This window comes from Vipera ursinii (assembly GCF_947247035.1).
Source record: "Vipera ursinii genome assembly, chromosome: 1".
NCBI classification, from domain to species: domain Eukaryota; kingdom Metazoa; phylum Chordata; class Lepidosauria; order Squamata; family Viperidae; genus Vipera; species Vipera ursinii.
This window is the reverse complement of record NC_139512.1, coordinates 55,321,517-55,393,605: the sequence shown is the minus strand read 5'-3', so window position 1 is coordinate 55,393,605 and position 72,089 is coordinate 55,321,517. Positions and strand designations below refer to the sequence as shown.

At 37.8% G+C, this 72,089-nt stretch overlaps 3 protein-coding genes across 4 annotated transcripts; all 3 read right to left on the bottom strand.

Annotated features, from left to right (window-relative positions):
• Nucleotides 1-14,519: 14,519 nt before the first annotated feature.
• On the bottom strand, nt 14,520-20,376 carry SPTSSA (serine palmitoyltransferase small subunit A). The gene is made up of 2 exons (XM_083350378.1): nt 20,226-20,376; nt 14,520-16,059 (listed from the first exon to the last, which is right to left on the bottom strand). The coding sequence occupies exons 1-2, from the start codon at nt 20,326-20,328 to the stop codon at nt 15,956-15,958; spliced, it is 207 nt and encodes a 68-aa protein (XP_083206504.1). The 5' UTR covers nt 20,329-20,376; the 3' UTR covers nt 14,520-15,955.
• A 1,106-nt stretch (nt 20,377-21,482) lies between these two features.
• On the bottom strand, nt 21,483-32,321 carry EAPP (E2F associated phosphoprotein). Its single transcript, XM_083349571.1, has 6 exons — nt 32,176-32,321; nt 30,279-30,460; nt 28,951-29,049; nt 25,226-25,349; nt 23,353-23,469; nt 21,483-22,246 (listed from the first exon to the last, which is right to left on the bottom strand). Exons 1-6 carry the CDS (start codon nt 32,247-32,249, stop codon nt 21,973-21,975), a joined length of 870 nt encoding a protein of 289 aa, XP_083205697.1. The 5' UTR covers nt 32,250-32,321; the 3' UTR covers nt 21,483-21,972.
• A 6,343-nt stretch (nt 32,322-38,664) lies between these two features.
• On the bottom strand, nt 38,665-68,603 carry SNX6 (sorting nexin 6). Of its 2 annotated transcripts, XM_083350743.1 has the most exons (14): nt 68,587-68,603; nt 68,388-68,435; nt 61,423-61,527; nt 60,701-60,811; nt 58,468-58,589; nt 55,667-55,790; nt 53,704-53,799; nt 51,318-51,423; nt 50,852-50,927; nt 44,720-44,759; nt 43,650-43,736; nt 42,906-43,065; nt 40,903-40,988; nt 38,665-39,315 (listed from the first exon to the last, which is right to left on the bottom strand). In XM_083350743.1, exons 1-14 carry the CDS (start codon nt 68,590-68,592, stop codon nt 39,262-39,264), a joined length of 1,221 nt encoding a protein of 406 aa, XP_083206869.1. In that variant the 5' UTR covers nt 68,593-68,603; the 3' UTR covers nt 38,665-39,261. The 2 variants fall into 2 exon arrangements, with proteins under 2 accessions (XP_083206869.1, XP_083206870.1); XM_083350744.1 differs by lacking the exon at nt 68,388-68,435 and having other exon boundaries at nt 68,587-68,602.
• Between the last annotated feature and the right edge of the window lie 3,486 nt (nt 68,604-72,089).

Sequence of the window (72,089 nt, the reverse complement as noted above, 5' to 3'; positions counted from 1 at the left end):
CGCAATATAGAGTGGGCTCTGCTGCTTCCACAGCACCAGCCGCGCCGGCTCCGGCCCCAGGGAGGGGAGCCTGCCACCAACACCCTTTGCACCTGTGACTGCAGCAGCACCGCCCCCCACCCCCCCCCTGCCTCCTGCGCCCAAGATGAGAGTTCTGGCACCCTTTTTTTTTTTTAGAAAAAAAGCACTGATTACTACTATGGCCTATCACGTGAAAAGTGTGATCTTAATTATTTGACCTACAGCCAGGGGACATTGGGCTATGATTTTGAAGCTGTTCGTTCATAATGAATTGGATTCCAGCAAGGAGAGTTCGATAAGAGTTGTACCTCAATGAATTTTTGGATGACATACGGCAATAGTACTTTCCAAATTCAGATCACTTGTGGATCTGAAAGGGATGATGGGCTACCAGCAGGCAGCCTTTTAAATTGGATCATTTAAGTTCAGCAAATACCGTCTGTCTGTGAGCATGTTTATTTTTAGATTTTTGATCTATAGGAGTTGCGGCTAAAACGTTGGATTAAACTAAAGGGAGCGAAAGATTGTGAATGTCAAAGAAAAATATTTTTTTTTATTGAAAAGTTTTAAAATACAGTTTTCCTTTAAGAAAAGAAAAATATTTTTTAAAGGTCAGAAAGGTTTCTTAGAACTTATGAGGACGTCAAAGCTTGATAAGGCAAGAGAAGAAGATGTTTGCAGTCAAGACAAATCTTGCCTATTTTGCTGAATGCACATAACAGAGCCATAAGACCCCATGAGATTAATTCTTAACAGGAGAACAAATTTTCAAACTGTATGCATGAATCCTCTATGTCAATACATTTAGCTGGGGAAATCCTCATTTTAAGACTAAGCAAGATAGTCCAAAAGGAGATACAGGTAGTCCTCAACTTACAACAATTGAGTCCAAAATTTCCACTGCTAAGTGAGATTGTTGTTAAGTGAGTTTTGCCTTGTTTTACGACCTTTCTTGCCATAGTTCTAAGTGAATCACTGCCATTAAGTTAGTAACACGGTTGTTAAGTGAATCTAGGCTTCCCCATTGACTTTGCTTGTCAGAAGGTTGCCAAAGGTGATCACGTGACCTCAGGATACTGCAACCATCATAAATAAGTCAGTTGCCAAGCGTCTGAATTTTGATCACATGACAACAGTCACTAAGCAAACTCTTGCAAGTCGAGGACTATCTGTACAAAGTTGTTAAGTTTTCTTTAGGGTTGGAACTCTTTTATCCCCAAAGTAGACACCCTGCAGGACACATGCATCCTCCATTGCATAAAATTCAGTAAGAGAGAGAAAATATTTTTAATTAAACTTGTAAACAATAAATAAAAAGTTATAATAGTAAATCGTTAAGATTTTTAAAATCTTAAAAGACTTATGGAACTCAAGGGTTAATAAACTCCACAAAATTAATATTAGAAATATTGCTAAAAACACTTTGCTATTGGGAGCAATTGAAAATTTATAATTCTTACAATTTTTACAAATTTATAATTTGTCTACCCTTTCACAATAACTGAGCTGAGAAAGATAAATAAAACCCTGCATTAAACCAAATTTTAAAAGAAAAAAAGGATCCTGCATTGTAACTACTATTCAGGTTAGGAAGGATTCCATGGATGGAAACTTTAAAGGGGAAAACAACTCAAGAATGAGCATTATACTCAAAGAGTTGGAAGCACAGGGGATCTTTTCATCTGTATTTCCAAAGGAAGGTCAGCATCCAATAAAGGAACAATGGATTTGTAGAAATAAAATAAAATAAATAAGATACAAAAATGTGGGTTAGACAGCATCACCACCAGATCGATTCGTACCTGGCTGACTAACCACCGTCAATGTGTAGTCCTCAATGGAACTGTATCTACATGGAGGGAAGAATGCAGTGGGGTAACCCAAGGCTCTGTTTTAGGTCCAGAACTCTTCAACATCTATATCAATGGGGAATAGATGGGGAACTCATCAAATTTACAGATGACACCAAGTTGGCAGGAATAGCCAACACTCCAAAAGATAGGCTTAAGATACAGGATCTTGACAGACTTGAATACTGGGTGCTATCTAACAAAATAGATTTGAATGGTGAAAAAAGTAAGGTTCTACATTTAGACAAGAAAAACCAAATGGTATAGTATAACTTGCTCAATAGTAGTAATTGTGAGAGAGATCTCAGAATCCTAGTGGACAATCACTTAAAAATGAGCCAGCAGTGTGCTGCAGCTGCCAAAAAGCCAACAGAATGCTAGGCTGCATTGACAAAGGGATAGAATCAAGATCACATGAAGTATTAATACAAGTATTATTACAATGCCTTAGTAAGGCCACACTTGGAATACTGCATCCAGTTTTGGTCACCACAATGTAACAAAGATGTCGAGGCTCTAGAAAGAGTACAGAGAAGAGCAGCAAAGATGATTAGAGGACTGGAGGCTAAAACATATAAAGAACAAGTGTTGGAATTGGGTATGTCCAGTTTAATGACACGGTATGTCTAGTTTAATGATGCGGTGGCTCAGTGGGTTAGGACGCTGAGCTTATCGATCAGATGGTCGGCAGTTTGGCGGGTCAAATCTTGAGTGCCACGTAACAGAGTGAGCGCCTGTTACTCGTCCCAGCTTCTGCCAACCTAGCAGTTCGAAAGCACATAAAAATGCAAGTAGAAAAATAGGGTCCACTACGGTGGGAAGGTAACAGCGTTCCATGCGCCTTTGGCGTCTAGTCATGCCGGCCACATGACCACGGAGTCGTCCTCGGACAAACGCTGGCTCTTTGGCTTTGAAACGGAGATGAGCACCGGCCCCTAGAGTTGGAAACGACTAGCACGCATGTGTGGGGGAACCTTTACCTTTACCTTTACCTTAGTTTAATGAAGAGAAGGATGAGTGGGGACATGATAGCAGTGCTCCTATATATCTCAGGGGTTGCCACAAAGAAGAGGGAATAAAGCTATTCTTCAAAGCACCTGAAGGCAGGACAAGAAGCAATGGATGGAAACTAATCAAGGAGAGCAACAACATAGAACTAAGGAGAAATTTCCTGACAGTTAGAACAAGCTCTTACTCAGTGGAACAACTTGCATTCAGAAGTTGTGAATGTTCCAGCAGGAGAGGTTTTTAAGAAGAGATTGGACAACCATTTGTCTGAAATGGTATTTAGAGTTTACTGCCTGAGCAGGAGGGTTGGACTAGAAAACCTCCAAGGTCCCTTCCAACTCTGTTATACTATTCACATATGAATTTCCTTCTTTTTTGTATTATTTGGATTAAAATACAATACTCTAATCCTTTGGTCAAGATTATTACAAATAGAATGACTTCATCAAGTTGTTCTATGGCAGGGGTGACAAACTCGCGACGTCACGTGACGTTGCACGATGTATCAGAGCTTTTTCCCCATTGCCAGCAATGGGGTGGGCACGGTTTTGTCGTGAAGCATCCGGCCTGCAGGCCGGCAGTTTGACACCCCTGTTCTATGGATTTCTTTAAGCAAACCCCTGATGGTGCTGTCAAGAGAACCTTGGATCCATAGATCATAATCTGCAATAGTGGGCTACACCTTGTGGAAAGTAGCAGATGGAAGATTAGCAAAGAGAGTTCTAATTTAGAATTAAAGGGAAATTTCCTGACAGGGAGAACATTTTTTTTTTTAATCCCATTTATATCCCGCCCTTCTCCGAAGACTCAGGGCGGTTTACAATTTAAGCACAAACCAATGTGCTTAGCAATAGCCTTCATTCTATGTATATGCCTGCTTATTAGGGCTTTCGCCCCCCCCCCCAGCGGCATTATTACAAAGTCAGCTTAATTGCCCCCAACAATCTGGGTCCTCATTTTACCTACCTCGGAAGGATGGAAGGCTGAGTCAACCTTGAGCCTGGTGGGATGCGAACCTGCACTAATTGCAGGCAGCTGGTGTTACTTAAGGAGGCATTAGCCCACTGCTCCACCAAGGCTCCTTATCAGGCTTGCCTCCAGAGGTTCTAAGTGCTGTATCACTGAAGGTTTTCAATAAGATATTGGACAGCCATTTGTCTGGAATGGAATAGAGCAGGGGTAGGCAACCTCAGCTCTTTTATGACTGATGGACTTCAACTTCCAGAATTCCTGAGTCAGCTATGCTGACTCAGGAATTCTGGGATTTGAAGTCCATGAGTCATAAAAGAGCCCAGTTTGCCTACCCCTGGAATAGAGTCTCCTGCTAGAGGAGGGAGTCAAACTAAAGCACCTTAGACCGTCTGCATGACAATGCATGAGCAAGTTTGTATTGGGAGAAGATGAAAGCACCAATTCCAAACTGGAACTACTAAACCCAGTCTTAGGTTGAGAAAGAGGCTGGTCGGGGGTAAGATGGTGGTTACATTAGGAGGATATGTCTCTTGGAAATGGTTAGAAGTGTCTTATTAAGCAAGAAGTGAGAATGTGCTGGATCTTTTTGAAACCAGAGTAATGATTGTTTATAATATGCACATTATTTTGGTTAACTGTAATAGAATCATTGTTACAGGTTTGTGATGCATTGCAATCATCTGCCAAACTTGTTGATAAGTCCGAGTAGTAAGCATTTCATAAATGATTGAATAAATTAAAAATGCGTAAAGGTACAATATATTCTTTTGGGAATCTATTGAGAAACTTATTTCTCAACTTATAGATTGTTTTTTCTTTTTTCTTTTTGGATTTATATCCCCTTTTCCTTCGGTAGTACAAGGCAAGGGCACTCTCCACCTGTGTGGATGTCAACTCCCGGGATCCCTCTTATCAGCAGAACCACTACTAAGCATTCTGGGAGTTAAAGGTCCAGAAACCTGGAAAGTGGCTATGTTGCTCTAGCCAGTATCATGTGAATAAACAATCTGTGACACTATAGATTTTTTTTTACTGAAATTACAATTTCCTTCCAGAATCACCAAGCATTACTCACTTGAGGATGCTAAGCATCTTTGAAGTGCCAAAAGATGGCTTATCTATCCACATCAATTCTCTTTCTAGGTCAGTATTATCTTTACTGAGTGGCAAAAGTACTGCTCCAGGATTTCAAGCAGGAGACTTCTTCACCATCGCATAGAAATATTAGTTGCTGAGCCTGGAACTCTTTACACATGAAGTATATGATCTGCCCCCCACCCCCAGGCAAAGCCCCCTTTTTAAATCTCTTGGCAGTTTTCCTTTATAGAGTAAGAAATTGTTTGAAATAACTCTCTTCAGGGGCCTTTAACGGTTCCTCTAGATAACTCCACTCGCTTCTAGCACAAACTACCCCTGCTGCTTTTAAGCAGACCCTGCCAATTTTATACAAAGCATTGCTGCTGCTGCTATTATGACCTTTCAAAGACATTACAGCTGAAGTGAATTATAGAATAGTGCACTGAAGGATCACCATTCAATGGGAGCAAAGTAGTTAAACAGATGTCTTCAGCTGTAAGAAAATGCTATTACTTGTCTGCCTTGCTGGATTCCAGTCTTCATTTTCCTTTTAGCTTGAGACCTTCATCCCAGATAAGGATATATGAAAACTGTTGTAATAAAAAGCTTTAGCATATTTAATTTGTAAAAACTCCATTGCCCCCTCCCAAGTAAACCAGAGAAGAAAACAAAATGAACTAATTCTACTTTTTTGTAAGACTACATTAACAACCTTGCACCTCTGAAGACGCCTCCACTTTTAACTATTTGACCAATTAGGACAGGGGTCTTCAAACTTGGCCCTTTTATGACTTGTGGACTTCAGCTCCCAGAATTCCTCAGCCAGCATGCATGGCTGAGGAATTCTGGGAGTTGAAGTCCACAAGTCATAAAAGGGCCAAGTTTGAAAACCTCTGAATTAGGGTGAGTCTTTCCGAAGTTTCTTTCACCATTAAATGTCTGTGGGCTCCTGGCAGAGGCTTCTTGTCTGATTGATTCCTAGGCAATATCTCTTCCTATCTTTCCTCAAGGTCATTCATACATTCCATTATTATTTAACTCCTAATTCGGAGCTAGAGGTTGAGAACCAGATTGTAAAACTCTGGATTGCCACAAAATGGCAAAGGAAAGTACAATTAGTGATAATCCACACTTGCAGTCCAGTTTATACCAATATTGTCAATATGATGGATAGAGCTGTGGTCTCGTATCAGTTGTCGGTTTGACCTTTTGAAATGTTTGTATGATGTTTAAAATTATTTTTCCTGTGGCATTCAGTATGATGTTGGGTAGAAAAAGAAACTAGTCAAGCTAGTAAATTATTTTTTAGTAATCAAAAAACAAAAAAGGTACGGACTTGTGAAGATGATAACAAAAAAGCCAGAAGGTATAGTGATAGATATTAAAAACGGACCCTACTTTTAGTCTGTCATTATTCAAAGCTTTTAGTTTTAACTGTAAGTATACAGTACTTGCCCAATGGTCACCCACACAAATGCTAGGTCAGTTACTATGATGTGAAGAGTAAGACAAGCCTCCATTTTATCACTCATTTTTACCCTTCCCAATTAATCTTCATGGTGTTTTATACTTCATTGTCACCAGGAAAACTGTGGCTTTGTCCCTGTGATTCACATGAACACCTACACTCTTGACTTGTTTGCCTTTTGTTAGTAGTTTCTACTTTGTGACAACTGCTGAATCATTAACCTATTTGCAAAAGTATTTTCAGCAATATGTAGAACAGAATGTACTCATGTACTTAAAAGAGTTGAGGAAGATTTCACGTGAAGATTTCAAATATATTGACTTTTGTAAGTGATAAGATAAATAGGATTTATTTCCATGGATATGTGTGTGATATGTCATTGCATAAAGAATTCTAGACTTTATATATACAGCTATTGAAGTGGACAATTTTTTTGAATTTTATATTTCATATACATTACCTGTTTTACCATTCTGGGTCTAGGAACAGGATTTGGAAATTTGATGTCCCAACTTAATCAAGACGTTTAAAACATTACTGTACAGCAGGGAGAAGTTGGGTTATAAAACCAGTTTTGATTAGAACAGCTAACATTCAGAGGAAACTTTGAAGCTTTTAGATGAGAAATTAAAGATGGTGTTGGAAGGCAATAAGAGCTTGTAAGATGTAAAACTCTTTGAAGTTATCCTTTCTGTGAAATCTGTTCTCTGCTCACTGCATGAGTTATTCAACAGCATTATGTAGTACAGTATAGACACAAAAAAAATTCTATGCTTTTTGAAAGCTCTCATTCTTTATGCTATCAAAAGTTCCTTTTTAATTGTTCTTGTCATTTGTTTCAGTTATATTCTATTGGTGATAAATTATTTATAAGTAAAGTCTCTCAAGTCAGGTTTGTAAAAGAGTACATGGGTATGTCAATGGTGTTCCTTCAGTGATAATGTGAAAGTGATTTACCACAGCTGCTTATAGATTGCTTCTTCCCAAATTTCCGGATTATTTCAGTTTTTTGATATGCTAGTCCAATTCGATGCTTCCCTCTGCAAAACATTTCAACATTTTTAAGTATACGGAAATATAAGTTTAATATCAAAAAATAAAAAGAACTTATGCCACTTTTTCAATCAGTAGTGGCCAGAAAATACAATACATGCTATAAATAATCCTATGTATATTCTTACCAAATTACTGCTCATAATCTAAATCAGGGTTGTCAAACTGCCAGCCCATGGGCCAGTTGCATCATGAAGAGGCCACGCCCACCCCAGCTCCGGCAATGCGAAAAGTCGTGATATATCACAACACGTCACGTGACGTAGTGAGTTTGACACCCATGATGTAAATCTGGGGTGTCAAACTCCCGGCCTGCGGGCCAGACACATTATCTGGAAGCCGCACCCACCCCATTGCCGACAATGGCAAAACCGTCCTAATACATTGCACGATGTCATGTGACATTGCGAGTTTGACATGTGTGATCTAAATCAATACTTAAAATACTCCTGTTCATTCAAAATCTTTTTACCTACAGAGTTCATTTCTATCAAAGTTCCTGCTTCTGGGATTTTTTTCCAAGTCCATTTTTCTCTAACTTCATATTTCTTCTCTCATTTGCACACTTCTATCTTCTTTATCCAACCTTTCTTCAAGTCCTTGTGTTTGCATCTTTTTCTGCCCCCTTTCAAAGAAACTCCGGGCCCTGTCTCTCTCTGTCATACCATCCCTGATCTTTCATCTCTTAGCTTTTTTTCAAGTACTTCCTTTTTTAGAATATTCTATTTAAATAGGCCACGTAGGTAATTCTTTTTTTTTCTGTGACTGTAATTTGCAAGCACCTCATCTCTTCCTTTATCATATTTCTTATGCCTTCAAAGTTCTCCTCAGAATTGCCAGTTCAATCCTCCCCATAATGTTCTAGATTCTTACACCTTAAAATATCCAGACATCCCCTCACACCTCTTCTCTGTTCCATCTGATAAATATAATAATCAAAATCATTACTAATATATTCCACAAATATAGATAAGCTCTTACAAGTCCCTTCTGAACTATGCCAGCTGCCATGATGGATGCCAAGCATTATCAGATCCCATTGGCACAGTAATTTTCTGTCTATGGAGTATTTCAAGTCAGATGCTCCAAATTTTAGTTCCTTTGTTCTTTATACCCTGAATCATGCTATGGTTTATGATTTATGGGATTCATTGATACAACTAGGTCTCTTTTGGGTACTACAAACATATTGGCATGGTTTACCCCAAAACTCAAACAGCCCCCACCCTACTGGTATTTCAAAGGGCCTGAGGACCTGGCTCTTCTCCCAGGTCTTTGGTGAAGACAACTGATGCCCTATTCTTTTTTTTTGTATAATTTTATTAGTTTTTATGGGGTTAGGGGTAAGGTAGAGTTGGGGTTAGGGTTGGGGTTGGGGTTAGGGTTGTGGTTTTCTCCAAATAATATTTTCAATATTTAGCAAACACTATAATGTCTCGGTACATGTACTGTATGTAACTAACAATAATAGATATAGTTAATTATCATAAACAATATGTTAATTCATCACTCAATAGCCTTCTTACTAATATAAATTCAAAATTACATATTACACTCCTTTCTCTCTGACTCGTTTTTCTAGCCATTGATAAAATTTTCCCATGTTCTAAAGTACACTGAGTCTTCTTTCTCCTTTATCTTTAGAGTCAATCTATCCATTTCTACACACACTAGAATTTTCTTAATTAGTACTTCTTTAGTTGTTATGTTTTCATTTTTCCAATGTTGGGGAAATACCATTCTTGCTGCCATTAATATATGTAGTATTAGACATCTACAATCTTTCTCATAATTATTTTTCCTAACAAAAATAATTCTGGCTTAAAGTCTATTTGTTTTTTAGTCATTTTCTCCAACCATAAATGTATTTTAACCCCAAATCTTTTTGCTTTAGGGCAGGGGTAGGCAACCTTGGCTCTTTTATGACTGGTGGACTTCAACTCCCAGAATTCCTGAGTCAGCCATGCTGAGGGGAAAGGGAGAGGTTTCCAAGCTGAGCCATGCTGGCTCAGGAATTCTGGGAGTTGAAGTCCACCAGTCATAAAAGAGCCAAGGTTGCCTACCCCTGCTTTAGGGCATGTCCACCAGATATGATAATAAGTACCTGGTCTCTGTTTACATTTCGAACAATTGTTTGAAGTATTTTTAAAAGTTTTTGCTAATCTCACTGGTGTCATATGCCATCTGTAAAACATTTTATATAAGTTTTCTTTATATGGCACTGTTTAGTTAATTTAACATTTCTTTTGCCAATCTTCTAATTCTATATTATATCCAAAATTCTTTGCCTATTTTATCAGTTTCTTTTACTTGTTCTTCATCTTTAACAGAAATCTAGTTTCTTAATCAACTTTTGATCTGTTTTTAACAGTATCTGATCAGTCTATCTGTTCTTTATAAATTCCCATTGTTTTAACATTTTTACATACCTCGTTTGAATTTGCAGATATAGCCACCATGCTAAATCAGTACCTTGTTCTTGTAATTCTTGTCTTTCAATTTTCCTTCATTGTCCAAAATATCTTTATAAGTCACAACTTTATCGTAGTTAATTAAATTTGGGTAAGCAAAAGCTTCCATTGTTGAAAGCCATTAGGGTATCTTAATGTAATTTTTTTCTTTTATTCTTTCCCATTCTGAAAGAAGTGCATTCCTTATAAAATGGTTTTCAAAGTATCTATGTAATTTGTTCTTTCCATACCACAGAAAGGCATGCCAACCGATTTGCAGGTCATCCCCCTCTAGGTACAATAGTCTTTTATCTCTAAGCATTATCCATTCTTTAAGCCATGTTAGAATGGTTGCTTGGTAATATAACCTCCAGTCCGGCAGTCCAAATCCTCCAGTCTTTTGCTTCTTGTAGCGTTTTCACTTTGATTCTCTTTTTTTCCTTGCCAGATAAATTTTAATATTATTGTATTCAGTTCATCAAAAAAGGCTTTTCCCAGCCTTACAGGGATCGTTTGAAATAAAAAGAGTATTTTTGGTAACATATTCATTTTCACTGTTGTTATTCTCCCCAACATTGAAAGTTGGAGGTTCTTCCACTTTTCCAAATCCAATTTTGTTTGTTTTAGCAGCCTTACATAATTATCTTCTTTTACTGTTACACATCTTGCTGTTAAATAAATTCCCAAGTACTTGACTTTTTAACTATTTGAAGATTTGTTTTTTGTTGATTTTTTTTCTTTTAAATTCTTTGTTAGCACTTTGGTGTTTTCTCTGTTTATTCTCAGCCCTGCCATTTCTCCAAATTTTTCTATTTTCTCCAAAAGCTTACTGCTTCTATCCTTTTATGATACCTTCCGGGTTAGTTTATTTTCCATTGCTGTTCTTTTGTCTTGTGCTGTTTTTGTTGTAAAATTTTGTGCTTAAATGTTTTTAACAATTTATCCTTGACTTACAACAGTTCATTTAGCAATTGTTCAGTTACAATAGCACTGAAAAAAGTGACAATTTTTTTTATCTATGGTCATGTGATCAAAATTCAAACGCATGGCAACTGATTCCTATTTATGAGCTTTGCAATGTCCTGGAGTCATTTGATTACTTTTTGCAACATTCTGACAAGTCAATGGGGAAGCCAGATTCACTTTACAGTCATATAACTAACTTAACAACTGCAATTATTCATTTAACAACTGGGGCAAGGAAGGTCGTAAAATGGGGCAAAACTCACTTAACAAATGTCTTACTTAAGAAATTTTGGGCTCAACTGTGGTTGTAACTTGAGGACTATTATTATTGTTGATTAATGTTACAGACTGGAACTGCATCTTAACCTTTCAGAGGAAAGCCACTATTTCGTCACTTTCAGAGGAAGAAATGGCAGACAGAAGAAAGATCAAAAAATAATCCAAGCCAAAGACCATGGCAGAATGAAGTGCCAGTAAGTAGACCAGCTCTTCAAAACCGCTCCAGACAAGATCACCTACAAGTGCTCCAGACAACTACTCCTCACAGGGAGGTTTACACTTCTGGGAGGCAACAGAATAACTATCTTGTTCATACTGCAGTCAGTACTTTTGAAAGGATACGTACTTCCTTTTCTAATCACTTTCAGAAATTGCTTGCTAACTGTTTCAGCTATTAAAAACCTTCAGATTAATAAGTTTGACAGCATTGGGTGAGTTTCCTTCAAACCTGACTGAATTTTTAAAGTTTAAAACCTTTAAATACAAATATATTTTTGGAATAAACAGCAGAAGGGTGTTCTTGATTTTAAAAGGTTACCAATTGACTAAGTATCAAGATAAATTTGAAATAAGATTTTGAAATTAGTTATTAAAAATCCTTCTCATGGGAAAAAGTTTTTGTTTGAATTTTTTTTAAAGTAAGGTTTTAATAATTTGACACTAGATTAGAGGAAGCAAAAGATTGTAATAAAGGAGAGGTTTAAATAAATTGCTTCACAATTACAGAGCTGGGACTGAAATAACAATGCTTTATAGATGATAGGATTTGGGAAAAAGAGATAATTTATTGTATTTTAAGAGGATGTGATAAGTTACTAAGATTATACTTGCAATGAAGGTGGGAAATCACTTTTCTTTCAATAAATTTTATTAAGAATTATTCTAAACAGACAAAGCTAATACAAGAAGCTAATACATAAATACATTTAAAAATGTTAGAAACTGTTAGAAAAAATCTCAAAGAAAAAATAAATAAAAGGGAAATAGTAAACTTCCCCCTTCATTCCCAGCAAGTATATTCAACATTAACGACTTATCTCTGTATCTTAAAATACAACTTAATACATCTTCGTTCCATAACTTTTCTATAAAATCATCTCTAAATCTTCAGATCTCCTTAGTAATCAGCAAAGGTGCAGTATCCACTTCATCCCACTCTTTTAATAATCAAAATCTAATCTCAATAAACAATGAAACATTACAAAGTTAAAAGGTATTTTATAAACATTAGCAGAAATACCAACCCCTTATTTACATAACAAAAATAATATATATTGCAAACTAACCCGTTAGACCCATTTGAATATTTTCCTCAAAAGCACTATCCACTCAAGATCACTATTAGAAGTAACATTATTTAACCATAACCAAATAAGCCAATTTTATATTTTTTATTGTTAAGTTCCATAAAGTTCTACTTGCTGTTTTTATTATATCTCATCTCAAAATTGTCATATTTATTCAAGTCCATTTGTAATTTCTGCGTAGTACCTCCAGTAGGTCTCTTATACTCCAATTTAAAAAGATAATCCACATCACTCTGTGTTTTTTAAAATTTTTAAATAATCATTGAATTATATTTGTAAATATATTATTTCCATCTTTTTCTTACAGGTTATACATTCTAAATCCACCTTAAAGTCTATTTTGATTATCCTTAAAGGGACTTGTTCCTCTTCCATTATGACTTCTAGGCTGCATTAATGGAGGGACAGCATCAAGGTCACAAGAAGTGATAGTACAGCTGTATACCAGTAAGGCTACACTTGGAATACTGCGCCCTGTTCTGGTCACAATACAAAAAAGATGCCGAAGCCCTCAAGAGAGTGCACAGGAAAGCAACAAAGAGGCCTGGAGACTAGACTGTATGATGAACAGTTAAGGGAACTAGCTATGTCTAGCTTAACAAAGAGAAGGAATAAGGGTGACATGATAGCAATTTCCTAATATTTGAGGGACTGTCAGAGAAATGAGGGGATTGACTTATTTTCTGAAGTGAGGACAGAACAAGAAGAAATCAGTGGAAGCTCATTAAAGAGAGATACTACTACTACTTGGAATAAGAATTTTCCTGATAGCAAACAAAATTTACCATTTGGAACAGATTGCCTCCCGAAATTGAGAGGCTCCATCCCTGGAGATTTTCAAGAAAATCATTTGTCTGGGATGGTATAAGGATTCCTATCTTGTGCAGGGGGTTGGATTAGAAGACTGCTAAGGTTCCTTCCAGCCCTATTAATTCTATGGTTTCCGTTTTGCCACTCCCTGTCGTGGGGTTGCTGAGCCAATAAGATGGTTCCGCCCTAGGCGCCTTATGGACCCTGAGCGGTTCCAAACGGCGCTTGGGCCCCCACCTGCCTCCTTTGCTCACAGCTCGGTCGATGCCCTAGTGCAGGGGTAGGCAACCTCGGCTCTTTTATGACTCGTGGACTTCAACTCCCAGAATTCCTGAGCCAGCACAGCTGGCTCAGGAATTCTGGGAGTTGAAGTCCACGAGTCATAAAAGAGCCGAGGTTGCCTACCCCTGCCCTAGTGGAAGCCTGGGAAAGGGCAGCCACAGAGGCACTCGACCAATAAATAGTTTTAATTTTAATATGTATTAATTATTATGGGCATAATGGTTTAATTGCTTTTTAATTTTTGTATTCTGTTTTTTATTATGTATTGCCCTGTTCACCGCCCTGAGTCCTTCGGGAGAAGGGCGGTATACAAATTAAATTATTAAATTAAATTAAATTAAATTAAATTAACTTTTAACAGTTATAATCTGGTACAAACACCATTTGACAAATTCAGTATACAACCACCATATGGGACTAATTTAAAACCTCTAATTGTAAGACTTTAAAACTATGTTAAACATATTTCCATTTTTATAAGTGAGCCTGATGAGTTCAGGAAAAGAAGGAAAACAGCAATTTTCCTTGTCGAGAAAACACAATGCCACACTACCATGTCACAGAAGCAAACTAATAGATAGAACTGCCTTCAAGCATTTGGTAAGCATTACCATTAAAACCAACTCTGGATTTTACCTTTATTTTATCTTTATCTTCACATCAGGTTGGGGTTCATTGGGGGCCTTTACTGAGACTGTGCAAGGCAAGATTTTTAAACCACAGTATTAACTGGTAATTCTATAGAGAATACTGTAAATAACAAGGAATAATTTAAGTAGGTATTTTAATGAGATTACCGGTATATAATTTCCATAGCACTAGGATTTCCAGTATGGCATTTAGGCAGTTAATGTGCCCAGACATTTCCTGTTGTGTCTGTCAGACTCCTTGTTCAGACTTCCAAATTTATTCCAATAATGTCTTTTAGCACTGTAAGATTTCTTAGGAAATGAATTCGTAGCTGTCCACAATTAAATGCTGTTTGCAAATGTGCCCATTTATTCAAAGACAGAAAATTAAACGTGTTTAAAAATGAAGCATCATACAGAAAGCGGGAATGGATCAGCAGTGACTTTGTGAAAATGCCATTCAATGCTCTCTCAAAACCTTGAGGACCTCTGATGTTGAGTGTTCATTATACTTAAACAATCTAAATACTTTTTCTGAAAATCCTGCCAAATCAATATAACCAATATGAATATAAGAAACTGGGGAGAGAAATGTAAAGGAAAGAACTGGTCTAAAGTTCAAAGTTGAGATCTGAACATCCCAATTCAAAATTGGTTCTTTCAGCTGCCAGTTTATGGTATCTGATCTCTCCATTTTTTCTTTAATAGCATTGTCCTGTTTCTTAAAAAAAGGTTAACCTGTGTGTTCTAAAATTAAGGACACACATTAGGTAACAATACTGTTTTCATATTCTTTAACTCTGGAAAATAACACAAACCATCTTAAATATTTCCATCTTTCAGTCCAAAATACAAATCTGAAAAATGCTATAAAAGAGAACTTTCACTCTAGTAGGCAACTCCTTACTGCTGCATATTTTAAATCAAGTTCATTCCAAACTTCATATTTTGGTAATGAGGTTTAAATATTCACAAAAGCTGGAAAACTGTCAACAGTGGGTTCAGAATACAGACATGATTATACTATAGTCAACACCCATACTCATAATCTTTTAAACTGAAGTCAATATTGAAATGTTTCTTGAGAAATAAACACATATATTTTAGTTAGAAGTTATACTAGCAGCATTAAAGTGCTATCACAAAATTCCAAATGACATGCAGATAAGGAATGAATCCAGTACTTTCTTATAGCTCATACTGCTGTATATATACAATAGTAAGTTTTTTTCCAAGTACAAAGAAAAAGCTTTCCATTTATTGTTAAAGCAAAACAGAGCTACACCAGTTTTAAACAATTCAAATAGCAACTCAAGCACCTGAGTAAGTTTTCTAAGAAAGTTTTATGAGTACATCCACATTTATACATGAATCGAAACACTTTCTTACAAAATGTTCTACTAGAAATATACCCAGATGGACATAAGTATACAATAGCAAAAGCTTCAAGCTCTACGTAATAAGGTAATTTTTGATTAAAAAATAGAAGGCAAAATGTACCCAGAGTTACATTAGTAAAAGCTTTTACAGTATAATACTAAAGACAGTCACAAAGTTAAGAAAATACTGATATCAAAGATACAATCACAGTATTAATAGACAAAAATATACAAGGGAATCTTATACATAAATAAAATGCATTTGCATCTCCATGTGACCCCAGTGGCTGCCACAATCATCAACTGGTGCTCATTTTACCATCTGTAGGATTCCTTAAGTTGTAAATAATCAGTTTTCTTAACAGTCTGATCTTCACTTCTAACTGGCTTCCTTCTGAGATTCTTCACTGCATAATTTCAAAATAATGCAAGATGGCCATTATATGTTGAGGCATGAAAACATAGCCAGTGTAAAGTGCCATTCCAATAATAGACACCAACATGGAATCTGATTGAAAGTAAAGGAAAACGTAAAAGGCTACAGAAATGGATTACCAAGTGACATGGTAAAATGTTTAGTATGCACTGTTATTCCTATTTATCAAAATCCTATGACGTTAAATAGTTGTTAGTACAGAAACCATACAACTATCAAAAAAAATTCTTTGATTAGTCTGAATCAACAAATAACTGTTCAATTTCTGACTGCAAATCTTCAGGTAAGAGTTTTTTCAACTTTGACAGAAAGGAAAAGTGACTAATAATCAGACATTTGTAAGAGAGTAAAAACCAGCTCTCAGAAGCAAACTCAACACATGCATTTTCTCAGATCATTGCTTAATTCAGGCTCAGCATAATTTCTTCACTAACAGCAATCTAGCAATGAACTAATAAGAATACATGGATGCAGAGACTGCATACATTGGTGTCGATTATAGAGTGTATTTAAATAATAGCAGCAATTAGGACATACTGTATCAAATTTCAGAAGGGGCAATTCAACCATTCCTCCCCTTTTTCTCTTTCAGGAAGATTTCTGTAAGAGGGGAAGAAGTCTTTTTTCTTCTATGAAATCCTTGAAACGTTTCGTAAAGAATGGAGAAAGGTTGCATTGCACTGAGCGTCTGAAGAGGGCGTGGATATTGCTTCTCAACTGGACAAATCAAGCTGAACAATTGTCAGTTCTGACTAACAAAGTAATTCCAACAAAAGACTAAGGAGGGAGGAATCCAAATTCCAATTTTCTATCAATAGGACAGTTTTCCTTAAGCTAATTGGAAAGGATCCACACCGCCTCCCCCTCCAAATCTGTTCTGAAAGCTTAGGGAAGAAATGCTGGAGCTGTAAAACATGTTTCTCTTTACGCGATGCTCAGCAAAAGCCGCAATGTAAGTTTTGCTGTTACAGAAACAATACAAACAATATTCTATGAGAAACTGAGCTAGCAGTATTACATAAAAGTACCATTAGCAAATAGGAGTTACACCACTGTCGCCCCAAGATTTGAGGGAATTATGATAGTAAGGCACATATGTCACAAGATACATTTCAAACAAGACTATCCTGCAATATCAACAGTAACTTAAGAAGCATTGTTGAAACCCAATCCACTGGACTAAATTTGGATTTAGTTTCTCTGCAAGATTTGCTCTTTCTCCAAGGTAGATCATAGAAAATAAAAGAAAGGAACATTTGCAAGGTCTAAGAATTGTATACAGGGGTCCTGAATGAACAAATTACTTATTCAGAAACACAGATGTTAAATATTAGCAGGTGGCAAGCATCATTTGGCAGACGCATTAGGAACCGGGAAACAGCCAATGGAAGGAGAACTAGACCAGATCTATCGAGTCAACTCAAATTACGCTAGAAGAAATAAAGTCCCCAGGGAAGTACATATCAGATTTCTTAAAAAGTCTACAAGAGACGAGATTTTGAGAAGAGATGAACCTTTGAAATACAAAGAAAAAGAAATTGTACATCTCAAACAAATCCCTAGGAGAATAAGAGAATCCCGAAGAGAATACCAGTTTTTAACTAGGAAATGAACTGAAAAAGTAAGTGAATTTTAGGTTGCTGATTTCAGAAGGGATTTTAATTTACTGGGATACGAAAAGATACAGACTGGGTACGCCACTTAAAGCAAGGGAATTCTTTGACAACCATAGAGCATTCCTGGAAAGAGGTGACCCTGAATCCAGTACAAAGAGAGAAACAAAGAAACAGGAAGAAATGGCAGTAGAAGCAGCAGTTAAACAGAGAGGAGGAAGAAATTAAAAACACATATACAGAAGAAGGAGCAAGACCAAGAGATCAGAGACAGGTAAGATTGACTAGAAGATTTAAGACCTACAGTAGATATAACTGAAAGAGATGGAAGAGAGTGGGATTTTGTCAATGAATATAGATGGACTAAACTCTCCTTCAGAAAAAAATTTTTTACAAAAATTAAAAATGGATATAACCTGTCTTTCAAGAAACACACATTAAGAGACAACATTGTAAGTTGTTAGAACAACCGAAAATTGGTAAACTCTACTTTGCATTAGCACTTCAAAAGAAAAGAGGACTAGCTCTATTCGTTAAAAAAAATGAATCCCAAACAAATCTATGCGGATGAAGAGGGGAGAATATTAATAGTGGAAATAATGATGGATCAAAAACAGATACTGATGGTAGAAATACATGCACCAAATGATAAGAACAATTTTCAAATAGTTTTATACTTTCAAAAACTATATGAAAAATACTAGATTTAAGCTATCAAAATATTTGTATAATGGAAGACTTTAATGCAATAACAGATGGAACTTTGGACTACAAAATGACAGAACTTTGTATCCAAGATATATGGAGAAAAACAACAAAGAAATTACAATATACATTTTATTCAAATAGACATAAATCATGGTCTAGAATTGATGTGATACGGACATCTTTGGAACTTAAAATGCTGATACAAGAAGTTGAGATAGACACAAATGTTTGGGCAGATCATAACCGATAATAATAATAATCATAAGCGACAAAGGAAATATTTTTTTCTTTAAAATAAACAAGAAAGAAGAAACTTCACTTCAAAATGTGTGGGATACAGCTAAAGTCTATTTTAGAGGGTTGGCTATAAGTTACATCGCTAAAAAGAACAAAGAAAACTAAACTTTATAAATGTAATCAAAACAATTTATTGTAAACAAAGTAATTGTAAATGGAGATCTTACAGAAAACTTCAAAAAGGGCACAACCCAAGGATGTCCACTATCTCCATTACTATTCATATTAACATTGGAAGTACTGAATAGAAACATTAGACAAGATATAGAAATTAAAGGACTGGAGATAAAAGATGAAAAATATAAATTACAAGCATTTGCAGATGACCTGTTTTTTATACTGGAAGATCCATAGGAAACAAGCACTAAGCTTTTGGAGAAAAATGAAAAATCTGGAAAGGGCATGACCTGCAAATCGGTTGGCATGCCGAGTGCTGCGTAGCAGAGTGAGCGCCTGTTACTCGTCCCAGCTTCTGCCAACCTAGCAGTTCAAAAGCACGTAAAAAACGCAAGTAGAAAAATGGGGACCACTATGTACCGTGCGCCTTTGGCATCTAGTCATGCCAGCCACATGACCAGGGAGATGTCCTCAGACAAGCGCTGGCTCTTCGGCTTTGAAACAGGGATGAGCACCGGCCCCTAGAGTTGGAAACGACTAGCACGCATGTGCGGGGGAACCTTTTACCTTTACTGTTAGTTAAATACATGCACTCAGACATTATGCTGTTTGATAAATATTGAAAATGTTATTTGGAAAAACCCAACCCCAAACCCCAACTCTAATCCCGACCCTACCTTACCCCCAACCCCATAAAAACTAATAAAATTATACACAAAAAAAGAGAAAGAAATGAGGAAATAGAGGTTGGGAAAAGAGCAGTAAAGGAAGCAGTTAATTTACGTGCTGGTGGTTTTCTGCCTTCTATGACGAACTTCTGAAGCTAAAACTCAAATACTTTGGCCACCTAATGAGAAGGAAGGACTCACTGGAGAAGAGCCTAATGCTGGGAAAGATCGAGGGCAAGAGAAGAAGGGGACGACAGAGAATGAGGTGGCTGGATGGAGTCACTGAAGCAGTAGGCGTGAGCTTAAATGGACTCCAGAAGATGGTGGAAGACAGGAAGGCCTGGAGGAACGTTGTCCATAGGGTCACGATGAGTCGGACACGACTTCGCAGCTAACAACAACAATGACGAACTTCCACTCAAGCAGCCCCTCCAAGCTAATGGCGCACGTATATTGCTATTAGGCTATTGCTAAGCACATTGGTTTGTGCTTAAATTGTAAGCCGCCCTGAGTCTTCGGAGAAGGGCGGGATATAAATGAGATATAAATAAATAAATAAATAAATAAATAAATAAATAAATAAATAAATAAATAAATAAATAAATAAATAAATAAATAAATAAATAAATAATACCCCAGAGCAGCTTTCTTGCTTCAGCCCAGGACTGCCCAACTAAAGCAAGCTCCAAGGCCGCCAATTGCCACCCATCCCATCCGCCCGTCCGCGTCCGAAACCGGCCACGGTAAGCCTGTATTCGGCTTAACCTGAACTTCCCCGGACGGAGCCAGGAATCGCTCGGCCTCGGGCGCAATGAAAACAGCGAGCAAAGGATACTGAACACCGTCCGCTCCCAGGGCTCCAGCATGTAAAGAGCCGTCACCAGCAGATACTGGTAATAAAGCCACGACATTCGCTTCCAGGCCGAGCCGAACGCCATTTCCCCGGCAGCGCCTCGGGACGTAAGAGCGCGCCGGCGAAACGCACCGCTGAGCCGAGGACGAAGGGAGGGCGTTTTTGACGCCCAGTTCCTTCGCGGATTGGCTGAGCCTCTTCCCGCCCGCCCATTCCTGTTCTTTGCACGGGCGAGCCGCGCCTAGAGACGGGGGGGGGGGGGCGTCTCTGCGCCAAGTTTCGCAACGGGGGGGAGGGATGGCGGAAGCGACGCGTTTTCTCAGCCGGACTGGGAAACCTGAGCCTGCTTTCGGTGCTCGAGGAGGCGCTGAGGGTTATCCCGAAGGCCTGCGCCTACCGTGGAAAGGGCGGGAGCGCTAGCTTGAGAGGGAGACGCTCCAGTTCAGGGGTCTTCAAACTTGGCCCTTTTATGACTTGTGGACTTCAACTCCCAGAATTCCTCAGCCAGCTTTGCTGGCTGAGGAATTCTGGGAGTTGAAGTCCACAAGTCATAAAAGGGCCAAGCTTGAAGACCCCTGCTCCAGTTCATAGTCCTGTTGGATGCTTTTACCCTCAAAGGAAAAGACAAAAGTTTCGCGGTGTTTCCAGGGTCCCCCAGTGGGATGGAATCAGACGCTGAAGACGGAGTTCGCCTCCAGGCGCCGAAGCGCTCAGAAAAGATATGTCCATGAGGAACTTGTCACCAGAGATGTGAACACATCCTGAACAAATTCCTTCTGTCAGTCATAACAAACGACATGTTAATCGAAGGAAGTCTTGGCTTCTTTCTTCTCCCAATTTTCTGTGCATCAGTTGCAAAGGAAAGGCGATTTATTTCTCCATGCCCAAAGTGAAATGGTACCTAAAGCAAAAAGGCGCTGCTTCACAGTCTTAATAAATCTCTCTTCCTTTTGATGTGGCAGAAAACTTTCAAAACTGTGGTGTGTTACAGCAAGTCTCTACGTTTCTCATTATGCCTCTTCCTAATGGTTAAAATTGCTTTCATTTTGGAGGTTCGTTCCGAATTTTTATCATTTGAATATATAGTCTGCTGCCGGCTGGGGCTCGGAGCCACACTTTTATTGACTTGGAACGATGTACTATTTTTAATCTTTTTAATTGGTAGGTTTGTAAAATTATGCCAACCTAATCATAAATCAAAGGTGAGAACATAGTGTGCAGAGAACTTTCCAGAAGATATCGTGTTAGTGACTATGTGTAATTTAGGTTTACGAGTGTTAAGTAATGGAGAAAATTATTGGCAGATTACCTCAACATTCCATCTCCTTTAATAATAGATCAACTTTAATACAGACAGCACATAATTCAGGAATTATATGAAATAATAGGCAGGAAAAAGTACACTAGATTATAATTACAGAGAATTAATCTTGGACTGTTAAATGTTGAAAATACCATTTTTTATAATTCAGCCATTAAATAAAGTATGAAAATTGACTGATATCTGTTTAACTCAGAACTATTTTGATTCTACTTAACAGAATAAAACTGTTCAACTTATGTACATAAATTAAAAATTCTCTTGTTTTATCTTTACAGAGAAGAACACAAGATACCATAATCTCCATTTCAGATTAGTCAAGCAGAGTTTTTAAAAATACGAAAGGGGTCAAATCATCTTTCACTCTGAAATTTTAATATAATCTTGAAGGATGTAAAGTAGTGCATCTTAGCAATGGCTTGCCAATACATTGAAAAAATGAAAGACTTCATCCTTATCTAATGCAGCCACTTCTGTTGAACATTCGGTACATTTTACTGGGTGATATATCTCTTCTTCCTGGCTTTCTGAGCCAGTAGTTGATTCGCTACTCTGCTTAATTTTCTTGTGTCCTCTCTTTGTCTTCTTTTTCAGTGGATGTTTATATTTCAAAATTTCATCTTTGACAACTGTACAGTTCATCACAAACATTGCTCTGTATTGAGTTCTGTATAATTCATGCCTAAAAAGAACATCAGGGGAGAAGGAAAAACATAGTGACCTTGACTGATTAAATATTTCAAAATTGATAACCCTTTAAATATTAAATGGCATTTGAGGCACCCCATGCTCTGCTTATTGACCCACACATGGGTACCTCACTTAACAATCATCAAGACTTGCAACTGTAATCTGCAGGCTCTATTACAGCTATAACTCAAGGATTACCTGTATAGCTCATGTTACCATTTTATTCTGAACTTCAAAAATAATGAATCTCCCTTGTCTACACTGTATGTCTTCTTTGTTTTTAATTTGTAACTTTAAGGCAGGGAGAGACTTGCTAGATTGATGTGATCCACCTTAGATAATAATTGCCTGCTATTACTCAAACTATTGTATTCTTACGGCAAATTCAATTGCATCAGTAAACTGACAGAAGTATATTCACTAGTGAAACTAATTATTCCTCCCAATCACAGCGGACTCGGGGCAGGCTGCATATGAAGAATGGAAACTTTCATCACATAACAGATATGAATAAGTTTATGCATCTAAATGTACTGGTAAAGAAATTATTCCATTCATGTTTTCACTACTGACAAGCTAATGATGAAAAATTATGTACAGGTAGTCCTTGCCTTACAACCATTGACTTAGTAACTGTTCAAAGTTACAATGGCACTGGAAAAAATCACTAATGATCAGATTTCACACTTACAACCCTTTGCAGCATCCCGATGCTCACGTGATAAAAATATGGGTGCTTAGCAACTGGCACGTATTTATGACAGTTGCACTGTCCTGAGATCATGTGATCACCATTTGTAACCTTCCCAGTTGACTTTCAACAAGCAAAGTCAATAGGAGAAGCTTAACAATTGCAGTGATTCGCTTAACTGTAGCAAAAAAAGGTTGTAAAATGGGATACAACTCACTTAACTGTCTTGCTTAGCAGTGGAAATTTGGAGCTCAGTTGTTGTAAATCGAGGGCTATCTGTACTAAGTCCTTTATTTTTTTTAGGACATGCAAGGTACATATCTCCAGAAACTGAATTGAAAATTAAACTATTAAACTAACCACATAAATAAATATTATCTTATATTATACAGGGTTCAAATCATTACCTTTGACAATCAAGGCATAATGTTGTCATACAAGCAGGACAATTCAAAATAGCATCACTGTTGGGAATGGCAGGAGGTTTTTCTTGTTGTGACCGAACATTTCTTATATTATGATAACTTCAGCGAGAGAGCACAAAAGTAAAGAAGCATCACTATTAGTGTAGCAATCTTTGTTGATATGATGCATACCAAAAACCAAGAAATGATGATGTTCAATGTCCTAACTACATAAATGTCACACCAAAATGAAATGGCTTCACCCTCTACCACCCTTTTGATACAAGTTTTACACAAATTCTTATTTCCCTCCTGATTACTCATATTATTCATATTTAATGCAAGCAGGAACAAACTGACATGAAAAACCCAACAGGACAATCCCACATCACTCCAGGAACACAGATGACACCCTGAAGAAGGTACTAATGTCATCAGGCCAATGCTGGCAGAACTAGCGATCTCTTATATAATTATTGAATGGGCAAAGGAAAAGTTGGTGTTTATATAACCCCCTCCCAAAAAACCCCAACAATTATTTAACTGCAGGTATGTAAGTCAGATCTAAGTTCTGATTCTTTATAATCTCTCTAGTGCATGTATCTCAATGCAATTTTATCATAGGTACATTTGTATAATTACTAGAAAATCCAGCAATGCAAATGAAATATCTTCCTGTCTTAAAATAGCTTAAAATTTGATTCCAACTGCCATAGCTTTCCCTAACTGAATGTGCAGGAAGGAGTTACCAGACACCAAGACTCATTTGATGTACCAATAATTAAATAAGAAAATTACAACAATGGCAGAAAATCAGAAATATGTAAATACGTGTCCCGGGATAATGTTGCAGGATCCAATCTGGATTGGTCACTGGGACCAGAGATTTTTGTCTTCCAAGCTTTCAGACTCGCCCTGTAAACAGGAGTGCTGATTTTCCACTTAAAAGGCGAGGGCTGGGCAGCAAAAGCAAACGATAGCTAATAACTTAAAAGCCATCCAACAACACACCCCAACCAACATTTAAAAAGCCACTTACAACAGGCACTATAAATAACACACACAGAACAGCACACCCTCTCGCAGAGAGAAGATGAAGATGGGCTCCAACACAAGTCGAAAAGCTCAGAAGTCAAAAACCCTGGTCCGGGTGACTGACTCATATTGGATCCTGGAACTCTTATCATAATTTATTCCAAAAAAAACCCCAAACCCTAAATCTGCCAGCAGCAGGTAGGTAGATTTGGTTACAATGTGAGTGCACCATGGAGAGACTTGAAAGAATAGGTTAGAGATAGACTGCCATGAAGAATATCTATACGGTCATTAGAAACTTAAAATGACTTGATGGCACACAATCAAATCTAATCACCCTTAAGTAAAACTAAAACTTCACACTAAGAAAAAAAGGTAGGTAATAAAATTTGCAGTGACATACAATACAGACAGGAATAAAAGATTCTATGATATAGTCCTAGAATAATTAATGTAACCTGATTACAGCAGACAACCAATTGTCTGAAATGGCATAGGGTTTCCTGCCTGAGCAGGGGGTTGGACTAGAAGACCTCCAAGGTCCCTTCCAGCCCTGTTATAATGTTATATTGTTGTTATATTGTTAATCTCCATCTTGGGGATTCAGAAAAAAAGGTGATGTTAAGGCAATAAGATGATCTGTGGACCACATGAACTGGTGAAGATGCAATTTATATATTTACTGTATCAATTTATATTCCACCATATTCTGGAAAGTTTAGGTGGTGTCTAAATTTAAATGCATAATCTAGTTGAGTTCAGAACTTTAAACCTCTGAGTTCTTAATATAAGCTAGTTTTAATCAGAGTAAAGTTTCATTCAAAATTATCATTTTACTTACCTCCTCCTTATCGTATCTACCCATTCCTGATCTCTATTGTCTTCTTCTGGATCATAAAATAACTCATCATTAGTTGGAATTCGCCGTTCGTGATGTTTTCTCTTTTTTCTGGTTTCTGCAGAACCTGCCATGTTTGAGACAGATTATATTTGTAGTCAGGTTATAGCCCCAAAATGTATAAACTCAAAAACCAAAGCTCCTGTTGAATTAACAGCCCCTGGATGGGTATATACGAAAAATATTCCAAACAGGTATCTCCTAAAAGCGATAGTTTAAATTTGGTCTTACCCAGTTTGATATCTCCATATATCATAGTCACATATATAGAGTGCAACAGAATGGAAAAGCCTCTTAAAATTAGCACAGCCTAAACAACGTTAATTTGCCATTGTTTTCACAAAGCACAGCACCATATTGTAATTTAGAACAATGACTGTATTTACATATTTCAATAAACTACAATGCAACTGCATCGTGTCTGCAAATAGACCATAGACCAAAACAAGATTATGGTATGTGGTTGGCATCCTCACTATAATTGTGTTTTAGCATGTTGAGCAAACGGTTACAAGATTTCAGGTTTCCTGATATTGTTCATTTGAGGAAAAAAATCCAAGAATTAAACATGCCATGATAATATTGCTTATCTTTAATACTAACTTAGGCTATTTCTGCACGTCCACCTCAGTTAAAACAAATCATGGTTTAGCATAACTAAAAGGACCCAAAATTTTTCTCAAGCACAAGCCATAAGCTAGGTGAATGCTTGTTCCTGTTTTCTTACTATCTGACTAGAAAATGATTAATCAGTGGATAGTGATTCAGTCTGACTTGAATATGTTTTAAGACAAGCCTTGCCATCTAAATAAATTATTAACAATTATTAGCCTATAAAAATTGATACACACTTCCTATGAATGGGTTCTCTGGTAGCAATCTAAAGTACTTAATAAAATAACCTGACAGATTAGAGGAAAGACCTCAATGATCTGGCAGCTTGAGAAGCCAACAAACGTAACATAACAACAACAGGCCATCACTTTATTTTCCAAAGACTGATAATGCAGAAGCTTATTTGTTTTTTTATATTGCTGTTCATTTAAATTGGATGATTCTGGGCAGCTAACAATTAAAAACACCGTAAAAATAATAAGCTAAAACTACACATAAATAAAACAGCAGCCAGAAATAACGTATAACAAACATCCACTCTCAATAGAGTATGGACAAGTAACAGCATCACCCAAGGTATGAGGCTAGATGGGAAAACCAGATCTTTTTTTAATTATATATTGTTATTGCTTTTAAAGAGGGACGCGGTGGCTCAGTGGGTTAGGACGCTGAACTTGTCGATCGGAAGGTCGGCAGTTTGGCGGGTCGAATCCCGAGTGCCGCGTAGCAGAGTGAGCGCCTGTTACTCGTCCCAGCTTCTGCCAACCTAGCAGTTCGAAAGCACGTAAAAATGCAAGTAGAAAAATAGGGACCGCTACGGTGGGAAGGTAACAGCGTTCCGTGCGCCTTTGGCGTCTAGTCATGCCAGCCACATGACCACGGAGACGTCCTCGGACAAACGCTGGCTCTTCGGTTATGAAACGGAGATGAGCACCGGCCCCTAGAGTCGGAAACGACTAGCACGCATGTGCGGGGGAACCTTTACCTTTACTTTTTATTGCTTTTAAAATAACAAAAAAGGAACAAAGAGGTATATATCATAAAGAAGAATATAACAAGTGCTTAAAAATTAAGTGGAAAAAAATACACCAGGGAAAAAAACAGGTCTTCCAAGTTTTGTGAAAAGCCAACAGGGTTTGTATGAGTCTGATCTTCAAGGGATTAATATTCCAGAGCTTGGATACCACAACAGGAAAGGCTCTTTCCTTGGGTCCTGCCAGATAAAGCTCCCTTGTGGATGGGGATCTCTCCTGCCAGACCTAATATAGGTTTATATTGCCAAAGAATGAACATGGCCACCTGCCACTCCATGATTTTTTCCAAAATAATTTTACCTCATATAACTCATGAGAATTGATTTTTTGGTTAAAGTTTATACAGTGTATTTCAAGTACATACTTTACTATATTAGTCAAGAAAGAGCAACCATATTTCTCTAGCAATCCATTCTGTGCTAGGCACAGAAAAGGAAGATCCTCATTATACAGTTCTTTACTGGTGACAGCCATCAGGTAAGCACTGAAATGTAACCACAAACAGCTGCCACAAATCTCAGGCTCATACTTTCCCACTTCATGTACAAAAGGAGATAGCAAAGTTTTAAATTTACACTTCAGGTCAAACACAGCATCTAGTTCTAATAGTTTCCTTGTATTATTAGATAACTTCAGTGAAAAAAGCAGAATAATATTGACATAAAGTACATTGTTTCTTCCACAATTTAAAAGAATCTCAAATTGTCCTTAGATTATTATTGAGCATTTTGTCAATTATGCCTTTTAAAAATATATAGCTGGCTTCATTTTAAAGAATCAAAAGTACTATATGGTTTGATGCTGTTGCCACCCTATTCAATGGTTGAACAAAGTCATTCATCAAGGGGTCAGGCACCATTAATATTTTAATGAGACTCAGCTATATATTTCAATACCTGACTGAACAAGTTATGATGTCAAGGTCGTATCTCATTGATTGAAGCTTTTTGGATGTGGTTGGGGAGAAACAAACTCTGTCTGTCAATATTAATTGGTGATGGCTACATAGCTGGTGATTTTCCATCACAGATTCTTAATGGAGTTGCACACTCTGTTCACAGCTGATGTACAATTTGGGAGTCCTCCTGAATTCACAGTTCCTGCTTGACTAGATGGCAGCTATGCCCTGTAGGACCTTTGCACAGATTAATTTGATATACAATTTTCTGGACTGATATACTTATGCCTGGGTACCCAATGTATGGATTAGTACAATGCATTCTAGATAGGGCTGTCCTTGAAGACTACTTGGAAGCTACAATTACAAGTGTAGCATCTCAAGTGGTTATGGGTTTGGTACATGTGTGCTTTGTTTTATATTGTTAGAGAAATGCTTATGAGTGACTTGAATTAGAATTTCAATTTTCTTGTATCTGTTCATTGTGTTTTTATTTATTTATCATATTTATATGCCACCCATCTCACCATCCAAAGCGATGGCTTACAATATGTTTGTCTTCATCATCCAGAATACATTGGTTAAGATAGGAAGACATTTGAATGTGTTTACTAAATAAAATAAATAATATACATTCACAGTATTAATTTACTGTTGTCAAAAACAGACAAAATTAGAATCAACTTTCACAGGCTAAAAATCAATGCCATCTTCCAATGGCTGGTGTGTATTGGAGGGGAAAGGGGGAAATACACATTCAACTTTTGTGCAGATCAAATTCATAGACTAAAAAGAATACTGTAATCCTTAAGGAAAGATAAACACATTAGTAGCTCTACTCACACAAAAAGTCACCTGTCTTCATTGTTTTATTTTGGATAGTGAGATGGGCAATGTATAAATTTAATTAATAAATAAGAGGCATCCATGATGGCATCCATAGAATTGTATACTAAATTTGCATGGAGATGTATATGTGTTCATTTCATTTCCATTTTTTAAATTAACAAACAAAATAAAACTAGCACTTTCAGATTTTTAGAGCTTATTTTGTATTTGGAAGACAAAGGAATTTTACTGTTTATGTTTTTACACAGGCTATAAAATTATTGGTTATTTACCTACTACATCTTCATCGTCTGAATCGGAATCAAAATAAATATCATCATAATACTTAGAAGTGGAAACAGTTTCAGACTGCCCAGCAACAGAAGCATCACCTAAGTCATAAAAAAATACAATTATGAGATCATTATACAGAAGCAAATATGTATATATCCTTCTAGTTATACACTGAAATTCCATGCAACTGTTAATTGCTTTGGTGTTTATATTCTTTACGTGTAAAATCAACTGTACTCAGACCAATTATCATTCTGCTTTCACAGTAATCAACCAAAACCCTACAGGAACCTATAAGCAAAATGTCTCAGCAACTGGTACCAAGATGTAATCCAGGAGGTAATGTATAACCAGTACAGCCCTACAAATATAGATGGTCTTCTTCTTCATAAATTGTTCTAATTCTCCTTTAAACCCATGCAGTCAGATAGCCATTCCCAGATGTTAATAATAGTTCCTTTTTAAGCAGTATCTTAGCAAATGATGTATTAATCTTTATTCCAACATCTCTCAAAAAACACCAGAGATGATCACCCTGCCAACAATGCTGTGAGTGATTCTGTTGCAAGAATATGCTTCTTCAAACTACCTAGAGTGCAATCCTATACAAAATGCACTCATAAGCAAATCTCAGCATAGGATTGCATTGTCAGTTAATTGCATAAAAAAGCAACTATTTGATTCAGTGTCAATATCCTGGCCTCTCATTACCATGATTCTACAATTGCACAAATTAAACTGATTCCTCAATGAATATGAGAAACCCTTTATTTTCTGGATTTAAAATCTTAAGTAGGCACAAATCTGCTTCATATGTTTAGAGTGCCTTGACACAGAAACATCACACTCCTTCACAGCAAATTAACTTTCAATCTTCAAAGTACAGCTGCCTGAATGGGATTTCTGTTGTTTAAACATTTAAATTTAACAGTATTATTAAAAAATTTTAGTAAAATAGAAACGTATATTAGCAATTTTATTAACAAGCATTCTATACATTTATTGATGGAAAATGTGAAGAGACCGGATATTGGAAATATAGTCTTGAGTCCTGTGGCCCTGTTTAAATTTTGTAATTGCATGGAATTAAAAAAAATGAGCACTTGTGATTTATTTTGATTGTTATTTTTGCAGCACAACAGGTCTCAGAACTACAGTTCCATTATCCAGTCTCTTCATATGCTCAATACTTAAGAGTTGAGTATCCCCTCATGGTTGCAGTAAATAGGCGAAATTAGTTGAAATGAGCTGATCTTCCCCAAACTATTCAGCGTTAAAAAGACCTGGAAAGCCAATTCATATTTTTAAATTCTGGAAAAATGTTTACCTGGAAGTTGTGACTTCCACTGGCCTTCCATATTTTTCATGGTGCAGCTCAGTTCAGCTTCCATTTCCTTTTGGAATTCATCGTCACTAGAAGATTCACTTTCTCCTGTGAGACACTCCCGTATCAGTTTACGCTTCTGGTCTGGGGTGCCATGTAAGAGCACATCCACTTCATCTTCAGAACTACATGGTGGTGTACATGATGAGATATTAGAGATCATTATTTCAGGATGAATATCACACAGGTAGTCCTTGTTTAACATTACTTAAAGAAGATGTTTCTAAGTAGTTTGTAATTGGCAGCTGGCTAGAAGCACCAGCTAGCCAGAGAAAATGTGAGTTTAAAGGTTCACCTCACCTCAGAGATAATTATTTGAAGGACATTTATGAAAAACAACTTTCTAAGTCAGGGGTGTCAAACTGGTGGGCCAAATGCCTCCTTAAGTAACACCAGCTGCCTGCAATTAGTGCAGGTTCGAGTCCCACCAGGCTCAAGGTTGACTCAGCCTTCCATCCTTCCGAGGTAGATAAAATGAGGACCCAGATTGTTGGGGGCAATAAGCTGACTTTGTAAAAATGCCGCTTGGGGGGGGGGCAAAAGCCCTAATAAGCAGGCATACACATAGAATGAAGGCTATTGCTAAGCACATTGATTTGTGCTTCTTAGATTGTAACCCACCCTGAGTCTTCGGAGAAGGGCGGGATATAAATGGGATTTTTTTAAAAAAATGCGTCACATGCAGGCCATGCCTACCCCGGTTCCACAAAGGCAAAAAACATACATCACGTCACGTGACATGATCAAGTTTGACATCTGGGCTCTAAGAAAATTTACATCTGCCCTTTCACAACAGCATTCTATTTCGATCTATATATCACTAAAATTCTCATTGTCATGACCTTTAGCTGTACTATACATAATACAGCAACAATTTTTAAACCAAGGTACCTCAAACGGGCTAATTTTCAGAATGTGTCCAAAATCCAATATTGACGATTGTAGAATTTGTGAAAGATATTCCTGCTTCAGTGCTACAGGATGCTATTGTGCTCACATGATCTTGATTTTTAATGTTCTGTGACAGTGTTTCCCAGTCTCCCATCCCTCCCTCACCCAGCAGCCGCCCTTCATTCACCTGCCTGCTGGGAAGGAATAAGCAGAAAGGGAGGGAGGAAGTCCAAAGTTGCTCTTGCTCCCACTGCTTTACTGCCCACTCTGGTCATTCTGTTTCTCTGTTCAGGTGAGGAAATATTTCTGAAACAATGACCCAACTGAGCGCAGGTTGCCTAGTATGGGATAACACTCAAATACATTACAAAGTAACATATTTTTTTTTAATTCCATTTATATCCCGCCCTTCTCCGAAGACTCAGGGCGGCTTACAAGCTTAGCAGTAGCCTTCATTCTATGTATATTCTATGAATATGCCTGCTTATTATTACTGCGCAAAACAGAACAGAGGCAGCTTGGTGGTTTCTTAGTTAAAAATAAGCAAGAGCGATTCTCAAAATCAAATTTTACGAAGCCCTTTAAGATATAACTGCTAAGCTTGTAAGCCGCCCTGAGTCTTCGGAGAAGGGCGGGATATAAATGGAATTAAAATAAATAAAATAAAATAAAATAAAATAAAATAAAATAAAATAAATAACATCGAAAAGAAAAACGTGAAGATCTCAAGGGGATTTTTTTTTGCAAAATGTAGAAAGCGGCAGACTGCAACGCACAGCTGTTTCACACGATCTCAGAAAAGTAACTAAAGATCCCTCGACAGTAACTAATTGAAAGAGAGGCCTCTCCTCCTTTCGCCTTCGGCTGACGATCGCGAAACATCCCCAACCCCACAAAGATGTAAGAAAATGAAAAGAGATCAGCGACGGCCTTCCGAAACCCCAAAGACCTGCTCTGCGCTGGGTCCTCGTCGCTGGGCTCTTCAATCACATAAGGATCATCTTCTTCCCGCAGAGAAGTCATGCCGGCCACTTCGTTGTAAACAATCCTGCTCAATTTGTGCCTCCAACTATAGCACAAAACGCCTTTCCCGTCACTTCCTGTTCCGCTAAGCCTGGAGGTTGGTCCCATCCAGGGATAGGCAACCTCGGCTCTTTTATGACTCGTGGACTTCAACTCCCAGAATTCCTGAGCCAGCTTGGCTGGCTCAGGAATTCTGGGAGTTGAAGTCCACGAGTCATAAAAGAGCCGAGGTTGCCTACCCCGGGTCCCATCAGTTCCTGAGTCCGCGGAGAAATCCGGAAAGCGTTTAGTTCCGCTTTCAAGCTTCATGAGCTCGAATCTGCTTCTCTGCGCCTACACCTAGTACTCACTTGCGTTTGCGGTCCAAAATCCCTGATCTTGGAAAAACGCCGAGGAAAGGAAAAGGCAGCCAATTAAAAGCGAGGCGAATCTTCCAAAACGCCCAATCTGCCTTCGCTCGCAAGACAAAAGAAGAAAAAAAAAACCTCCCAAGGCTTGCAGAGGGGAAAGGCTGAAAAACAGCTGGGGACAGGAAGAGACGCTGTCCTCTATTAAAATCAGGAATGGGACCAGACTCTTGACTGAACAGGGGAAGCTTCCCATTTATAAAAGGAAAAGAAGTTTTGGATTCACGATAGGAACCCAGGGAGTTTTTTTCTACGTCGCCTGATATGAGGTCTGCCCGTTAAGACCTCCGATTCTTGATATCGATGCTGGTAGGATTTCTTTAACTCTTTCGCTACTATTTCAGTCATAGTTTAATTTTAAATTGTATGCATTTTTCCTTAATAAATATTAATGTTTCAGAATATTCTAGCCTCTTTATTCTTCTACCAGTTAAGATGCTATAACGCATACAACAGCACATAAGATGCGGTTCACACATTACACTATACCAGTGTTTCTCAAGCTCAGCATTTTAAAGATTTATGGACTTCAACTCCCGGATTTTCCACTTTTTTTCTGATTATTTAATTGGATATAGCAGGGTGCTGGCTAGTCACAATGTTCTACATAGGACTATTCAACCGGTGGTACTTTAGCACCTGTCAGGTTATACGGGTGAGGGAACCAGCTAAAGCTGCACAGGGCTGGAGATCAGCTGGAGCTGCAGGGTTCAGCAGAAGCCCTATAGCAGGGGTGTCAAACTCAATTTCATTGAGGGCCGCATCAGCATTGCAGTTGCCCTCAGGGGGCTGGGTGGGTATGGCCTGGGTGGGTGTGGCCTACTGGGTGGGCATGGCTAGAGTGCGTATGGCCTACTGGGTGGGCATGGCCAGCTCTACATTGTTCACATCAAGGGTGCCTATGGCGGCCCGGGCAGGAGCGGGACAGATCTGAGGGTCTCTGGCAGGAGGAGGGTCTCTGGGCCAGGGCCAAGGCAGTGGGGGCCATTCCCTCACTGTTTTCAGGATGGCTTCGCGGGCCGCATGAAACCACTTAGCGGGCCGGATCTGGCCACCGGGCCTTGTATTTGACATGTCTGCCCTATAGGCTGATTGGAGCTTCCAGCACATCCAGAAGACAAAAAGACAAGGAGGGCAGAGAGAGAGAGAGGAGAAGCTATAAAAGAGCAGGTTTTGGCGGGAGAGGGGAAAAAACACATGGAGAAAGAGAATAGAAGAGGCTTTTGTTAGAGAAGCAGTGAGGAGAGAGCAAGCGAGAGGGGCCTTTCCGAGCCACGGAGGAGCAAGCAGCCTTTGAAAGCAATGGCAGTGAGAGAGAGCAAGTGGCCTTTGGAAGCGATGGGCAGTGAGAGACCAAGCGAGAGGCCTTTGAAAGAGACAGAGGAGAGACAGAGCGAGGCCTTTGAAAGAGACGAGGGAGTGAGAGCGAGCGGAGGCTTTTGTGAGCAAAGTGTGAATGAGTGGGGGGGCTTTTGCGAGCTAAGGGTGAGGAAAAAAAGGGAAGAGTGAGGGGGAGAAGGGAAAAAGAAAAGGCAGTGACTTCTGACTTCCTCTGTTGCAGTAGAAGGAAGCATTAACATTGAACCTCAACTTTTTACTTGTCCGTATTATAAACTAGCCATTTCTGTAACAGCAAATGAATCTAGCCAGTAAAACCCCCAAAACCCGCCCCCCCTTTTTTAGTTAAGTTTTTGACACCTTGGAAAGCACTGGTGGTACTCGAATATTGTTATGTCCTAAAAGTGGTACAGTCTCTGAAAAGATTAAAAGCCCTATTCTACATGCTGGGTGTAAGGAGCCAAGTCAAGCTCTTGTTTTCAAGGCAAGCCTGTGCTTGCAGCCTTCCACGCCTATAGTTAATGGATAACCTCTGGTGCACAATGGGAAATGAACAATGTTTCTTGGCTTTATTAAGCCTCAGTACTTTTAAAGATCATACAGCATGGGGAATTTTGCATGACAACTACAGGTTTAGCAGCAAGTAGTACCGTTAATTCTAAGATACATACACAATAGACTTCAAAGTCTAGACATAGAAATATCTATTTAAAATTTTAATCTCATTCACGCATCCTCTTCTTTTTCACTTGTCTTGTAATAGTACTTCTGAAGTTGGATGAATTTTCCTTTTCTCCTTTATGAAGAGATGAGAATAAGCTCTTGTTCCAATTTTTCAAAGATGCAACAAAGATTTGGCCAGACTATTAGTTCCTTCACTATCCTATTCATATTATTTTGAACTTTCAAAGAGTTTTTTGGTGAACTGTGTTTCTATTAATATTTAGCCCAATCATTCTCTTCAGTTTCTTACTGGCAATAATGCTGTTGAAGATTGAACCAAAATAGGAGCTGAGTAATTCTGCCTTCTCTTACTAAACTTCTAAGCAAAATTCCTCTTATTCAGGACTTTCAGTTTTGCATCGCAGCAAGACTGACACAGGAAGGCAGGGGTCTGCCTTCCACACCCGATTTTGCCCTGCTGGGGGCCCTAAAAAGGGCCTAAAGTTGCCCCAAAGAGGCAATGAAAGAGGGGGTGCCTCCTCGATCACAGAGAGTCTTTCTGTTCGATCCTAAAAAAGCCCTCCAAACTTGCAGGGGAAAGACTGGCTACATTCCTGTGACCAGCCATTACCTGCTGACAACTGAAGAAGAAAAAGCACCAATTAACACATCGTAAACAGCATGTTTGGAACTGGGTGAGAATATTGAACCTTTCTTTACTATTTTACAACTGAATTTTCTGGGAAAGGCTCCCAACAAGCTAAAACTTCCGAATAAGCAGCATTTTAATTTCTATGGGGGGACAGATATACACAATACTGAAGTGGACGTAACATAAAGCTACAGTTTTAATAAATTTGAGAACTGAGATAATTGTTAAGATTTTCTTTGGGGGAAAAAAAACATTGAGGTGAAATATAACAAATCAATCCTTTGTCTTTAAGAGTGGAAAATGCATTTTGAATGACATCTAGTGGTGGATTTGAGTACAGCACTATACCTAGCTTCTTGGCTGCTTGGTGACTCCTAGCTTAAGGGAGAACAGCTGGCAATAAAGGAAAATATTTTGGCATATTTATCACCATGACTTTTTTGCATTATAAACACTTACTAAACTTGGACTTTTAATCTCAGGAGCTAGTGGGAGAGAAACATTTGACTTTTGGCTTCCGGTTCCTGTTTTTCAGCGGAGCAGTTGGAAGATTTGGAATGCTGAATCCTTCGGCTGAAATTTCTTTTTGTTGGGGACCCTAAGGGGCCAGAACCCACCCTGAAGGGGTGGAATGAAGGAAGGAAATCCCAGAGACTTAGGAGAGACAGCAGTCTCTCCGAACAGTCCAGGAGAAGCCTCCCAGAAACCAAGGGAAGAAAAGGCTGGCTAACTCCATGTCCAGCCATAGCTGAAACAATGGAAGCCATAAGCTTTTAAACTAAGCGGATCTTAAACAGCATACTTGAATCTGGGTAAGAATATTGATTTTCTCTATCCTACCTATTTTCCTGAAGAAGAAAGTCCCCAAAATAAGAGATCTCTGAAGAAGGAAAGTGGGAGGGGGACTCTGCTCCCTCCCTTTTAGTTAGCGGAGAAACTTACCCTCTAAAGAAAAAAGACTACAAAGACATGAAAAATGAGCAAATGCTGACACCTGCTGGTGGATGAGGATTTTTTTTCCTCTGAACCTCAAAGTTTTTAGAAAATGCAGCTGTGTAAACAAAGTGAGAATAACAAAGCTAAAGCAATGAATACTTTACAAAAGGAAACATATGATAAGCGACAATTTCAAAGGACAATGTTTTTAAACTACATTGAAATCCAGAATAACTATGAGAGCATGAATCAACTTATTTCCAATTTAATTTCACTCCAAGAAATTTCCCAGGAAAATACAGTAGAGATGACTGATCAAAATTCTGAGGATGGAGACTTAAAGATGGAACAGTATAAAATTATTACTTTACAAAAGGAAACATATAAGCGGCAAAAATTTCAAAGGACAATGACTTTAAACTACAAGGAAATGCAGAACAACCTTGAGAACATGAATCAACTTATTTTTAACCTAATTTCACTCCAAGAAATTTATCAGGAAAATACAGTAGAGATGACTAAATATAATTCTGAGGATAGAGATTTGAAGATGGAACCATATAAAATAAAAAATTATGATTTAATCCAAATGGGAAATATTTCAACACGTGTAAGCAATTTTGAAGATAAGGAAAAGAATGAGAAAAAATTCCTTACAGGGAAACAAATGATGCAGCAAAATATATTAAGAAAGGCAATGGCCAGAGAAAAAAGACTAAAATGGAAATTCAGAAAAAAGATGGTTATCAGAAAGAATACTTTAAAAAGAAACATTTGTTTGAATATGGCTAAAGAAATGGAAAAACTTTGAAATACATTAGAGGGAATTTTTTTCTTTTTTCCTTAACATGTTATTTTTCTTCTGAAAAAAGTTGAAATGATTTAAACAAAAACAAATGTTTTAGTTATTTAAATGTGACAAGAAAAGCATAAAAATGTGTTTTGAATGAGAGTTAAAGGATTAGATGATTAGAACTATTGAATGGAATGCTTAAAGTTTAAACAGATTAAATACATTCTTAGCTATGGTCAAAAAGAATAAGAAATTGAGGGAATAAATATATATTAAATTAGGAGGGATACATATTTTAAGTTATATGTTATTTTTTGTATCTCAGTGCTCTTGTCTCTTGTTTCCCTTTTTCTTTTTTCTCTCTTTTCTTGTCTATTTTTTACTTATTAAGAAATATAAAAGCATGAGAGGGTTTATATGGAAAAAACAGAATGAAATCCAATGTAAATATAGTTAAGTGTTGAAAAGATTGTCACTTATAAGAATATCTAGAATTTGGGGGGAGAAATAAGCTGAAATAAACACGGTAACAGGATTTATGATAAGGCAACTAAAATGACAAATAGGATTATTGAAACTATATACTTAACTGTTGTTAATTAAAATGAGAATTGTCTTAATCTAATGTTTTGCAAAGAAAGATACTTTGGGGAAAGGGGAAATCAAATAAAATTAACGTATGGAATATAGATCATAGAAATTAATTGTTAAGGACTGTCTTATAAATGTTACCCAGACAACATTCTGTTTTACAAATTACTGAATGATTTATGTTATGTTAAAAAATTCTAATAAAATATTGATAGGGGAAAAATAAACATTTGACTTTTCATTACATCTGGCTAGGAGAGTTTTTTGAGCTGTTTTCAGGGAGGTTGAACAATTTGAACATTGTGGATTACAACCTTGCCTGACTGAAAACATTTGGATGCCTGAGACAAAGGATTGTTATAAAATATTGCTTTTGGGACTGGACCTGTATTCTGGAACCTACTGGATTATAAAGGCTACATATAAAGACCAGAAAACTTTGTTCTACTCTTACTGAGACTAATGCTGGGAAAGGTTGAGGGCAAGAGAAGAATGGGACGAAAGAGAATGAGGTGGCTGGATGGAGTCACTGAAGCAGTAGGTGTGAGCTTAAATGGACTCCAGAAGATGGTAAAAGACAGGAAGGCCTGGAGGAACGTTGTCCATGGGGCCACAATGGGTCGGACACGACTTCGCAACTAACAACAACAATCAGTTAGGGAGTCACTTGTCTGAAATGGTATAGGTTCTCCTGCTTGAGCAGGGAGTTGGACTAGGTCTATTCTATTCTATTGTATTCTGTTCTATTTTCTATTCTATTCTATTCTATTCTATTCTGTTCTCTATTCTATAAGCTATCTGTGTGGGACACTTTAATTTGGATTCCTGCTCTGAGTAGGGGACTGGATTAAGGTCCCAAATTGCCTTTTCCAAATCTGCACTCTATACATGCACTAAATATGTGTCTCAATGTATATATAGTAGTAGGGAATCAAGTATTTATTTAAAAACAAATATGAGCAGAAAGTGAAGACGATTATCAGATCACCAGGCTTACCAATTACAATAATACAATGACTTAAGATTTTAGAAAAATTCAATGACTGCGCTGTTTATTTTACAGTAATTGGGATTAGTCTACAAGTTAAGGCAAATATACTAATGCATTTGCTTTTTTTCTGAGGTTGCATTATAAAGATTACATAAAGTTTGCTCCAAAATTTCTAGGAAATGTTATTTGAAAAAGTTAAGATGCTTGATAACAATATGTGAAATAATCAATACAATGCTTTACAGTAACATTATCCAAACACCTAGTGACAATATTTAATCATTTTGAAACCATTTGTTTTAAATCAACTTCAGACATTACAAAGGTAGTAAAATAAGAATGGCAGCACTATTTAACAGTAGCTTTAAACAAAAACATAATTCTAAAAGAAAGAGTCAGAACATTTGGTTTCTTGGACAATAAAAGTGTACAGTGATTAAATTAATGAATATTTGTATATAGTAAATATATTGTTGCTTCATATAATCGAATTATTCTGATACATTTATGATTTTTTTTTGGAAAAAAGGAACATGTTTGTGTATCCTTTATCAACAAATCCACCAAGTTGTAAATATTAACACAAAAGTAGTAAATTCCAGTGGAAGGCAGCCCTTATTAACAGAGTGACAGATTCTGGTTTATGTATCACCATTAAGCACTGCCAGACAGCTCTGCAACAGCTGTAAATTGCCCTGTAGTAATGAAAAAATACAGCAGTTACTGTTAATTTATGATTTCCTCCTATTTCAAACTAATAATATTATTAAAGATGCTAATCATTATAGGTGAACTGACAAAGACAGTATTTTATATAATCCAGTTTCACTACAAATTGTCCTGGGATTTAGTAGCTTTTGGATTTTCATAAACTGCTCTTACAGTTACCCATTGCTAACACTAGGATGTTCAGCTAAAGCGCAAGTAGAAGCAATTTGATATTCATTTTCTATATTGCAAACTGGCATTAAAAGCAATGAAAATTTATACTAAAACAAATTCAAAACTTATAACTCAATTTATCAATTACAATGTAAAGATTAATTTTCATGTTATTTTAGGAATTGTGATAATTAAAGCCCACACAGCAGAATACTCAGGCTGGGGAAGTCTGAGTATAGTTATTTTTATTACGTATTAGCCTCATTGCTAGTTCAATCAAAGCTGACCCTCTATTTTCAAATATTGTTTTAAGAAAAAGAAATATTAAAAACTTGAAATTTACAAGCTTAAATAAATTAAAAATATAAAACAGATGGCAAAAAGTCTGGATAAGAATTTAAGAAAGTTTTAAATGGATTAAGGGACCAAACAAATTTGTAATATTAGGACTTTTGCTAAAGTTTTTGAAAAATTTAACATTTCCATGGGAATGCACCGTTTAGTCTACCAGAAAAGTACCAGATCATTGGTGGAAAGTTGAAAACAAAAGAGTTATGAAACCTGAAATTTCATGAATATTACAGGGAATTAAAGTTTCAGGCAGGAAAAAAGTAAAATCTGTGAAATGAGAAATAAAGATATGGCATTTGAGATATTTTAAAATATTTTTTAAGAACTGGAAAACAAATTTATAATCAATCTGACAGCAATTATCTACCTGAAAATGTTTAAGAAGATTGTAAAGAAGAAATGAAATATGTGGCAGACAAAAATATGGAAGAATATATGGATAGACAGGATACGTAATGGAGAAATATTGGGAAAAGAAATTGAGGGTTATAAGACATGACACAAAAATAAAGATCACAAAAACATAAAAAAGGAACTGGGCAAGGACTTATTTTTGGATTTACAAAAGGGATTTCTGGGGAAAAAAATTATAATGAACTAATAACCTGCTCTAAACGAAATAGTTTATCTAGAGACATAACTTTATCTCTTACTACTTTTCACTAAAACATCTATCCAAAGTACCTCGCTGCTGCTATGAAAGCAACAGCCCAAAGTATTTCTAGTTAGTGAATTGAAAAATGGAAAAAGCATACAAACTTGAAACTTATTATGTATGCAGATGTAACTGATGCCAGAGCTTCCATTAATTTCAATGACACTTGCTGCTTCAATTATCTTAAAATTGATTCAGAAATAAATATTCTGTATTAGAAGTAACCCTGAAATATTAATTCAAATTGAAATTGTTCATCCTTTGTCTTAAAAAAGGCTGCAATCTATGTATCACTCATATTTAATTGCCATCTCAATTTTTAAATTAGGACATATTGTGTATTGTTTGGGCTTCTAAAGTGCACGGAATTTACAAGAAACAAGAAAACAATAACCTTAGCATGTTTCAGTTCCAATTCTGCCAGTTCTACTAGATTCTTCCGGAATGCAGCAACTCTTCTAGTTTTAAAATCTATAAGTTCTATGGTAAATGAAAAGATTGACATTTCACTTATAAAATGTAACATTTAAGAGAATTCTGCTTAGATCCAGAATACAAACTTCAATCCAGCAGCTATTTTATAAGCCTGATATATCAAGTCCAACAATATCAGATCTAATAGCATTAAATCTAGCCAAGTGATTTATATAATTATCATCAACAGTCATCACTGTTTTGTGTAACAGATAAAATTTTTCTAACAGTTTTAGAATCCATAATCTTCATATTTAGATACTCTAGGACAGGGATGTCAAACTCAATTTCATTGAGGGACACATCAGCATTGCGGTTGCCCTCAAGGGGCCGGGTGGGTATGGCCAGGGTGGGCGTGGCCTACTGGGTGGGCGTGGCTAGAGTGCGTATGGCCTACTGGGTGGGCGTGGCCAGCTCTACATCGTTCGCATCAAAGGTGCCTATGAGGGTCTGGGCAGGAGTGGGACAGATCTGAGGGTCTCTGGAAGAAGGAGGGTCTCTGGGCCAGGGCCAAAGCAGTGGGGGCCGTTCCCTCACTGTTTCCAGGATGGCTTTGTGGGCCACATGAAACCACTTCGCGGGCCGGATCCGGCCCCCGGGCCTTGTGTTTGACATGTCTGCTCTAGGATAAAAACTTACTTTATTAACTGGTTTAGATTTTCTAGCTACAATTGCCTACCAGTCTTTTATCCTACTGAGGATTTCAGATATTAACAGGGTGAGTTGTTGGCAAATAATGGGGTTGAACATTCAGTGAAGCTAAATTGATTTCCTTACCATTCTAAGAGCCTTAATTTTGTTAAACCTATCAATCAGCATTACAATTTATGACTTACAAGGACAATTTAACAACTGTAGTCTATATAAAAGCATTTTCTTATAGGAATAAATAGGAACTAATGAACAATATTTTTTCAGGAATTAAGTCCCTATTTTTTAAAAAAACAATCTCCATATCTTATAGCATCTTAAAGTTTAACGAAGTATAAGCTTTGTGGATTTCAGTCCATTTCATGATATGCTGTTAGTACCTACAGAAGTACTGGATGGCAGGGGAGCTGGGAATAAAGAGAAATGTCAAGAATACTAGAAGTAAATCAAGTGCAATAACACAAAGAGATATTTCATTATCGTTCCTTACCCCTGTCTGTATGGTCTGCATTTTGTTTCCTCTGAATCTTTAGAAATTTACCCCTCAAAATGTAAATACACAGTCTTCGACTTAAAATTGGTCATTTAGTGACCATTCAAAGTCATGGCAGACCCACCCAAAAAAACTATTTAGAACTGAAGTTCCAATGCCCCCAGTGCAGGAACTTCAGTTCTAAATAGTTTTTTTGGGTGGGTCTGCCATGACTTTGAATGGTCACTAAATGACCAATTTTAAGTCGAAGACTGTGTATTTACATTTTGAGGGGTAAATTTCTAAAGATTCAGAGGAAACAAAATGCAGACCATATGACTGCACATGACTGCACTTTCATCCTTGGCAACCAGTCCACATTTACAGGCATTTGCAGTATTCCGTACTACATTTATGTTTTTGCCAGAAATCAATATTTAACCTTCAGTTCACTTAACCAATGGGTTCACTTAACAACCACTGTTATTTGCTATATGACCAACTGCCACATTCGCTTAATAATAACCACAAAAAAAGGTTATAAAATTGGCTCAGTCCCATGATGGCCCACTTTACAACCATCCTGATTTAGAACAGTAACTGTCAGGCTCAATTATGACCATATGTCAAGGACTACCTGTATATTCTTCTATTTCAGAAGAGTGAAAAATCTGATGGAGTGTACTGTAGTCCACAATAATTACACCCTAGTTAACTAATTAGCCTTACGGTGCCATAGGACTTAATTCTGGAAATTAATGCATTGTAAAATTTGACAACTTCCAAGACTATTTCAGTACCTTGTTTTGCTGATTCAGATATTTTTTCAAATTTATGACAGCAAAGCTGCTGAGTATTTTCAGCTTGCAGTACATCTTTGTTTTTTGCTCTTGCTTTGTCCAGTGCCTTGTTAGCATTTTCATAATCCACTAATGACCTTGATCTCCTATACAGAAGGTCCTGTAATAAATTAAAAAAGGAATAAAATCCAGTTGTGTGTATTAACTTTGGAAAGAATACTTTAAAGGATGATCCAGTGTTATTCCAAATAGTGTTTTTATTCTATTATTAAGATACGCAATTTTACACAACTAAATAGCTTTTATCTATCATGAAAATGAAAGCTCGTTTAAGAGGAACTATCAGAAAACAAGTAACTGAATCAATCATCCTGTCCTTTTTAAAAATAAGTAACTATAGCACAAAAATGATTCTGTTTCCATTATGCTTGTTTCATTTCCCCATCCTCATACCCTCCAAACTGAAGGGACCATCTGAGTTTTTAACAAATATGGCTTAGTACAAACCAGTGAATGGAAGCATCTAAACACTATTTTAGCAATACATTTGACTGATTCCAGCAAAGAAAGTGCTATATTTTATATAAAGGAGAGTTATATTCTGTGCATATTCATTTTAGATCATTAACTAAAACATATAAAATATTAGTTCCATTGAATTCTACTTTCAGAATATTTTCAGGCTGTTATTATATTACAACATCAAATGTACAAGACACTTTTCTAACCAGAAATTCAGTTCACCTTTGCAGCTTGTGATTCTCTTAGGTAATATTTTAGAAGATCTGAGAGTTTAAGATCCTCATCGGCAGATACGCGGGCCTCTATTTTCTAAAAAAGAAAAGCACATCAGAAATAATACTTTAGGTAGTACAAACCACATCCATTTATAGTGTCCCAATTACATCCTACTTCAGTGATGGCGAACCTTTTAGAGACTGAGTGCCCAAACTGCAACCCAAAACCCACTTATATATCATCGGGTGCCGGGTGGGCGTGGCCCATTGGGTGGGCATGGCTGAGGCGGTAACAGCAGACTGGGTGGGACTAAGAAGTCCAATCAATCAATTCCAACTTTGCAAGATCTTTTTTTCCCCGCGAGAAGTTGAAATTGATTGAACGTATTTTTTTTTGCACACGGAGGCGGAGGTCTAAAGCAAAAAGGGTTTATAAAACCCAGCTGAAGGCCTAGGACTGGGGTGACGGTGTGTGTGCCCACAGAGAGGGCTTTGCGTGCCACCTGTGGCACGTGTGCCATAGGTTCACCACCACGGTCCTACTTTATTATTAAAAGCAGATATTTACAAAAATCTATTGTCTACATCTTAAAATGCCTAGTCACTGCAATTCAATCAATATTTAGTAGCGCTAAAAAAGGTTCAGAGGCGGCAAATAATATGAGCAAGGAGCTTCCCTATCAGGAAGATTGTTACTTTTTGGGTTTTTTTAATCTAGAAGAGTCTAAATAGTTGAATAAAAAGAGACATGATTGTATAACATTATGCATGGTGAGGATAAAGTGGACAGGCTATTTCCCAAAATACTGAGAGTGGTGATCCCATGGGTGTTCTTCTAATCAAAATGAAAGTAGGTAGTACTTTGTAGAAAACTGAGGTCTTTATTTCTGATGTTACAGTCCGTGTTGGTTAATTAACTAATGTTTTTAGGGGCTTGGACAAGAGGTATTTTGGAAGCATAAGTAACACTGAATAATAGTAAAATGTCACAGGACCTCAAACTAGAGAAAAATACCAAAATCTGAAGAACCCGTGAATTAACCAAATTGAAATCTTGCAATCTTTCATAATACATACCCTTGTTTTATCAAACAATTCAGATACTTTCAGGAAAAATCTGTAAATGAAAGATAAATATAGTAAATAGTTTTCTGGTCATCATTTTGTTTTATTATGGTGGATATCATTCCATGTCAATAATTGCCTGGTGAACAACATTATCAACTATATACAGAGACTACACTGAATCATGTTAGCTTTCAATAGTTATCAAAGTAACTTCTTTAATGTTTACAACAGTTATCCCTTTCCTAAATCTTCAAGATGGCAGATACCGTTATTTATCTGCCTCCAATTTTTCTTTAATATACAGGGAGTGCAGAATTATTAGGCAAATGAGTATTTTGACCACATCATCCTCTTTATGCATGTTGTCTTACTCCAAGCTGTATAGGCTCGAAAGCCTACTACCAATTAAGCATATTAGGTGATGTGCATCTCTGTAATGAGAAGGGGTGTGGTCTAATGACATCAACACCCTGTATCAGGTGTGCATAATTATTAGGCAACTTCCTTTCCTTTGGCAAAATGGGTCAAAAGAAGGACTTGACAGGCTCAGAAAAGTCAAAAATAGTGAGATATCTTGCAGAGGGATGCAGCACTCTTAAAATTGCAAAGCTTCTGAAGCGTGATCATCGAACAATCAAGCGTTTCATTCAAAATAGTCAACAGGGTCGCAAGAAGCGTGTGGAGAAACCAAGGCGCAAAATAACTGCCCATGAACTGAGAAGTCAAGCGTGCAGCTGCCAAGATGCCACTTGCCACCAGTTTGGCCATATTTCAGAGCTGCAACATCACTGGAGTGCCCAAAAGCACAAGGTGTGCAATACTCAGAGACATGGCCAAGGAAAGAAAGGCTGAAAGACGACCACCACTGAACAAGACACACAAGCTGAAACGTCAAGACTGGGCCAAGAAATATCTCAAGACTGATTTTTCTAAGGTTTTATGGACTGATGAAATGAGAGTGAGTCTTGATGGGCCAGATGGATGGGCCCGTGGCTGGATTGGTAAAGGGCAGAGAGCTCCAGTCCGACTCAGACGCCAGCAAGGTGGAGGTGGAGTACTGGTTTGGGCTGGTATCATCAAAGATGAGCTTGTGGGGCCTTTTCGGGTTGAGGATGGAGTCAAGCTCAACTCCCAGCCCTACTGCCAGTTTCTGGAAGACACCTTCTTCAAGCAGTGGTACAGGAAGAAGTCTGCATCCTTCAAGAAAAACATGATTTTCATGCAGGACAATGCTCCATCACACGCGTCCAAGTACTCCACAGCGTGGCTGGCAAGAAAGGGTATAAAAGAAGGAAATCTAATGACATGGCCTCCTTGTTCACCTGATCTGAACCCCATTGAGAACCTGTGGTCCATCATCAAATGTGAGATTTACAAGGAGGGAAAACAGTACACCTCTCTGAACAGTGTCTGGGAGGCTGTGGTTGCTGCTGCACGCAATGTTGATGGTGAACAGATCAAAACACTGACAGAATCCATGGATGGCAGGCTTTTGAGTGTCCTTGCAAAGAAAGGTGGCTATATTGGTCACTGATTTGTTTTTGTTATGTTTTTGAATGTCAGAAATGTATATTTGTGAATGTTGAGATGTTATATTGGTTTCACTGGTAAAAATAAATAATTGAAATGGGTATATATTTGTTTTTTGTTAAGTTGCCTAATAATTATGCACAGTAATAGTCACCTGCACACACAGATATCCCCCTAAAATAGCTATAACTAAAAATAAACTAAAAACTACTTCCAAAAATATTCAGCTTTGATATTAATGAGTTTTTTGGGTTCATTGAGAACATGGTTGTTGTTCAATAATAAAATTAATCCTCAAAAATACAACTTGCCTAATAATTCTGCACTCCCTGTATCTCTAAATAATAGGCAGACACCACCATGAGCCAATGTCTTCCAGTGTGCTTTATAATTTGAAGACTGTGGTCTCTCTAAGCCTGCTGAAACATCCAGATCATCTTTGACAAAACTTTAAATGGGCAACAATGTGCCATCTAGAGAGTAGTGGTTTTCATCCAACCATGCACACAACTCATGTTTAGTGTATTCTTTAGAATGAAATCAGGAAAACTGACATTAAACAATGTAAGCACAGCCTACATATCTTTCACTGTTTGCTCTGGGGCTCTTTCAATATCTTCAGATGACTTATGGTTGTTGCCTCATGAGCATTAACTATCTTTTTCTGGAGCTCCTCAAAAGATTTTAATTGGGGGCAGGATTCATTTCTGTAAACCTTTCTGAAGAACAGACTCTAAGATGATAACTGTGTAAATCATACAAGGCTATGTAAGATTTTTAAATAATTAGGTTTTTTTTAAATGGAACTTTACATCTCACTGGACCACCTGGCTAAGTTTACTGTATTAAGTTTATTGCACACATGCTTTTTCCTTCCTCAAGCTGTTCAACAGACATGAGACAGCACATTATTATCTGTTTAGTCAGGATTAAAGCAGTTCTAAAAGTTCGCAACTGCAATTTTAGCTTGGAAAAGAAAGCAATAAATTGGATGAACAGATTTTTTTTTAAAAAAGGAAAGCTTAAATGTTGGAATCTTTATATTCTTTTATAGCATTCAGGAATGAAGTTCGACCACCGCGTAACAGAGTGAGCGCCTGTTACTCGTCCCAGCTTCTGCCCACCTAGCAGTTCGAAAGCATGTAAAAATGCAAGTAGAAAAATAGGGACCACTACGGTGGGAAAGTAACAGCGTTCCGTGCGCCTTTGACGTCTAGTCATGCCGGCCACATGACCACGGAGACGTCCTCGGACAAGCGCTGGCTCTTCGGCTTTGAAACGGAGATGCGCACCGGCCCCTAGAGTCGGAAACGACTAGCACGCATGTGCGGGGGAACATTTACCTTACTCTACTGGTGTTTTGAAGAGCCCTGAAGTCCTATCTCTTCGTCCAGGCCTGTGGTGTGCATTTTATTTTACCTAACATGTGCATTTTATTTTACCTAACAAACCGTCTGTGTTTGTTATTTATATCATCTTTATTCTATTTTGCTTTGTTATTTTGTTTTAAAGTGCTTAACAATTTGTAAACCATTCAGAGTTACTAGGAATTGAGCTGCATATAAAATTAATAAATTACTTGTAGTAGTAGTGGTGGTAACTGAAGACAGCAGAACTGAAAACTGAGAAAGCAAACTTTCTAGTCTAAGGAAATAAAAATGAAGATCAAATTGGCAGATAGGAGAAGAAAGCAGTGCTGTGATGCAATCAGCTTCAAGCAGGAAGCAAAGATTTAACACATGAAGGACTGAGAAATAATTCTGATCACAGAACACTGGGAATTCTCAATTCTCAAATATCTTATAAACCATAAACAGCAAAACAACTAGAACAGAGAAAGACTACAGTACAGAATCTGTTGCTAAATCAGATTGTGTGGAGTAGAATCCACAGAAACCTAACCTGAAGAAAACCAACTAAGAGCTTATTATCCAGAGACATCTTTCAAGCATTTTCAATGGCAACAAAGGGTATTTAATCTAAATTGATTAACAGTCCCTATTATTTCAAAAATAATTTACAAAAGGAAATAATAGTATACTACTCTTGGGACTTCTGGTTTGCTGCTGCGACTGCCGTGGATATTCAGAAGGCGAGCTCTGTCTTCCATGTCCAATTTCGCACCGCTGGGGGAGATCTTGGAAAGGGTTAAAAGTCGCCCTATAAGGGCAACCAGCAAGGAGGGAATCCCCGCTTGATCGTGAGAGGGCGGTAGCCCTTCCTCTCAATCTGGTGCAGGCTTCCAAACCGGCGGACGAAAGACCAGCCATAGAAATATGGCCCGTCACTAGGCTGCAGACAGCCGAAGTCAAATTTACCACCAGGCACCTACAAAGCCCCACGGATGAGACTGGGTGAGATCTACCTCTCTTCAATCCTAACTATTTTTTCTACGTTTATAAGCTGCCCAAAGTATTTTTCCCCCTGTGAGAGAGGAAAGGGAGATTCTATCCCACCCTCTAAAAACATATGTGACTGACTATCCAGGGGAGTTTAAAACGTCGCAAAAATAACCGGATTCTAACTGGATCTTTATCTTCCTAAAATCTGTGGATTAAGACTTATTTTTATTGAAGATTTGGGTTTGTACTTACAAAAAAGAAGTAAAATTTGAAAAAGGATTATAAAAACTTTGGACTTAAAAAAAACCCTAGATGGCATGGGCAACATCTTGTGGCTAAACCTGATATTACAACCTGTTAATTGTCTAAAAGAGACTTGGCTTGAAGCCCAGACTATAGGTAAGACTTTTGCAACCTTGACAGATATCAGCTGTGAGAAGCCCAGCTGTGTTCTATACTCAGTGACAAAATTATTTTCATTCTCTGATTGTAAAGCTTTTAACTTAACACTTTACTAAGAGAACATGGATGAAGATCAGGAACAGATTTTCTTTATGTTGAAAGAAATTTATGAAACTATTCTTATAGCTAATGAAATAAGCTAAAGAAAAGAACAAGATGTCAACCTAGATATACGAACCCAAACTTTAATTACAACTAAAGAATCAACTACACAGAATATAATAGAAGTGGAACAATTAAATAGTATGATAGAAGATCCAAATGATCGACAAACACAGTTAATGGAAAACCCAAAAAATAGACTGACAACATGGAAAAGGGAAAAGACTTTCTATATAAACCAGAAGAAACTTGAGGATCAAGAAGAAGAACAGACTGAAGGGAAGATAAACATTTCAGGACAATTATGTCGAGAGGGAAAAATAGACTATTTATTAGTCCTTCAAAAAAAATGGTGACCGGATGGCCTTTTCTACTTCAAACAATATATATATTTATTTATTTTATTTTATTTTATTTCCATTTATATCCCGCCCTTCTTCGAAGACTCAGGGCGGCTTACATATAATAATACAGGGAGATCTATTCAATGACTTAAAAGCACAGACATGGAAGCCAAGTTGGCAAAGAAAGCAAGCTAGAATAAGGCTGAAGAAAATTGGGGTTTTGACTTATCAGTGAGAATTAAAATAGAACATACTCAAATAGGCAAGTACTTTGAATACTAGATTTTGTTATAAGCTGAGAAAAAGAAAACTTTGGTCATTTAAAACTTGGAAGTATTAAAAGTTAAATTTGAATATTGATTTGCTTATAAAGGTTTAATGTAAAAGTAATTAAGATATATGTTTTTACTTAGCTGTTATACTAAAAACTACTAGCTGAAATATAAGATAGTAGACATCAAGAGAAAAAGAGGAAGTATTTAATGTTGAAATAAGAGAAATTTTGGTTATTAAATTTAAGGCATTTGGAAGTTAACAGAAAATAAGAATGTTATACTATATTATTAATTAGTTGATGTAAGATGGTGAGAAATAGAATATATTCAAATAGATAAGATGTGTATTCTGAACATTAGATTTTGTGATGAATTGTGGTAAAGGAAACTGGGGCTATTTAAAACTTGGAAATTATAAATATTAAATGTTAAATTTAAATATTAATGGGAAACTAAAAATCAGGAAAAACTAATTAGGACATTGATTGTCTATAAAGATTGAATGTTAAAATAACCAGGATATATGTAAACTAAAAATTATTGATAAATGTAAGAAAGTTAATTTTTATTTAATTGATATAATAAGAATTGCATTAAACATGAGACAGTAAATACTAAGGGGAAAAGAGAGGAAATATTTAATGTAGTAGTTTGAGACTTGTACTAAAGATACTTGTATGTTATTGAATTGTCATTTAACCCAGCCACCACATTGCTTTTTAAGTATTTAAATGTAAAATTAGAAAATCAATAAAACTTTAAAAAATAGTATACTACTCTTAATAAATATCTTAATTTTGTTTATTGTATAAGACTTTACAACTTAGCCCTATATCTATCACATATGTAGGAAAGTACATAAATTATTCAATGTACAGAAGTAGCATTTTGTAAAGTAACATTCTCCAAATGTAAGATCTACTTACAAAATCTGTTCAGAACTATGGCAGGGATTTTCATAAAGCCAAGTACAAAGTTGAGAGAAAAATAGCTGAAATTACCACATGGTATGCACATCAATTTAAAAATATTCAAAATCATGTGCTATAATTTCTGTAAGTTATGTATCTTTTAAGAGAGACTTACTTGCATATATCTGTGGAGTCCTGTGTTCCCAATGCATATAATGAAGAACCAATTCTATTGTAGTCATCTGCAACATCTGAAAAAGAAAAAAGATGTGGCATTAAATTTTATATTGATTTTCTATGTTAATTATATTTGTGTATGAAGTACACCCACAATTTTAAGAGCAGCCATTTGATTCATATTCCCAGGCATCCCATCTTCTTTAAAGTCACTCCTCTCTTAAATCTCAAAACTTATTTGGAATATATAAACAAAAGTTCAGGCAATATTTGGTTAACATCAGAAAATTCTTCAAACACAGATAAAAAAGAATAAAATACAATTTGTCTCTTCCATATTTGATCTTAGTCCTAATCAAACATTTTTATCACATAAAATGGAATCTACAAACAATATTTTACAACTTAATGATACTTATCCTAATGCCCCCAAAATACTTTCTAGGCATCAGCAGGAAACTTACTTTTGTGGGATCTTGTCATTTTATCAGACTTGAGAGAGGAATCCTTGACACGGTTATGGTATTCTACAAGGAATGTTCTTTCATGTTCAAAAAAATCATCTACATCCTGCATGCCAAGATAAATCAAAAGTAAGCAGAATAATTTGAAGAGAAGCGATTTATTTTTATTGAACAAGTTAAAATATAACTGCCTTCAAGATAAAAAAGATCCACTGTAGAAACAGCAGTTACATATCCATAATTACAATGATGCTTGTTAAATTCCCAATTTTACCACTCAAAAAAATACCCAGAGTAGCATTTTAATATACTGATATTTAAAGTATTTCTATGTCACTAAAGCTCAAATAAAATAACACCAGACACAACAATTCTGGTGAAATGGGATTGTAGAGTTCAAAAACGTTCTCTAACATTACCATTGACAGCTGCAAATTTTCAGCCCATCTGAAGGACACCAAGTTGGGAAAAGCAGAAAAAAATATTTTAATCCACCAAGCTATGTAATATGTAAGTATAGAAAGGAAAGTGACTTGTAATTATATAAATATGAAAATATTTCTTTTCTGTGTTTCTCCCAGTTTTACATCTAAAAACTTTGAGAGCAAGAATCCATTTTGTCTTATAGGAATCATGCACCAATTATATGGTATAAGTAGAATACTTCTGAATGACAATGTTTGGAAATGTTCCTACTTCCACAGAAGATTAGAGGAAATGGTGGAGAGCAACTTTTAATGCAGGGGTCCCCAACCTATGGGCTGCGGCCTGGTACCAGGCTGTAGGCTCTTGGCCAGTGGGCCATGGAAATGGCTGGCCAGGGTGTGCACGTGTGGGCGCGCATTCCTCCCACTCGTGCCTGTGCCCGTTTGCATACGTGCACGGGTGCAAACGGGGACGCCAGCGCATGTGCGCGGTTTGCGCATGCATGAACAGCCCACTAGAACTGGGTGTGTGTGCATGGCCCGTTTGCGCATGTGTGAATGGGCGCTAGCTGCCGCAGGGTACATGGCCGTTTGCACATGCGCATGGCGCCAGCACATGCATGAACATGGCTGGTAGTACTGTGCCAGTGGCTGTGGCCCCGTTTGCGTGCATGTGCACGCAGTAATTTGGAAGGTTGGAGAACTGTTTTTAATGTATTAGTACTTTGTGACTTGGGTTGAAACTTAACATTAAGAAAACCAAGATCATGGCATCCGGCCCTCTCAATTCCTGGCAAATAGATGGGGAAGAAATGGAGGTAGTGACAGATTTTATTTTCCTGGGCTCCAAGATCACTGCAGATGAGGACTGTAGCCAAGAAATTAAAAGACGCTTGCTCCTGGGGAGGAAAGCAATTGCAAATCTAGACAGCACACTAAAAAGCAGAGACATCACCCTGTCAACAAAAGTGCGTATAGTCAAGGCTATGGTCTTTCCAGTTGCAATGTATGGCAGTGAAAGCTGGACCATAAAAAAGGCTGAGCGCCAAAGAATTGAGGCCTTTGAACTATGGTGCTGGAGAAGACTCCTGCGAGTCCCTTGGACTGCAAGGCGATCAAACCGGTCAGTCCTAGAGGAGATCAACCCTGACTGCTCTTTAGAAGGCCAGATCCTGAAGCTAAAACTCAAATACTTTGGCCACCTAATGGGAAGGAAGGACTCACTGGAGAAGAGCCTAATGCTGGGAAAGATTGAGGGCAAGAGAAGAAGGGGACGACAGAGAATGAGGTGGCTGGATGGAGTCACTGGAGCAGTAGGCGTGAGCTTAAATGTACTCCAGAATATGGTTGAGGACAGGAAGGCCTGGAGGAACATTGTCCATAGGGTCACGATGAGTCGGACACGACTTCGCAGCTAACAACAACAACTTTGTGACTGAACATACCAGTAGGGACAGATTGCCCATAATAAGTTTTTAAAATTCTAAGTATTTCCAATGACCTGTCAAAGTTGGAGATCCTTAGACTGAGAATGCCATTTAGCCCATATAATTTAAGCTGCAGATATAAAATGAGAAAATTCTGAAATTATTACTTTGGCAAGCATTTCAAGATTAGATGGATTGATCTCATATGGAAAAATATACGCCTCATCTCTGCAGCAGTCCAAGGGAATGAACAGAATCATCCTGAAATTTCTATATCCAGAAGGACAGAGAGAGCAAGTTTCAATTCATTCAGGAAAGCTAAAAAGATCCAGTGCTACCAGAGGGTTCCTCACCCAAGATCCCCCAGAAATTTAGAACACTAGATATATTGCAAACCAATGGTGTGTTGGAAAGAGCTACTCTTTGTATACAAGTTGTCTGTAAATTACTTGAGATATATTCCTCTTGCAAATTATTTAAATTCATATCTTTGAACAATACTCAGAAATGGCTTTAAAATTGCTTAAAGATCACCTTTACTCCTGAAACAATGACACCATCAGCAGACTTAACCATGTTTTTAAAAAAGTCTTCAAGTTTCTCTTTCTTATTTTTTCCCCGAACACTCAACTGAAATAGAGAAATGCATACTGTAAGTTTACTTTTTTCAATTCAGGGATATTTTTGTTATTACTTGAAAGCTGCAGATATAAAATGAAACCAGTTTTCACTAAAGATAAACTAGAATGTTGTATCATTTTCATTTCTACCTTTGCACAGTAAAATTTCATTCACTACCCAGTTACTGTGGATTTTGATGTGTTTACTTTCTTATTTATTAGATGCAATACTTTAGAGATAGTTGTATATTTGAATTTCATTTTGACTTTTTAGAAAGCATGTATTCTTCTAGATAGCTGAAATATTTCAATGAAAAATATGTATTATGTAAAACATTATACTTTTTAAAATGCATTACTATAAACTATGGTCTATCTAGTGTAGCTTTCTCCAAAATAAGCATCCAATCACCTATTTGTGGATTCCTAGATTTCTGTAGCAATCATGGAAGGTTGATCATTTTACTCCATGACTAAAAACACACTTCTGGAAATCTCAATAGAGTACAAAGACAACTGCATTCTACTATGACTGTGTACCAACAACTGATAAACAGAAACAGCATACCTCTTATATAATTATATAATTACATCAACTAGCAATTATTAATCTATGTAATCCTATTTTTAGAAACTAGTAGCCATCAACAAATTCAATAATATCAATTCTCAAATTTTGAATATACATTAGTGAAGCAACACTTTAGCCTGAATTTATTGCTAATCAGTTAGTTGATGATCCCGTTCTAGAATTTGAGAAAAAAAGATGTTATTAACATTCTCTTGATTATGCATGTTAAACTGCTAGCAAGTCTTGCTTTGCATATAAAACTGCTCCAGTTCTATCATTTGGCTATTGGATTTCTGTAAAAGTTCATTAATACATCCCTTGAAATGAGTTCAACAGAAATGTTCATTTCAAATGTGATTTCTCAGTAGGTATTAGAGAGAAGTGTAGTACAACCCATGTAGTCATATCTCGTTATTCATGGTATTCTATAAAGTTGCCAAAACACTGAATCAATGAATACTGATTTTCAACTGGAGACATGCAGATTTTCCCCCACTCTGTGCATGTTCACAACTAAAGTACTGGTTTTGGGGTTTTATGATTTCTTTTCATTTTATTTTATGGAATCCCAAATAATGGAAGATCAACTGCATTTCGATTTCTTCATTATCACCCAGAGACATTTTCTGTTTTGTCATTTCCGCACAATTATCATAACTCAAAATCTTTTTATCTGGAAAATACAAAGTTAGAAATTCCCCTCCCTAACGATATCCCATATTTATGCCAACTTTCACTTGCTGTTTTATTACCAGTTCTCCCTATCTGAGAAACCATTTTGGCTCTCACATTAACTTTGCATTAATATGAAAACACAAATGAATACTACACCCTTCCAATTTCACTGTTAGCAATTCCTCTACTTCCTCCTTGCTATCCTTTACTGGAAAAGCTGTCAATGTTTTATCTCATTTCATCTTTTGCATTTTAACCTCTCTGATTCCTAAGAGAATGGTTCTTATTATTCTTATCAAAGTTTGATCTCTGTAAGGAACATACCCAATCATTTTTAGAACTGGCATATCCTTTTTTTTTTCAAAAAAAATTATTGAATGGGACAAGAGGTCTTACTGCAGAGATCATGCTGTTCTTTCTTTATGAAGACTTGTTTTTGGATGCTAATTTTAACCAATGTGTTCACATATTTTAAAAGGAAGAATTTATTTATATACCTTATATTGAATTTTACTTAACAAAAAGCACCTAATTCTAAAATGAATGTAGCACTCTACAATTTTTCAATATTATGAATATATTGTTTTCTGAATAAGCGCAGATGGTTTTTATGATGTATTCCAGTACTCACATCCTGATTATATTCCAAGAAGACATGGAAGTTTAAATCCTTCCTCAAAATGGGATGAGCAGCTACACGGCATAAGAAGACTTCATGCATAGCTACTGTCTTTTTGAAGATTGCCAAGTATTCCCTAAATATGAAAAGTGATATTATTTTGTAAAAGTGTTTCTGCATGAAAAACAATAGATTTCAACAAAATGGCGGTTAGTTGCATTTAATTAAAAGAAAAAAATTAAAATTAATCAAACTAAAGAGGAATTTCAAACAGGCTAATAGAAAGACCACCAGTTCTTTGTAGGGCAGGGGCGTCAAACTGCTGGCCCATGGGCCAGTTGCATCATGCAGAAACCGCGCCTACCCCAATGCCAGCAATGGTCACGGTACGTCATGACACGTCACATGGCAAGTTTGACACCCATGTTGTAGGGGAAGTAAAGGAGTTTCCTTCTCTTAAATTCTCACTATCCCCTAATAGCTGAGAGTAAACATTCAGAATATCCAACTATTGTTCCTTTACTGACCGAAGGCATTACTCAGCAGAATGAAGTAATTTCTGTCATTTTTCCTTTTTCCAGGACCCCCACAACTCTCTCCTATAAGAGATACCAGGTCAGATTAATGACCAAATATCATTTTCTTCCTTATTCTGACAATGCTGGAAGCTGGTTTAATAGCCCCTAAATTACCTTCATAAATGAAGTACTTAACAGTGAAAGAAGTCAAAAGCAGAATCAATGAAAGAAATGGCACAATACAACTAGCATTAATCTAGCTCAATGGTTGCCTATCAGAGCAGAACTTCTAGAATTCTCAGAAAAGGTTAGACTGACAGGCATTCTGTAAGAAGAAGTCCACGTACCTGGGAAAACAAGCAAGCTGGGAAAGGCAGAGTTAAACTGAAATACAAAGATGCCTTTAAAAGATGCATCAAGCAAGCAAAACAAGTGCTACTAAATTAGCTTAACTACCTTAAAATGACTGTCATAATCATGTATTTTCAGGTATGTAGAAATTAAAAACACATATACATTTCATTTTTCCTGTCATATACAAAATAGGACACTGATCTTTTAGAAGGAAGTAATTTTCTCACTCCATTTTAGGTAGTTTTCAAATTTCAATGTCAAATCTTCCATTATTTTAATACAGGGAGTGCAGAATTATTAGGCAAGTTGTATTTTTGAGGATTAATTTTATTATTGAACAACAACCATGTTCTCAATGAACCCAAAAAACTCATTAATATCAAAGCTGAATATTTTTGGAAGTAGTTTTTAGTTTGTTTTTAGTTATAGCTATTTTAGGGGGATATCTGTGTGTGCAGGTGACTATTACTGTGCATAATTATTAGGCAACTTAACAAAAAACAAATATATACCCATTTCAATTATTTATTTTTACCAGTGAAACCAATATAACATCTCAACATTCACAAATATACATTTCTGCCATTCAAAAACATAACAAAAACAAATCAGTGACCAATATAGCCACCTTTCTTTGCAAGGACACTCAAAAGCCTGCCATCCATGGATTCTGTCAGTGTTTTGATCTGTTCACCATCAACATTGCGTGCAGCAGCAACCACAGCCTCCCAGACACTGTTCAGAGAGGTGTACTGTTTTCCCTCCTTGTAAATCTCACATTTGATGATGGACCACAGGTTCTCAATGGGGTTCAGATCAGGTGAACAAGGAGGCCATGTCATTAGATTTCCTTCTTTTATACCCTTTCTTGCCAGCCACGCTGTGGAATACTTGGACGCGTGTGATGGAGCATTGTCCTGCATGAAAATCATGTTTTTCTTGAAGGATGCAGACTTCTTCCTGTACCACTGCTTGAAGAAGGTGTCTTCCAGAAACTGGCAGTAGGACTGGGAGTTGAGCTTGACTCCATCCTCAACCCGAAAAGGCCCCACAAGCTCATCTTTGATGATTCCAGCCCAAACCAGTACTCCACCTCCACCTTGCTGGCGTCTGAGTCGGACTGGAGCTCTCTGCCCTTTACCAATCCAGCCACGGGCCCATCCATCTGGCCCATCAAGACTCACTCTCATTTCATCAGTCCATAAAACCTTAGAAAAATCAGTCTTGAGATATTTCTTGGCCCAGTCTTGACGTTTCAGCTTGTGTGTCTTGTTCAGTGGTGGTCGTCTTTCAGCCTTTCTTACCTTGGCCATGTCTCTGAGTATTGCACACCTTGTGCTTTTGGGCACTCAAGTGATGTTGCAGCTCTGAAATATGGCCAAACTGGTGGCAAGTGGCATCTTGGCAGCTGCACGCTTGACTTTTCTCAGTTCATGGGCAGTTATTTTGCGCCTTGGTTTCTCCACACGCTTCTTGCGACCCTGTTGACTATTTTGAATGAAACGCTTGATTGTTCGATGATCACGCTTCAGAAGCTTTGCAATTTTAAGAGTGCTGCATCCCTCTGCAAGATATCTCACTATTTTTGACTTTTCTGAGCCTGTCAAGTCCTTCTTTTGACCCATTTTGCCAAAGGAAAGGAAGTTGCCTAATAATTATGCACACCTGATACAGGGTGTTGATGTCATTAGACCACACCCCTTCTCATTACAGAGATGCACATCACCTAATATGCTTAATTGGTAGTAGGCTTTCGAGCCTATACAGCTTGGAGTAAGACAACATGCATAAAGAGGATGATGTGGTCAAAATACTCATTTGCCTAATAATTCTGCACTCCCTGTACAGGCAAGACATTCAGCAGTCATAGGCAAATATGTCAATGTGCCTGAAACTTCTAGAAAGATCTAGAGTTGTAAATATAAAAAACTATGCACATACGCTTCTAATTCTTGCTTCATCTTAGTAAATTCTTCTTTAGTCATGGATCCTTCTCCTTCACCAAGCTTCTGCAATTTTTCTCTTGAAGCATCAAAGTCAGGCCTCGGTGGCGCTGGTGGTATCTGACAAATGAGTTGATCAGTTTATTTTTAAATTTTCCAGAGTGAAAACTCTTTGGATAAGCATAAACACAAACACAAACCTCTTGCTTTATACTGTCCACTACATTAAGACAAAGACCAATGTTACTTCAATTTCATTAACAATTTATTTATGCAATCCACTTCAGCATTGTTTTAAAACACTTCTTTCAAGATAACATGTATTTCCTATTCCAATTATGCTTATAGAATTCATATTATGAAAGAGACATATTTTAAAATATATGCTGCATCTGTCAAAAATCAGTATGGGGCATTTTAAATCAAAAATTCTTTCAAGCAGTTCTAAATAGCATACAAAAATTAAGTATGATTACTGGAAAGTTTAAATTAGATTCAAGTGTCTTTAAAAAAAAGTCAATGAAATTTAAACCCTAGCCCAGGGGTAGGCAACCTTGGCTCTTTTAGGACTCGTGGACTTCAACTCCCAGAATTCCTGAGCCAGCATGGCTGGCTCAGGAATTCTGGGAGTTGAAGTCCACGAGTCCTAAAAGAGCCAAGGTTGCCTAACCCTGCCCTAGCCATTCAGTCGTTAATTGGCAATATATAAAATATTAAATGTAGCTAAAAATTTGTAATTAACAAAACTTTTTTCTTCATAGTGATCTCACTGAAAATACGCTATAAAATGTGTAATATTATCCTCCCAAATAATTAGTGCTACACTGTGCAACAGTGAAAAACCGATCAAAGTACTGGACTCAGGAATATGTGTCATCTTCCTCATTTGGCTTTGATAGTTATCAGGCGTTTTTCATTGCAATAGCAGATGTACTTTTATTCTGGGAATTTAATTTTCAAGAAGTAAAAACTCTAATGTCTCTTAGGCAAACTTTCTTACCAATATATCCCCATATCAATCACCCTGAACTATTTGCTTATTGACCAGGTATTACAGCAGTATAATTTATTCTCTTGGTATAAAAAAGAAAGACCACTGAAGTAAATCTGCCTACTACAGCTAAATCAACAAGAAATATTGTTAAAATATTTAGCTGCAGAAATAAAAACAAATGGGTACAATTGAATTTATATTCCAATTAAAAATATACAAATGTGTTGCTAAAAGAATATTCTTATTGTTGATTAACTATTTTAAAGACAAATTTATTTTACTTCTTACAACATTCAATCTCTAATAATTAAGCACAATTCTCTAAGACAGTGATGGCGAACCTTTTAGAGACCAAGTGCCCAAACTGCAACCCAAAACCCACTTATGTATCATCGGGTACTGGGTGGGTTTGGCCAATTGGGTGGGCGTGGCCCATTTGGGTGGGTGTGGCTGCAGTGGTAACGGCAGACTGAGTGGGACTAAAAAGTTCAATCAATTCCAACTTTGCGAGAACTTTTTTTTCCCCCCATGAGAAGTTGAAATTGATTGATTAAACCTTTTTTTTTAACACGGCGGCAGAGGCCTAAAGCAAAAAGGTTTTATAAAACCAAGCTGAAGGCCTAGGGCGAGGGCACGTGCCCACAGAGGGCTCTGCATGCCACCTGTGGCACCCATGCCATAGGTTCGCCACCACGGCTCTAAGACTAGAAATCACTATTAGTAGTGCATTCGAAAAGCATGTTGCTTTTCCTTCATATTAAATCACTGCCCTTTTGTTACAGGTAATACATTTCATATTCCTACTTTTACAGTAATTTTATTTATTATGTTGAAAACCTGCACACTTCCACTTCAAAAGTCCATAGCCTAATAATTCTTTATGCCTTTTATTGAAGAGCAGTATTTCAGAATCTCTAAATACCTCCTCCCTTAATTGCAGCAATAAATCAACTGGATGCTTCAGTGCAGTTTGTTGTTCTTATTGTTTGTAAATCAGAAGTGAAATATTAAGACACTGAAAGATCCTGGGTTAAGCAGCAAAAAAGGCTGATGCAGCAAGTGGGAAACTAAGTAAGAACTGTGTCCTGGAATTCTTCCAAACATCTGAGTTTATTTTCAGAAGAATAAAGTTTTATGAAACATTCTGTGGTACGCGCCTTCAACAGGAAGTACGGGAGCAACATTTCCTACTGTCAGATCCTCTTCTTACAGTTCTTTGGAAAAAAGTATTACTTACAATGTAGCCTGCATAATCTTCATTCTCAACAAAGGAATCATGAAGCCAGATAAACTCTTCATGTTGTCTGACAACTGAAAATTCATTTTGTTTAAAATTTGGTAAAGAACTCTGCAAAACAAAATAGAATTAATGAAATAATAAGTGCTTTACCTCATGGCAATACAATAATACAAATATCTCTTTAGAGTAAAGTACAGAATAAAGTATATATACCTCAACCATAACAGATTCAGAAATATGGCATTCAAAGCAAAAAATAATTAAACAACTATGGGGGGGGGGGTACATAGAAATCCAAGAGCAGGTTTGATATCCATTCCCTTGCACATAGCATAGTAAATCTTTGTTCATGTATATTACATAGTAAAAGTGTATTATCAACCTAATCTTGCATTAAGACATCAAAATATTATACAGTAAAAATCCATTTTTGGGAATCTCAATGCAACAGACTTCACATGAAATTAACCACATTATACTGCAAATTACATCAAGCCAATGACAAAATATGTATGTTAAGCATATTATACCAATAACCATCAACTCAAATATAAGAATGTCTCAGTTTACTGGACTTTTGATTATGTTGGATATAACCAAAGCACCTTCTATAACTGCTTCATTAAAATGAGATCTCACTACATTTAATCTTCACACAATAAGATTTACCTTTTAAAAAAATCAATTATACTATAAATAAAAGCAATGTCAAGGATTACCTTTGTATGAACAGTGAATTTGACTTTGTCCCTTTCACTAAGAGCATCTGAAATGTCCACTTGCAAAGCAGCATCAGTTTGCAGATCTACAGTAACAGCTCTAAGCTAAAAAGGGAAAATTAATTAGTAAGGGACACAAAAGTTTATTAGAATGTATTGGATTTTGATTGTACTTTAGCTTAGAAATAACCACATTAGACACTATAAAACACTACAGACTAGAGCAGACATGTCAAACTCACAACGTCACGCAACGTATAGGAGCCTTTTCCCCATTGCCGGCAATGGAGTGGGTGTGGTGGTTTTGTGACGTGTCAAAACCGTGGGCCAGCAGTTTGACACCCCTGGACTAGAGGGAATGACAGCAGTCAGCAACACAAAGCATAAATTTTACTTGTAAATATATGCAGATTTGTTATTGTCGTCATTCCCTCTGATCTGTAGTGATATAAAATTTGAATTCTATAGCAGAGGTTAGGAACCTTTTCCAGCCTAATGGCTCAATTAGCATCAAGGAAGCATACTACTAGTTGCTACATGTTGGCAATAGAAGATTTCTCCCATTATAAACAACTAATGTTGAAAATTGAAATGCACTAATATACATCAGAGTCAAAGTAACAAACAATTCAAATATTAATTATGCTAAAACTACAATTGTTTACATGAATACAAGTATTTTTGCTTGACATCTAAAGAATATTTGCATACATAGCAGGCAGAATTCCTTTTAAAGGAGAGGTCTCATACCTAAAATATAACGTTTGTAAGTTAGGTTAAATATTGCATGTTTGTTTTTATTCTTAAAGATTTGCAGCATATCATTAGATGCTATGAGATTTTAAGTACTAGAACAGGGCCTTTCAACCAGTGGTACAGGTACCACCTGTGGTACATTGGTACCTGGCAGGTGGTACGCAACCATCCTAGAAAAGTGGTAGCAGGGGAGGAGAATGAGCTGAACCGGTGGCAGCACAGCGCAAGCCAGAGCGAGAGACAGCTGGATCTGCAGGGCTGTCAGGGCTCAGCGGAAGCGCCAGGATCAGCGCTTCTTCGTGGCTGTCAGGGATCAGCGGAAGTGCCAGGATCAGCGCCAGGCTCCAGCTGGAGCTTGGCACTGATCCTGGTGCTTCTACTGAGCCAGAAGAAGCGACGATCAGCTGGAATGTTGCAGCACTGATTCATATTTATAACGGTCACAGTGTCCCAGGGTCATGTGAAGTGACCCAAACCTGCTGCAACCACCCAGCAGACGAGGGGGGGGGGGAATAAAAACCAAATACCCCCCACCCCATCCCTGCTGCCAATCCTCAACAGAAATGCTCACAACAATGAAAACCTTGGACAGGAGGAAGAACACTGCCAGGCAGGCAGGCGTCTTGCTTGGCTGTGGCTTGAGGGGCACTTTTTCAGTGCCATTGTAACTTTGAACAGTCACTAAGCGAACTGTTGTAAGTCGAGGACTACCTGTACTTCATCACTTTTTTCCCTTTTTTTTGTTCATCAACTTTTTGACACCTTGCTAGGTGACTGGTGGTACTCGGATGTTGCCATATCCTGAAAGTGGTACAATGGGTGAAGAGGTTGAAAAGCCCTGTACTAGAATATTAAACACAAAAGAGATACAAATTGGAACATATCTCTTAACTTTAATTTTTCAGTTCTTCCTTTGTAACTTCATTACCATGGAATAAAATAATTCACTAATGCATAAATTCCCAACACATATTTTTAACAGAGTAAGTTAGTTAGCTCCCCTACAAAGATGTATTGTTTTTCTAAAACACTAAAATAAATGCAAGTAGTGTTTCATGAGCAACATGTACTTCGTGGGTGTCCACAAGAGACTCTTTCACCTCCCAATTAACTTCTGTTAGAGATTTTGGCACTAATTCTCAGAAAGAACTTGTTGCCTCCAATAACAGAAGTTGCTGCTTCTGCTGTAAGTGTTGCATGATATTTGAAATAGTTTTGGATCACATGTGTGAGTGAAGTCCACAAAAACCTGCAATGACCACAGGGTAATTTTCCTAATTAGCACCAGTTTTCAACAGCTCCTGCTCTTAACTATTGCCACTTTTTCTGTCCTTCCCCTCAATAGGAAGCATAGATTCAGTTTAAGGATTAATTGTACAGCAAAATATAGGGCTACATTCATATTTAATATTAAAACAATTCAGTGAAATGTAATAAATCATCATCATCGAGTTGGGACCATGGAGGTCTTGTAGTAACTTCAACCCCCTGCTCAGGCAGGAAACCCTATACCATTTCAGACTGTGTCTTCTTAAAAACTTCCAGTGTTGAAGCATTCACAACTTCTGGAGGCAGGTTGTTCCACTGATTACGGTAATTGTTCTAATTGTCAGAAAATTTCTTCTTAGTTAGGACAATTACTCAGTAGAACAACCTGCCTCCAGAAATTGTGAATGCTCCAACACTGGAAGTTTTTAAGAAGAGACAGGACAACCATTTGTCTGAAATGGTTTTAAAAGAACTTAAAACACAAATTTAAAACACCTGATTTAATTATGAATTATCAGACATAAGGTTCAAAGAAAAGATTTTTCTTAAATAAAATTGACCTCCAAGCAGCAATGTAAATTTCCTATATTTCTATTACTTGTTTGACACAAAATTAGAGTGTAACTTAAGCTTCTATTAAAAATCTCCAGAATTAGAATCAGCTTCCTTGTTTCCATTCAAACTTATAGTACAAGGTCCCAAATTCCTGCAATTTTTAAATAATACGTAAAACTTTGCACTGCATATGTATGCAAATATCTCTATTATCTTGTCCAGGCCTTTCCCTAAGATTTTTTTCCCTTCAAAAATAATGCTACTGCATTAATCAGGCTTGAAGTTTTATACCAGTTTTTCCCAAACCTAGGTAAATTTGCCAGAACTGAGTAAAAGTGATTTTTCTTTGGCTAGCAACACACAACTCCATTATCCATAAGACATTTAAAATGACTTAAAGATTACAGTACTACTTTAAAGATACTAAAATAAATGTTTAAGTCTCCCAAAGTATTCATATTAAGATTAAAAAATGAAATTATAATGGTAATTTGTTGAAATGACATAAGGATTATTCAATTATATTATTTTATAATACTGTTAATTCTCAGGGTACAACTATTCATTCAACATCTGTTTGAGATTATGAGAGTGCTAAAGGAAGGAAGTTACAACTGGTCCTTGAAGTTTGATAAAATTTTCTCATAAGCAGTTTTAGGTAATGAAGGAAAAAGTTTTGGGAAAAAGTTTGCTTACATTACCCAGAAAACAGTTTTCTGATCAAGCAGCCATGTTTTATCTATTATTCTCATTGTGTAACAGTTAGTGCAATGAAATATTTACTTTATAACATTCTAACAAAGCATTTCACAAGGGCATTTGTTTTTGTCAACTGGAGTGATAGTAACATGTTACTATCCATTCTTTAAAAAAAATACTGCTTAGGATCAGCTGGCAAGCAACAGAAAGCACCTCTAAATAGTAGCACTCTGTCTTCAAGAGTATTTAATCAATTGTTCAGATATTGAATATAACATAGAATAGAATAGCAATATGAAAGCCATGCACTGTTTTTGAAAAACATCTCAATGCACATAGAGGAGAAAGATTATAGTACCCAACTCTTGCACTTATTTTCTACTGACAATAGAAATAAAAATCAGGAAGTTAGAGAGACAAAATGAAGTCTCTTTAAACTACCAAGAGTTGGGATCAGGTTCTCAAAATGAAGGATCAGCTTCTCAAAATTATACCAAATATAATATACAGTAGTACTGTGAATGTAAATTATTTCTATCATTATTTCTAAATATTAAAATTCTTTAATTCAGAGCCTCAGTTACATGCTTCTAGCAGAAAGATTAGATTGCTAAATGCCACCCTTCCTCAATATGGTATTCTTCATATATGATAGATTTCAGTTTCCTGAATTTACAACCAATGATTGGTGAGTATGAATTCTATTTAACAATTCTGAAGGGCATGAAAGTTGAAATAGGTTGGCTCCTACTTTCATCGCATGATTTCCCTATGAAATGCCTTCTGGTATATTCAGAATTTTCCATCAAATTGCTGAATTGTTCAGGACAAACTGATCTCAGAGCATTTTTAGCAAAAAGAACAGCCCTATGGGTTAATGCAAATGTGTAGTTAATTCAGCTGTTTACTCCAACCAGATAAGGCACTACTGCTTACATTATCCAGCAACTAGTATTGAGAAAAATGTAGACACAATATGATTTATTTTGTCAAGTACAATCCTATGCATAATTACACAATTTTAACTGAATTCAGATTGTCTTGCCATGGGATACATGCGCATAGAATTACAAACTAATCATCCATTGGTTCAAGCCACTTTAAAATACTCCAACCTCATCGAAGCATATAGAGCAGGAGTGTCAAACTTGCAATATCACGTGACGTGTCGCGACATAGCACAACTTTTTTTACATTGCCAGCAATGGGGTGGATGCCGTTTCAGCATGACACAATCGGCCGTGGGCCGGCAGTTTGACACCCAATATGGAGAATAGATTACTATCTATATCATAACTATCTAATTGGAAAAACCTTTGTACTTCAGGACTAATTACTCTATTTTAGTGGAAGATATATTTTAAACCATATATTAAATTCTATATTTACATCCCTATTTAGAAATCACATAAACATCTCTGCTATGCCTTTGCAAGTAAAAATTCTAATGTTATCTAATAGAGAACTTGAGATCAATCCACAATCTTCTCCAAAGCACAGTATTACCTTATTTGCTCTAGGCTTAATAGAAAACAGGAGAAATAACCAACTAGACCACAGGTCTGCCTCATGCGGCTCTTTCAGCCGTCCCCTGTGGCTCCCAGTCCTCTGCCATGTGCAATCCCCCGAAAAAAAGTGGGACTAAAAAAGTTCAACCAATCAATTCAAATATGCAGGGTAGGTGCATATCTAGCCTTGGCTCCACTCTTCAGTCAAACCCTCTTCTGCACATGCGCGCATGTGCACACATTTTTTGTGGCTCCCAGTTTTTCCTTTTGTGAGGGAACTGGTTCCGAGTGGCTCTTTCACTGTTTCAGGTTGCTGACCCCTGAACTAGATAATGTGATGTTTCCATTCCATAGATGTATTCACTTTTAAATTTCTAGTATTACTTTTTCTAAGAATTAAATTTAAATCCTTTATTTGGAGCCTATATAAAAGGAATGGCCTAATTTACCCTGAATTAGTTTTAAAAAGTTAAATACAATTTATTTTCTCCTTCAAAAAAAGCTCTCTTCATTTCAGAATTATAATTTAGGACAGACTATCATTTTCATGTAGTGCTTTCACAACAATTGGGAATCAGGAATTCAGGCTAATCTACTGCCAATCACCTGAAATCCACTAATATATCTAATTTCTGCACTTCTGAAAAACTGAATTTTATAGCAAATGGAGAGAATTAAGAATTATCTCTGTAAGGAGTCCATTTTTGCTTATCTGATTATTCTATGGCAAAATTCACCTTAACTAGTTTATAGTTTAGTTCTACTTGATATTTCTTTCTATAATTTTCTCTTTATATATAAAGTTTCTAAAATATTTGACTATCACTGTTTCTCTGGCTCTTGCAATGAACACCACACAATATATCCTTATAACTCTCTAAGTCAAATAAATAACACTTAGCATGGTAGCTATAGGAGTCTAACCAAGATATAACTCTGAAATCATAATTAAATAGTCCAACTGGTCTGGAGAAGCAATAGCTTTCACCTAATATAATTTGCAAGATTATTGCAAGGATAAAATGGGAAAGAACACAGTATGTATTATTTTAATACTTTGAATTCCCCTTTGGGAAATTAAGGAGTTATGCTAAGGCTGTAGCTAAACTACTGTTTAAACCAAAAACCAGGGTACACAAATGGCTAAACCAAAATCAAACAAATTGCATTACGCCTTAGGCTAATTATGAACCAAACCCATCACGTTAAGTATCTTTTGCTTTAGCATGTTATGGGAAGATATTTACTGTGGTCTGTGATGGAAACTAGTCAAGGAGAGAAGCAACCTAGAACTAAGGAGAAACTTCCTGACAGTTAGAACAATTAACCAGTGGAACAACCTGCCTCCAGAAGTGGTGAATGCTCCAACACTGGAGGTTTTTAAGAAGAGACTGGACAGCCATTTGCCTGAAATGGTATAAAGCAGGGGTCTTCAAACTTGGCCCTTTTATGACTTGTGGACTTCAACTCCCAGAATTCCTCAGCAAATTCTGGGAGTTGAAGTCCACAAGTCATAAAAGGGCCAAGTTTGAAGACCCCTGGTATAAGGTTTCCTGCCTGAGCAGGGGGTTGGACTAGATGACCTCCAAGATCCCTTCCAACTTATTATTATTGTTATTATTGTTATTGTTATTTCTGGTAAATTACATGAGCTTATTTCACGAAACCGGCTAAAAAACAAATGAAATCGCTATTACTCTTTTGAATTACACACACACGTTTACCCTCTCACAGCAAACCATAATCCGAAAGGAAACGAGTATTCCGGTTGCCCTCGACGTAATTGCAGCTTTTCTCGATACGGGTGGCGGTTAATTTTTTTAGTCCCGACTTTACAAACCTTAAAAGAAAACTCCCTAAGAACTGGCCACAAGCAGCCAGGGATTATTGACAAAAGCAAAGCTGGGGCCAAAGAACCGACCGCGGCCCGTTCCCGCTTCCGCGAGACGAGGCTGCCCAGGAAAAGGCCCTCCTCTCCCTTCCCACCCACCCCCCCACCCCCCCACTCCGGCCTGGGCAGCTCCGCAGCTCCGAAGGGGGTCAGTGGCGGGAAGCCCCCCCCTCCCCGCCGACCCATCCGCCCCCCACCCCCTCCACCCCGGCGGCTAAACGAAACTGCCCGCGACCAGGTGGGGACGACCTCCTCCCCCCACCACTATCTGCAAAGGCAGCACTTACTCCTCGGTCCTCCTCGGAGAGGAAATCTGGGCCGTCGTCCGAGCTTTCCTGTCCCCAGCAAAGGCGGTGGCGAAGCACGAGAGGGGAGGGGGGGTTCAGAGGCATCCCCGAAAGGAAAGGGAAGAGAGAAGAAAGCGAGACAGAGGTTAGCGGCGTGGCGAGCCGGCCAGCCCTCGCCCTCAGCTCCCCGAGCACCTACCATCATGGCTGCTCCCAGCCCCCTGCCTTCGGCCTGGCGAGCGCCGGCCTAACCCACCAGTCGACCCGCCCAGGGCGAAGGGGGCGGGATTAAAGGCGACTCCAGAAGATGGCGAGGGCGGGCCTTCGGTGCGAGCCTTGCAGCTGCGGCGCCTTTCCTGGGGCTGGGCTGGTTCGGCAACCGGGTGGGGGAAAAAAGCTTGCTTGTTAGCCGAGGGGCGTTCGCGTTTTTAGGAATCGGCGGCGTTGCGGCTTTGTATTTGCCGGGAGTTGGAACTGCAAATTTCTGGAAGCTCCAAGAAGTGGTTGCAACAAACGAGACCCCGGGGGAGCCTCCCCTCCCCCCCAGGGCAAATGACCATTTCCTCGACTTTTAACACGGAGCTTTGGAGATGATCCGGAAAGGCGCTGCGGTCTTTCAGTAAGCTCGGGTGTGAACACGAGTGTTGCTGGATGTGCTGTGGAGGCTCGGGAGCGCGGAGGCGGCGACAAGGGATGGGGGGAAAAAAAACACTTGCCGCAGCTACTTCGTTCCGACGCCGCTGTATCCTCTTAATCAGGGGTCTTCAAACTTGGCCCTTTTATGACTTGTGGACTTCAACTCCCAGAATTCCTCAGCCAGCGTGTCTGGCTGAGGAATTCTGGGAGTTGAAGTCCACAAGTCATAAAAGGGCCACGTTTGAAGACCCCTGCTCTTAATGGTTCTTTCAAGGAAATGCCCGTTTCAGACACACGTTACAGCTCTAAGCCCAAATTATGCGTTTAAATCATGCGTTTAAATCGAAGCACAACCCTTGAAAATTGGTATAATCAAATTATTGGGCTTGCTTCAGAAAAAAAATAGCTGGCGGGGGGGGGGTTCGTCAAGAGGAGTAGACGGCTTCATTGCAGGAGTAGCTTTACTCAACCCAAACAAATAGTATGCTTAGGATAGAGCAGGGGTAGGCAACCTCGGCTCTTTTATGACTCATGGACTTCAACTCCCAGAATTCCTGAGTCAGCATAGCTGACTCAGGAATTCTGGGAGTTGAAGTCCATGAGTCATAAAAGAGCCGAGGTTGCCTACCCCTGGGATAGAGCATAGTAATGAAACATACAATTTATTCTTTCAGACAAGTGTTCCCCCCATGCACATTTGTACAATCCCTCTCCCACAGTGTTTTGTCTAGGTTCAAACCAGGTTTGGCCTCAGTAAGCAATCTCCTTCGACAGATATTAGGATCCTTGCACATCCTCGGTTCCGTTGGCTAACGTACCTTATATAAAGAGCACCAGCTTCAAGTCATGTGCAGATATTGCATAATAATAATAACAGTAATAACAATTGGAAGGGACCTTGGAGGTCATCTAGTCCAACCCCTGCTCAGGCAGAAAACCTATACCTTTTCAGACAAATGGTTGTCCAGTCTCTTCTTAAAAAACTTTCAGTGTTGGAGCATTCACAGTTACTGGAGGCAGTTTGTTCCACTGATTAATTGTTCTGACTGTCAGGAAATTTCTCCTTAGTTCTAGATTGCTCTCTTTGGTTAGTTTCCATCTGTTGCTTCTTGTCCTGCCTTCAGATGCTTTTGAGGATTTCTGCTTCTTCCTTAGTAAAAAGGAACATGTTGTACACAGAATCTGCAAAAGAACAGTTGTATCTTCATCTTGGGAATATGCAGTCCCCTACAGATAAATAACAGCAACAATCTCCAGAACCTTGCAGAAAACATTCCAATGTATAATATATAAAACTATATTACTTTTGGTTTACTTTATTATCAAGAGCTGTATGGTAGTCCTTCAGGTTCAAAGAAGGCACTGTTGTGCACTTCAACTGTGGACATAAAAGTGGCTCTGCAGCCCCAGTTTGGAAGCCCTGTTAACATAATAGGGCCCTGGAAGTCCATTGTGATAACTGGGTGTTATTTTGTGATGCCACACTATTAGTTTTGGCAGCCCCTATCTTCCAAGGCAATGGGAGGTTCACAATAGAGAGCTCACCAGTATATTTTGTCAACAGCTGCAGCTTCTAGCTCCCTTGGCTGGATATCACAATGGCGTAGGATTTCTGTCACAATGTCTTTGTAGCTCTTCCATTGTTGACCTTGAGATCTCTTCCAAACTCCAGTACACTATAGAGCAAGTGGTGAGGCATACAACAGTCATCCATTCTGGTGATCTGTCCCACCCATCTAATCTGGATTCTGATAATCAGTGACTCAATGCTGATGGACTCCACACAATCCAAGTTGGATACGTGGTCTTGTCAATGAATGCCAAGGATGGAGCGGAGAACACTTGTGAGATATTTCTCCAGTTGTTTGATGTGCCTTCAGTACAAAGTTCAGGGCACATATCTACCATGTTTCCCTGAAAATAAGACTGGGTCTTTCTTTTTTTTTTTTGGACCAAAAGACCCATTAGGTCTTATTTTCAGGGGATGTCTTACAGCAGGCAGCGAGTGCATGTCGTGGCGTGCCCTGTGCTTGGGGTGGAAACAAAGCTTCAGAGCGTGGTGTCGATGGGCCAACCTTGGAGCGTGGGGGTGGACCAACTAAAGGTATGAGAGTTCGAGAGGGCACACATGCCCTTCCCGTGCCAGGCCTGCCCCTGCAGCCCTGGCAAGCCATTCTGGGAGGCAGCAGGAAGGGCTCCAAGGCAGGGGCAGCCAGGCTGATGCTCCTCTAGGTGGAGTGGGGAGGGCTTTGCCCCAGAGATGTTGGGGGCCATCTTCCTGGCCCACCCCACCCAAGAGGTGAGCAGGGAGGCAGCAGCCCAGGGCCAAAGCACTGGCAGAGCCCTGGAGGGTCAGAGAGGGTGGTGAAGCAAGCAGACATCCTGCCTGCAGCACCCGTGCCAGCTGCCCCTTTTTAACCAGAACTGGAATGCCGCTGCATTTCAGTAGATGCTGGCCTTCCCTCTGGCGGGCCTGGGTAGCTGCTGGGGAGAGACGGGCCCACTTCAGCACCTGGCGCCCTTGTGGGGGGTTGCCTTGCCACCTGCTTTCCAACTCCATTGTGTTTCTCCATCGCTACGCAGCTGGAGAGCTTGCCCCACCATTGCCCAGATGTCCTTGCTTCCCCCAAGCATTTCTTTGCCAACCTGATTTTCAGCTCTGTCATGTTTCTCCATTGTGTTTCTCCACCGTCACATGCAGGGAAACAAAAAAAGTTCAATCAGACCTTCCAACTTCATGAGATCTTTCGTGAGAAGTTGGAAGGTCTGACTGATATATTTTTTTTAGTCCCATAAGCTTCTTTTGTTTCCCTGCATGTGACAGTGCAGAATTGCAATGGGGAAGGGGCAACTGGCATGGGCGCTGCAAGCAGGATGCCTGCTTGCTTCAGCACCCTCCCCAACCCTCCAGGGCTCTGCCTGCCACTTTGGTGGCTGTGTGGGCAGAACCGTGAAGACGGCCAGGGAGCCGAAAGCGTCAGCAGTCTGGCTCAGAAGCGGAGTGAAAGGGAAGAGGTGGCCAGGTTGGCAGGGCCTTAACTAGCGCTTATTTTGGGGGTAGGGCTT

Coding starts and splice junctions, on each gene's coding strand:
- EAPP (XM_083349571.1), bottom strand. CDS start 32,249: ATGACTTCTCTGCGGGAAGAAGATGATCCTTATGTGATTGAAGAGCCC. Junction 23,470..25,225: donor GTAGATACGATAAGGAGGAG/GTAAGTAAAATG, acceptor CTCTCGCTGAAG/TTATCATAATATAAGAAATG. Junction 22,247..23,352: donor TTATGCCTTGATTGTCAAAG/GTAATGATTTGA, acceptor TGTTCTTTTTAG/GCATGAATTATACAGAACTC.
- SNX6 (XM_083350743.1), bottom strand. Junction 53,800..55,666: donor TCTTGGAATATAATCAGGAT/GTGAGTACTGGA, acceptor TCTCTATTTCAG/TTGAGTGTTCGGGGAAAAAA. Junction 44,760..50,851: donor GACTCCACAGATATATGCAA/GTAAGTCTCTCT, acceptor TTTCATTTACAG/ATTTTTCCTGAAAGTATCTG.
- SPTSSA (XM_083350378.1), bottom strand. CDS start 20,328: ATGGCGTTCGGCTCGGCCTGGAAGCGAATGTCGTGGCTTTATTACCAG. Junction 16,060..20,225: donor CTGGGAGCGGACGGTGTTCA/GTATCCTTTGCT, acceptor ACTTTCAATCAG/ATTCCATGTTGGTGTCTATT.